General features: G+C 42.9%; 4 protein-coding genes and 1 long non-coding RNA gene across 15 annotated transcripts; 4 read left to right on the forward strand and 1 right to left on the reverse strand.

The window, feature by feature from the left end:
• Positions 1–7,283: 7,283 nt before the first annotated feature.
• Positions 7,284–36,045, forward strand: LOC135172055 (uncharacterized). 11 transcript variants are annotated; one of them, XM_064138421.1, is made up of 11 exons: positions 7,284–7,571; positions 13,032–13,142; positions 13,278–13,451; positions 13,675–13,833; positions 13,931–14,051; positions 14,178–14,348; positions 31,823–31,988; positions 32,265–32,394; positions 32,513–32,904; positions 33,103–34,269; positions 35,078–36,045. In XM_064138421.1, exons 6-9 carry the CDS (start codon positions 14,185–14,187, stop codon positions 32,641–32,643), a joined length of 591 nt encoding a protein of 196 aa, XP_063994491.1. In that variant the 5' UTR covers positions 7,284–7,571; positions 13,032–13,142; positions 13,278–13,451; positions 13,675–13,833; positions 13,931–14,051; positions 14,178–14,184; the 3' UTR covers positions 32,644–32,904; positions 33,103–34,269; positions 35,078–36,045. The 11 variants fall into 11 exon arrangements, with proteins under 11 accessions (XP_063994491.1, XP_063994492.1, XP_063994490.1 ...); XM_064138422.1 differs by having other exon boundaries at positions 7,285–7,571; positions 32,349–32,394; XM_064138415.1 differs by having other exon boundaries at positions 7,293–7,571; positions 12,983–13,142; positions 32,262–32,394.
• LOC135172056 (uncharacterized) lies at positions 28,560–29,488 on the reverse strand. Its single transcript, XR_010300804.1, has 3 exons — positions 29,226–29,488; positions 29,006–29,083; positions 28,560–28,697 (listed from the first exon to the last, which is right to left on the reverse strand). It is a non-coding gene; the product is annotated as an uncharacterized LOC135172056 (long non-coding RNA).
• Positions 36,046–47,806: 11,761 nt separating the features above from the next.
• Positions 47,807–48,393, forward strand: LOC135172059 (uncharacterized). The gene is made up of 2 exons (XM_064138427.1): positions 47,807–47,976; positions 48,173–48,393. The coding sequence occupies exons 1-2, from the start codon at positions 47,809–47,811 to the stop codon at positions 48,389–48,391; spliced, it is 387 nt and encodes a 128-aa protein (XP_063994497.1). The 5' UTR covers positions 47,807–47,808; the 3' UTR covers positions 48,392–48,393.
• Positions 48,394–49,894: 1,501 nt separating this feature from the next.
• Positions 49,895–53,431, forward strand: LOC135172058 (uncharacterized). The gene is made up of 2 exons (XM_064138426.1): positions 49,895–51,201; positions 51,269–53,431. Exons 1-2 carry the CDS (start codon positions 49,992–49,994, stop codon positions 53,290–53,292), a joined length of 3,234 nt encoding a protein of 1,077 aa, XP_063994496.1. The 5' UTR covers positions 49,895–49,991; the 3' UTR covers positions 53,293–53,431.
• On the forward strand, positions 53,387–55,576 carry LOC135172057 (uncharacterized). The gene has a single exon (XM_064138424.1). It carries the CDS (start codon positions 53,387–53,389, stop codon positions 55,574–55,576), a length of 2,190 nt encoding a protein of 729 aa, XP_063994494.1.
• The last annotated feature ends 4,546 nt before the right edge of the window (positions 55,577–60,122 follow it).

A 60,122-nucleotide genomic window follows, 5' to 3' on the forward strand; every position in this document is an offset into this window, starting at 1 on the left:
CTCGCCGATGAAAAACTAAGTTTAAGTATCAAGAAAAAAATCATTAATCAGAAAGGCGGTTCAATTTTTCCGATGCTATTGGGTCCTCTGATAAGCACCCTTATCTCACCTATCGTATAAGGATAGAACATGCACGTAAAATGATTCTTGCACCAGAGGACAGTGTGCAGCGTCTAAAAAAAATTCTTCGCATGTTGATGCTCACCATGTGTTAACTGAATTGGCTGAAGAAATTCAGCCATCAGCTCAAACTCCAGGCACTGTTACAAGTAGATTAGATACTCAGCTATTAGGAATTTTGAATTCGAAAAGCCCTAGAGACGATCATAAAAAATGGAAGTTGTATAACGACGTTTTAAGGCGATATTTGTTTTATACAGAACAGAGTAAAACGCCGGTGGTAGAAACGGAACCCCCGTCGAAACTGAAACCACTGAACGATACAACCCAAAAGCTATTGTTGTTACTGTACCTAAAGTATATCAGCGAAAAGCTGCTGGTATACTGGAATACATTGACGCCGTTGATACTGCTAACAGACTCAAATGGAATTCAAAAGGACAAGTGGCTTTGGATGGACAAACATTTCTTGGTGTTAATATTGTGGATCTCATACAAGATGTTCTCAGAGTACGGAGAACATATTCAGCGAAAAGATGGGAACATTTTGCAGTTTATCTCCAAAGTCTGAACACCCCTCGGGAGTTTCTGGGTACTCCCAAGTTTCATCAGCCTCCACCAGCATTGCCAGACATTAGGCATCGGAAAAAACCTGAAATTTCAGAGGACGAGAGTTCTGTAGACGAAGGTAGAAGAAGGAAAAGCTATACATCACGCACTATTCCTGTACATCGCCCCCTTAAAAACCCGAAAGAAACACGGCTAAGTCCTTCCTACACCCCGAAAACCGACAAAGTTACATCATGGCTTCCGTTTGGAACAATGAAATACTCTCGAGGACATATTTTAACCTTCCAGAGCCTGAGGCATACACAGGGGCTCAAAATATTTTGTCAAAACATAAGAAAGAAATACCTGAAAGTGAAATAAATAATTGGCTTAAGGCTCAGAACACTTATACACTGTATAGACCCATTAAGCGTAAATTTCGGCGTCTTCATTATCCAGTTACCAACATTGATGATATGTGGGAGGCTGACCTAGTTGAATGAAGATCATTAAAAACATATAATGATGGGATTTCATATTTACTTGTAGTTATTGATGTCTTGAGTAATTTTGCCTGGGTAGAGCCATTGAAAGACAAATCAGCATCACAGGTTCTTGAAGCTTTCAAGCATATGCTGGATACGAATGGGGGACGCGTTCCTATTTCTATACAAACGGAGAAGAGAAAATAATTTATGCCCAGCAGTGTCCAAAAATTTTTTCTGATGAGAACATAAAATTTCGTGTTGCACGTAATCCCGACATAAAAACTGCAGTTGTGGAACGCTTCAATCGGACATTGAAGGATCGTATGTGACGTTACTTTACACATAGTCGAACATATGAAACTACAAATGTAGTGCAACAAATTGTCGAGTCTTACATCAACGCGCGACATTCTTCAATAAAGATGGCGCCTGCAGCTGTGACTATGGATAATGCACCATACGTATGACGTGATATACAAAGTCGATTCAAGACGGAGACACCACGTGAAGAATCCTTTAAATATAAATTTGGCGACTATGTGCGCATCAGTCGAACGAAAGGCATCTTTGAGAAAGGATATAAGACTAATTGGAGTAAAGAAATATTCAAAATAACGAAAGCCGTTTTCAAGCAATCATTGCCCATATACGAGTTGATGGATTTTGCTGACGAACCAATTAAGAGATTTTTCAACGAACGAGAATTAGTGTTTGTCAATAAACCAACGGGCAAGGACGCGTTCATAGTCGAACGTGTCATACGCTCTAAGGGAAAAGGAAAAAATGAGCAGATTCTTGTTCATTGGGAAGGATATCCTAATAAGTTTGATTCTTGGATACCTGCCGTAGAACTCCATGCAATTGGGAAAAATGAAGAGAAATGAATTTTATATGGTGCTCCCCAGCAACAGCAGCATGAGCCATCATCCTATTAATACAGCATCGAAATTCACAACCTTGCTTCCAAAACAAGTTGAACTGGAAGGAGAACGGGTAGTGGGTCTGAGTGAAATACAATTTCCTTGCAATTTTTTACATATATGTGATCGAAAAGATGCTTTAATCAATTTCATTGCTAATTCAAACCCCAATAAGTGCAGGACAAATGCACTACAAACATTTTTTCTACCTACTGCAGTTTTCAAAGATGTCACAGATTTAGTGGGGTTCTTGAATAACTTTCCACCTTTGAGTACTCATATCCGATGTGAATATTTGTTTCAACAAGGCTTTGTGAAAATTGTAAAACACTGCAACTCCAGAAACTGCGGTAGCCCAGTTCATGCATTAGACTTTTCCGATAAAGTAGCCGATATGTTGGGATTTGAGAGACGTGTACACAGCTTCACAAACGCCAGGCCCTATTGTCAAGGATCTTTATCAGCAAGTTTGGCCAGAGGTTTGCCTGGGAATTTGTTCATCTACAGCGATCTTTGTGTACCCTACGTAACAGGTGACGTGCAGTCATCTCTGTTACGAGTGGTACCATTCAGTGCTTCTACGTATACCTATGGGACCATGCACTGCACTACGTTTTCGACTCCTCATTATATTCCCTTGATGAGGTATTCATTTCGCACAATTGAAATAGATATAAGATGCAATCAGGGTGAGTGAATGAGGGTGGGTGAATGAGCCCCTATATTGCATATTACGCAAACCAAGCTGGTGGAGGAACAGTGGATAGATATACTGATTTTGGAAGGGTATTCGTTGGAAGTCCTTATCAACGAGGCCATGGAATTGGTGCTTTCCTTGGAGGTGCTTTTCGGCGGATTCTAACCCATCTGGAAAGCGCAGCCCGAGCTGTCAGTAAAGAAGCTCTCAATGCGGGTATTAATGTTGTTGGGGATATAGTGACAAATGGCAAGCCTTTAGAGGTGGCGCTGGAAGACCGATTAGCCGAGTCTGGATGGGAATTGAAAAGGAGGGCCCAGGACAAAGTTGGGTCCATGATGCGTGGTTCAGGATATGAGAGGCAGCGTAAACGTGTCGCCTCTCATAAGCGCATTGGCCATGGATCTGCCAAGACATCCAAAACTCGGAAGAATAAAAAGAAGAGAGCCGTTGCCAACAAAAAAAGCAAGAAAGTGAAAAAAGTAACGAGGCATAAATCAAAGCGGATGACTCGTGATTTGTACGATATTTTCAACTAATAATCATGTCGTTTCGACATTCGCACTCTTCTGAGTGGTTGAGGTCGGAGCTGGACCTATTTACCGTACCACCTACCCAAACAAGTATTGAAAATTCTCAATTTGTTTATTACAATCCTGGATCTACGCTCTCGGACGATGCCCCAACTGAATTCATACCAGGCCATGGAGAAGAATATATTGATTTGGCACATACCATGATGAAAGTTCGCGCCAGAGTCCTGCGGTCCGATGGCTCTGCTGCTCTAGACGACTCTGTTGGTTCTGTGAATAATTTTTTACATTCAATGTTTAACCAAGTGGATGTATATTTCAACCAAAAGGTTGTTATGCCTCCAAATAATCTTTACGCCTATAGAGAATACATTGAAACATTACTGAACTATGGAACAGATGTGTAATGGAACCGAGCAGTTGGGTTCGAGTTTCGGGATTAACACACGCGGATAAAGAATAGGAACGAATATCTCCAATCAATTAACTACTTTCATTCGTTATTTCCCAGGATTATTAATAATTAAAGACTCGCTCTGAGACAGAAAGTATCAGGCGAGCACAAATACAAAAGAGGTAACTTTTAATGAAAAGAATTCGGATCACTGGCCCAGAGAATACGAGTTTACGTGTAGTTTTTGTGTCGTATTACACCGTGCACGGTGACGCGCTGGAGGCCAATTTGGAGGCGTAAAGCGCTGACGCTGCGCCCCAGTTATCTACATAAGTTGAATATACGTGGATTTATCAACATATATTCATCGTCTTTCATTTTTCTTTCTTCATATGTTTTGAATTCCAAATAATACGTGCCACTTTCGTGTCCTCGTATTCTCCGTATTATATAAGTGAAATGTCACGGCATTTCGCGGCATTTCAGATGCAGAGTCCTCACATTTTGAAATGTCTCCTTGGGCTACGGCGAGCTATGGTACAATGGATTCTACTGCTGTAGTGGTGCGATTGCGAGATACACCAATGGGCTAGCAGCACGTAAGACCTTTACTAAAGGTGGAAAAACATTTGATCTACCAGGACATTTACATTTTGACGTGTTCAATCAAAATAAGTTTTTGATGAATGGCGTAGAGATACGTGTACGTCTGATCCGTGCAAAGGATGACTATTGCCTTATGGACGATAGTAGCCAGAATTATAGGGTTGAGGTCAAATCTTTTGTTCTCCATAATGAGATTATGGGAGAGACAATAGACAATGCGATTTTGGGACAGCTGCCTAAAAGAATCATACTGAGGTTTGTTGAAAATGCCAGTTTCAACGGATCAAGGAAGAAGAATCCCTTCAAATTTCAACATTTGGGGATAAACTTTTTATGCCTGAATGCCGATGAACGTCAACTATCTAGAAAACCTCTGCAGCCAAGTTTCACCTCTGGCGTTTGCCTAGATGTGGACGCATTCAACACCTTATTTGCTGGTACTGGAACACATTTTAGTGACCATGGAAATAGCATCTCTTGTCCGGCCTATTCCGATGGATTTTGCTTGTTCGCGTTCAAATTGCTAGACAATTTGCTAGAAATTAATGCCACAAGACAGGTTATTGTCGACTACAGCGGATGAAAATCGAAGACTACTTAATGAAAGCGCAGCATAAGATTACATTAGTTGCATCCAACCTGCTGAACGAGGAGCATGCTAATTTCCCAGATTACCGTTGTTCTATGAATACGCTCGAGCTCCTGGAGGTATTACCGCATGCAATTGCATGCATTGGAGGCGTCTACCATGCCGACCGTGTCCCCTGGACATGGCCCCAACCCTGTGCTTCCATCATCAATACCGACAACCACAATCAGGCCAGACATCACTGGGTTGCCGCTTACCTCCGTTCAAATAGGCGAGGAATCTATTTCGACATCTCCGAAATGCCACCCTTCGATTCAAAAATCTCTCAGCGCCTTAAGCGAAATTGCAATGTATATGAATGGAGCCAGAAAAGACGGCAAGATATATCGTCTGATGTTTGTGGGCAGTGCTGCATGGCTGTGCTTCACTGATTGTTCAATGATCGCTCTTTACAGTCCTTTCATAAACTATTTATTTCAGACACAAAACGTAAAGATCGTATTGTTATGAAAATGTTCAATAAAATTCTTCAAAAACACATTTGTAATCGTAGAAATTTTAGTGAACCTTTTCATAACGTGTCTGGTAACGGTAGTTTGCATTGTAATCAACGGTCTTTAAAAAATATATTCCGTTTGCATTAATTTAATAATAATAATTTTGATTACTACTATTTTTTAAATCAATAATATTATGTACCACGCCCCCCCCGCCATTCAAGTGTAATTTCTGAACAAATGATTTATATACTCAATAAATGATGTTGTTGAGGCGATAGCCTCATATGGCTAAGGGGGGCAGCACCTCCTGGGCGAGGTCTGCTTGACCGGCCGCGCTGGCATTCAGGTGCGTAGCTACGCACCTGAGGCGCTGTCCTTATCGCCGTTTCCGGTGACTTTTCGGAAACGTTCCGATCGAATCTGGAACATTCGATGTTTCCGGAGGTTTTTCTCTCGGACGTTCCGGTAGTCACTTCTCAACGTGCTCTCATGGTGATCTGTAGTGGTGTTACATCTCTGTCACCAGATTTGCTTCTCTACCGCGTTCTATAACGATGTTTTGTTCGCGGCTCAACTGCAACGCACATAATTGTATTTTTTATAATTTTTACACCTAAGTGACCTTAGAATAAAATCGTTTTATAGTGACAAACCCAGTGTTTCTCGTGTCACGTTTATTCTCCCCCGTTAACCCACATCCCCCTCTCTACCGGTTTTTTTGTGCGCTCTCGCCGGAACAGATGTATTATATATTTATTCTATTTTCCACATATATACCCACATTTCCCACACCACGCACTTTCCACCCACCTCCCCTTTTGAACCACGTCACCTTTACCACCCACCCCCCCTTTTGAATTACGTGACCCTTACCACCCACCCACCACCCACTACCTGTCGAACAAAAGACATTTTTTGGGGACCTTCACCCCAGGGGGTCCCCCGAGGCGTCGACGTCCTCTTCAGAGGACAAAGGGAAAACCTATTCGGACACGTCTGGAAAAAGGGAGGGAAGGGGGGCAATTCCTGGAATAAATTCGCCAGTCGTGTCCACTTACTACTTACAGAACTAGGCTGTTGGCGGATGCCAACACAACTGATTGTGCATGAGAAATTCAGCTTGGTACACAGCAGAGTTTCGTTTGAAGAAGCTCTTTGTTGTGTAAGGAATTCTGAAAGAATCCCTTTGAGGTCTAATCTAACCCTGATTTCGTGAGTAAAACAAAAGAGAGAGAGAGAGCTTAACCATTAAAAATTAGGCATAAGTAACGTAATTGATTGTTATTTTTTTTTCGAATCCGATATATATATTTTTGCGGTTTGGGTTAATTAGATTTTGGAAATAATAGAATCATCAGTTAAGTAAAATTTAAGTTACGTTTTCAAGAATTAGAATTAGGAATTATGTTTATTAAATTTTGCGGATGTTTGACGCGCCTCGCGGTTTTACAATTTATGATTTTGGTTCAAGAAGAATTATTACGCTTTTAGGCCAAGATATTACCGAGCCACGTAATTTATTCGAATTGAAACCCTTCTATTGTTTCGCGGAAATGTGTAGGAGCAGTTGGAAAGCTGCCGCTCAAATAGTGGATTTACGGGGTAGGATGGGTTTTGAGTGTAGTTTTAGGGTGGAAGGCCACGCGAGTAATCACGACCATTACCATCGCGTGGATTGCCAAAAGGTCGATTTATGTTACGTTTAAGTTAAAATTTAGGGCGATAGGAAAATAAAAATAAATCGCGAAAATATTATTTTGTTTTAGTTATTTAATTACGTTTCTCCTAACCCCGGGGATCCCGAGAATGCGACCGCGAAAATAAAAATTAAGTTACGCGAACATTTGAACTTTCGCGCCGAGACCTGCCAGGCCAACCCTGCGTTGCCATAACGCTTGGAGCGCTACGCTCTCGTCGGTCGCCATGCGCCGACCTGTCGCGTAGCAACAGTTTCTACGTAGACGTCGCCGACATCACCACGTGTTGTGTGAGCGCCAATAAAATTAATAGTTAATGTAGTGAAAATTAGTTGTACATCGAGGAAGTTGTGATCGAACCATCGTCAGGAGGACAGCAGATCACCAGGACGGCCATTCGAGGACCTATTGAAGACGAATCGTCCCGTTCTCCGAGAGATAACCGATCATTATCTCCCAGCGCGTATACGTCGCAACCGTGAGTTTTTTTTTTGGTTTATTGTTAATAATGATTATTAGAGATTAAATCAAGTCATCCTGGATTCTCATCTCAGGGTATTATTTTGCGATTTATTTAGTTTGATTAGACATTGCTCTGTGCGGTAGAGCTTAAATAACGCCAAAATCATGCAGTTACGTCTTTTACGTGTTACATTTGTCTATTGCTTAGCAATTGCTTAGCAATTGCTTAGCAATTGCTTAGCAATTGCAAGCCATGCCTGAATGACGCAATACTCGTGACCTTGATGATGTCACGTATGTTTTTGGAATTTAGGAGAACATTTACGAATTAAGGAAATACTTTGCGTTACTCGCCTGTATATTTAATTTACGTTACTGCCTTCTTGAAATTTCGAGTTCTTTTGTACATTGGTGTCTTTTGGTTTATTTTATATATTCCAAAATTACGTTTTATTATGGATTATCCGTATATTCCAAACTAATTTGGAAGAATTTGCAAGTTTTGCCTTTTACCGATATTTCTATGAAATATTGTGTCTGCGTTTATCGCCTATGGATTTATTCCATTTTTGTGCCTTTGGCCTTTTGGTTTATTTTATAATCCAAAATCTGAATTTGGATACGTATTAGTCGTGTGGATTATTTGTAGATTATTGCCTCTTGCAGATATTTTTCTGGAGAGCTGTGTTTGCGTTTATCGCCTAGACATTTGTTCTCTTTTTTTTTTATTGTGCCTTAGGCCATTGCGATTACCCTTCGCCAACAAAAAGTGTCTAACGATTCGTCGTTTCGAATACGAGTTTACGTTTGTTTACGTTACGCGCCTCCGCGAGAATCTTCCGCGTATTTTCTCTCGCCAAGGTCACGCCTCCGTATAGTGTATATCCCACGTCCGTCGTTTTAGCTGCTATGTGTATATTTTTCTTTTGTTTTATTTGGTTTTGATAAAATTTGTTGTAATGGATTAGAAGGATTAACATAGTTAATTTTCTCTCTTCGACGATACGCCTACGTTCCTTAAAATAAATGGAATATTGCGTAATTTATAAAATCTCTCTCTCTCTCTCACAAAAATAGTTGGGTTTACATTTGTGTCATTATTAATATTTGGAATATTGTAGAAATTTTTATTTTGAGTTATTATTATCGGAAGTTAAAGAATATAGTTCCATAAAGAAATATTAAATATGTGTTGAGTTTTGAATTTATGGAATTGATAGCCCAATGACCAGCACACCCCGAACCACCCCTCTCTCCACAACCAACATCCTGAGCAGCGTGAGCAAATACCACTTTTCCCTCGACCTTTTAGTTTTAAGTTATTAAGTTTACGTTTTAGTTAGGGTTTTTAGTTCGTTGTCGTGAGTTATCCGCTTCGATTATGTTTTTCGGTTTGTTGTTCCCGTCGAGACAAAGAACAACTGGCGCCCTTCAGAGCGTTTGTTCCGTTTTTGCACTGTGAAGGGAAAAGGGCGGGTTAACTGGTCCATTTTTATGTTACTAAAAATCCACCACGTTACAATTGCTGCAATAATAGTGCGCAAGATGAAAATCCTCACAGCTTCAGAATGAGGCTCCTATCTCATATTAGCTGGCATTCCTCTCCCCAAGGTGCCTCCCTACTCTGCGCCTTCCCCTCTCTCCGTAACCGCTGCCGCGCGCTCCATGCCGCTCCCCTAGTTCCTCCTGAGGGGGCCTCTGCGTATTCAAGACGGTGTCCTTGCACTTGCCGCTCCAGTGTTTAGTTTCTGCTGCAGCTCTTGAATCAGGCGAAGGGGATCGTCCTGAAGACGATTTCACCTTCCCTTTGACAGAGCACGTCGCTGCTGTGGTGCTGCTGCTGGTCTCTGTCCTGGTGGCAGTGGCGGCGGTGGTGGTCTTTGTTCTGCTGCTGCTGTCAGTGGCGGCGAAGGCCCAGCGGCGCGGTTTTGGGCCAAAGGTAGCTAAAAAAGCATATAATTAATAAAATACTCTAAGCAGTCGGCAATAAGAGTGTGTTAGTCGTGTGACAGCAATCAAATTGGAAATATGACCCTTTTGAGTCGAACGAGAGGGGAAAAAACATTTAAAACTTTCTCTACAACTTTTCTCTATATTTAACGACCCGAGAAAATGCAAAATTACCCCCTTCCAATATGGAATTAGCTCATAGATGTTTCTAATACCCTACCCATCAATACATTCATGTATTAGCAAGTTCTATGAGCTACGAATGTAATGGGAAAGACTATATGGTCATTTTCTTGGGTGAAAAATGTATTTTTTATTATTTTTAAAACAAGGCTTTTTCTTTAATTTTTAGGGCATCTCTCGTCATGGAAAACTTTATCGTAAAAATACATTTTATACTTTAGGTCGCAGTAAAGAGCGTTTTTTTTTAGAAAAGTTGTTTATTTCCAAAGATAAATGAACAAAGTGAAAACAATAGAAAAAGGGTTAGGTGTCAACCGCCATGAGATGCTGTTATGTCCGGAGATATTTAGCGTCGAAGGACAATTGCCCTTGCTCCCAAGCTAGAATTTGTTGATTAAATTATTGGACGACGCTGGTTTTGCTTTTTGTTCTTACCTGCAGAGGATTTTATAATTTGTAGTTTTCCAATTGCTTTAATTAAAAGAAATGAGAAATGTAGTATTGTCTAACTTTACGTATTTATTGTCATTTGAATGATAATACATTGTTTGAGATGGAAATCGTTGCAGTTAAAGGACCCCTTACAATCTTTGTTGGATCTTTACGAATTCTAAAATTTGACAGTTACTCACTGCGACCGATTGCTAATTCTGAGTTGCGAATTCTTGGGGTGATTCCACCTTTCTTCTCTGCCAGATGACCAGGAGTACACTATCACAGATACTTAGATATCCAAGGGTTCTGTTTATGTTAAAGTCGCTAATGATGCAACAAGTGAACTCAGTGCTGTCAAGGCTGAACTGGAGAAGATGCAGAGTGGTGTTAAAAAATCAGTTGATGTTAATTTACAATTGACAAAATTGCAGGAGGAGAATTATAAACTTGTTCAGCAGATTGGTGAGGTACAGAGGGAGGTGAAGCTGGTGAGGGATGAGAATGAACGACTTGTTAATGCGCGACCTGTGGCAGAGGGACGTGAAAATGGTGTTGAGGATAAGAGGGTCAATAATTTGGAGAGTAGTATGATTTTTTTTTTTACTTAAAGGTTACCACTAGTCTCCTTAATATGCAGGAAATTATTTATTCTCGGTTTAAGGATGCAGTATCCCCGAATAATTACTAAGTAATGCTCCCTACTTTTATTCAGGAACACTCCGAATGGTTAATTAAAGATTAACTCCGAAACCTTAGCCAATATCGGACCGATTTTAATAGTATTTCCGCCAAGAAATCGTAGTTCTTCCGTGAGCGGGTTTTTCCAGACTGACTTCGGTTTTGGATTTTGGGGAGCGGATCGGTTCGTGGTGGTTACACGAATCGGCTTCTAATTGGTGGAAATTATGGTGAGGTTTCCCTCTACCAATTGTTAGAGGGGATCGACCTGTTAAGTCAGCGGTTTTGGCAGTCAGCAGTTTTGACAGTGCATGATTTCCGCGGTGGAGTTCATTGCTCTGGTATATGTCATTCTTTTGCTGGGGTGAATGCACTCACCTGTGTGGTGCAACCGATTTTGGATGACATGGTGTTTTTATTGCTGGGATGGTGAAATTGGATGGGTTTTTGAAGCGTAGGGTTTATTGTTTAAGGAGTGTGTTGCGATGGTTAATATTTATAGGAAATGCAGGAAAAACTATTGATATAGGGTTTTGGATATCACAATGCCAACTTATGCATTTCTATTTTTTTATTTTTTCTTCAAATTGCTGCGTTTTAATTCAATTCCGGGAATTAGTCTTGCAGGTAGTCGAAGGGGTAATTGGGTCATGTATAGATACTTGGGAGCACTAGGTCTGTTGTTTGGTTTCGAAATGTTTGTTGGAAGTTTCGAAATATGTACTTGGCCGGTATGCTCTCGCGTATTTCGATAATAATTCCATAATGTAAACTAATAGATATATTCATTTTTGGATCATCGGCAATGGGAATTTTTTAATCATTTAGCATTTGGCATTTTATATGATTATTACTGCTATTGACGATGATTCCATTATTGACACATTATGTTTAATAGTACTTTTAGCAAGTATATATTAGTTTGAATGACAAAAATTTCTTTGTTTTTCTGCAGTTGTGGTTTTTGTACTTCTTCCAGGCTTTCGCGATACTGTCTGCGAGAAGTGTGGACGTGACAACAGGGAGGGTGAATAGAGATTCTGTGGTTAGGATTGCTTCTGTCTCCTGAAGCTTTTTCGGTACTCCGTGGTCCACTCCGTCGAGCCGAATATTTTTCTTTCTACTAAGTCTTACTGGAGTGGTTTCCAGATTTGAAATTTGCATCTCTATGTAGTTTGTAGGTGGAGATGGATCTTTAGGCCCGTGTAAGTGAAGTAGTACTGCTGTGAGGGATCCAAACACTGCCTTTAGTAGTTTTATACTCTAACTATATATTCGATACAAGGCATAACCGTCGATAATGGTTTCTAATATAGGTTAGGTGAATTTTGGGATGATGGTAATCGTCAAGATTCCAGTGCTTACCGAGCCGAATGCTATTAGGTGCTTCCATGCATTCTCAATCGTATGCTGCACCATGTGTTGCATTGGTTATTCGGTCAATACATTTCGGAAGTCAAAGTGAGGATGGGGTACAGCATTTCCACCAGCCATGTGAGCGAAATTATCTAGTATTTCTGTTCCGAATCGATACATTTTTTATCTTTTTACGGGAGACTCAAAGTTTAAATTTTTTGTTAAATCTCATATTTATTCTCATGAAAAAATACTCGCGAAAAAGGTCCATTAGTTCCATCGTTTATTACAGCTCTCTACTTTGTAAGCAGTTTGAATTTGTCTAGCCATAAACATTATTATCGTCCTATCTTGATCTCCTCTTGTAGTCGTTTACAAGTTTCTGCACATCTGTACAACTCATTTCTTAACGGGCCATATTTAAAATGGCCATCTTCTCCAGCCTAATCCCAAAGATGAATCCATTACCTCTGTGAGACATCTTTATTGCACTTAGCCTTACCGTCCTACTCCAGCAGTAGAGTCCCAAAACGGACCCTCCCCTCCTACACAATCTCCCACCAAATTTCCCACTTTGTACCTCTAAGAATTCGACGAAGGGATCAGTCTCTTCCCAAATCAAAAACAGTCCGGATCAACCCTTGAACCAAGTTCCGCGCAAATCGTCAAAATTTATATAGTGTAAAAAATTCATTCAAATGATATGTGTTTTCAAAATAAAATTAAAATTTCATAAATATCAGGTTGTCCAAATCATTAAATACCGAACCCGAACACACCTGGTGATTATTCAGTGTCTAATAAAATTTGTTGTGTCCCAAACAGGCATAACAATTTCTATTTTCTCAACATTGGACATGATTGTGTTCCGCAGCTTTTCCAGTTCCTCGGTGTTGTATATCCCTGCAGTACTAAGATGCTCGGGTGTTGGGTATTCCCAGGTGGGTTTGTTTCCGGCTTCAGTATTTGGTGTTGGGGAGCCAAGGTAGGTTTAGGATTCAGATAACAGCAATTATTGTCGATTTTATAACCGGCTGGTAGGAGGGGATTGCAAAAGAATGAGGCGCGGTATTTCATGAGGATTTTTTAATTCTTACTCAATTACGATGTCTGATTGTAGTAGAGCACTGGGGCTTCCTTGGAACATTCCTTGTCCAGTATATTGTCTAGAGTAACCTGGACTGGAATGCATTTTACGAAGTGGACCAGTTCCCCGGTTACAATTGCGTGGTAACCCTGGTCCTTCATAATCCTGTCGGCAAACTGATCAGGTGCAACTGCAGCCAGACTCAAGGTATTTTGGAGAACTTTCCTGTCCAATTCCCATTGATGTCGTAATGTATTCCTATAGAATCCTTTCATTAGTAGTTCTAGGTGTTTCTTTATATACACAAATTTTGAGTTAATATAGGTGAATAGGTCCAATTCCTCAATCGATATTTTATATTCCACCGATATCTCCATTCCCTTCTGGTATTCCAAGATGTATAATTTCAGGACTTCTGTTTATTTAACAGTGTAATCACAGGTGTGTGCCTCCTGGATGCTACTTAGAGTGAAGGTCACGTCTGCAATGGATACGGAATATATTTCTGGGGTGCTACTCGTCTGAGAAAATTTCGTAGCTGCTCCGCTGAAAATGGCGGTGTACTGCTCGAATTTACAGGTGTCTGTGGGTAAGGACCTCCAGAAGTTAAAGAATGCGTTGTCGTCAAAAAATTCATTTTGAAAATCGCAACTAGTTGTCGTTAATATAATGTTATTTATTTCTAGATCCACTGGTGCGTTGTATTGTAGATAGTTAATACGGACGAGTGCTTCAACTACTTCGTTGGACCAAGACCCATCTTGAACATTATAATCCACCTCTTTGCCCGTTCCATCAACTGTTAAGGTCCCTGCGAGTCTTACGCTGTGGTGTTTTGTGACATTCGGCTTAACATTATCTACGCTAACTGCACTATTTAGATGTATGCTTTTGGTTACGTATCGGAATGGCTAATGAATATTTTGTCAACAGGTCCTGGATGGTGAGGACATATTTATTACCTTTGGATGTCAAGGATAGAGGCCCTACCAGATCCATACTAATTTTCTCCAGCGCATTTATGAGTGTATCCGTGATATTAAAAAATAGGCTGATGAGTTTTTACCCTAACGACTTTACGGAGCTGACAATTTCGACATCTTTGTATGTATTTAGCTATGTCATTCTTCATCCCTTTCCAAAAGTAATTTTGTCATATTCTGTTGAAAGTTTTAGCTACTTTCTTATGGCCATTAGTGCCATTTGGGTGGTTTTCGTTAATTATTTTTCCTATCCAAATTTCAGCTAATAGAATTGCACAATTTGTTGATATTTTGTATAGCCTGCCCCGAATTTCAGCGATTATTTTTCCCATCCAAATCTTGGCCAATAGGATTGCACCATTCGACGTTATTTTGTATAGCCAACACGTTATTTCAGCGGAAATTCTTGGAAATTCCACTGGAAATTTTGCATGTTGCCTATATAAAAAAAAACAAATGATGAAGTAACCCTCAATTGTATCTGACAGATTAAATGGCAATTCGTTGATAATTATGTCTCATGGTGCAATTCTATCGGCCAACATTTGGATGGAAAAAATAATCCCCCGAATACCACTCGAACTTCGAAATTATCTGATATTTCCCTCAAGGTTCCCTACAAACAAATAAGCTTGTCAAGTTTTCCAGAAAAATCACTCGCGTTTCGCGCTCGTGATTTTTAGACTGGAAAACTTGATACGTTCATTTGTTTGCAACGAACCTATCGGGAAATATTCGATAATTTCGGAGCTCTTGTGGTATTATATGCGATAATTTTTTGATAATTCTGCGGGTAGGTTATACATAAAAAAACAAACGATATATTCCGTCGCGGATAGGGCTTTTATTGTTCCTAAAATTATTCTCATTTTTGGGGAATATAAAATCAGTAATTTAGAGAAAAACATCTGCCTGTCCGCTAAATCATTTTATTGTACACTCTTCGAAATTTTCCCTCTAATCCCTTCAGCAGACACGGATGGGGAATACGAAACATTTTTATTCCAACTCCCAAGATTTTAGCCTTCTTAGGGGTCTTGCAGAGTCCCTAATGACTCAGGGTTTTCTTTGAATTTTATTGCCTTTGAGTTTCCTGGGAAAAGGTCAGTCAGGGCGACTTTTGTCACGGTCCGTGCTTTCTGCCAAGAGGGCATGGATTTTTTACGACATTAGTTTTAGTTTTTTTGTCTGTTTTTTAGTTTTTTCTTCCGACATACGGTCCGCAGTTATCGCGTCACTGATCAGATATAATTCCTACTTTATTTCTATCGGTAACATATTCGATTGTTACAGTTACACCGCGCTCCGGTTAAACTTCTTTCGAATAAAAAACAGTTTTTTCCATCTTCGCGATGTATTAAATATCAATAGACTTCCCCGTCGATAAACAAATATTTAGTTTTGTATATGTTTGATTTTTGATGTGCCGTGGGATTGATGGGCTGGTTGGGATGGTGGGTGCGGAAGTTCCGGAGGGTGAATAACTAGGCACAGGGTGTGTTGAAGAGCCGGTTCATTTTAATTAAAATAAATACACACAATATTCACTCCAAGTTGTTAAAAAGTTATTCGGTAAGAGTGGACTGTATATACCGATTGATAATTCCCGGTTCTAACCCCGTTGGTTGTCCTATAATTGACCGATTATTCCCCGCTGGAATTCCGTAGATTTGACGACGCGTCTTGTCCGATTGCTGTCTGATGGTGTACTGACCATTGTAACGATCCCGAGATCGATCGTGACCTCTCGTTACGATGGTCAAAGGTGATTAGCCGAGGTCATCCGGTTGGTCATCCTGACGTTTGACCGCGGGATTTTGAACAGTACATTTGATATCCTTAAGCAAATTTCCAATTTTGGAACATTCTTTCTTTCCTTGTGTAATAAAGGGAATGTGACATTATAATAATTAAAATCATTCTTTAATTAACAATTCGCAAATATTTAAACTTTCCAAGAGTCACCTCCCCAGTATCAAGACACTGTGCGAGTGAACATATTTTTTGGTCCTTCGAGCCGTATATCAAACGCGTTTTAGTCAGTGGTGTGAAAAACTGAAGTGTCGCCATTCACGTGATCATATCCGCAACGTTCAACAATGCCAGACCTCGACAGGAGCCCTACCCGACCAAGAACGGCAGGCATCAACACTGAAGAAATGTCCAACCTCCGGAGAAGACGAGGCTCTATCCAGGCAGCTACCACAAACTTCGCCACCATAGTAGAAACATTCTCTACAACGAGCACAGAGGATAGAAAAACCTATCCACTCCGAGCAGCCCTCAATCGACTGAAGGACAAATTCAACACATTTGCAGACATTCAAGATCGTTTGGAAGAACTGGACGAGGATGAAATAACAAGGCGATTCACTCTTGAAGAGTTCTACGATACGGTAATGGGGAAGGCACTTGATCTACTCGATCAACATGAGTCACGGAGATCCGGATTATGTTCGCGATCACACTCTCCAACTCCAAACGTCGCGCCAACGATTATCACCAATCTACCTCGACGCCCACTGAGAATTTTCCTCCATTTTGGGACACTTTCAAAACCGTGATCCATGACAACCCTGACTTACAGACCATTCAAAGATTCCAGTATCTACGTGGATTACTGAAAGGTAGCGCCGCTGCTGCAATTAAATCTCTGGCGACAACCGAAGGAAATTAAACAGCTGGAATTGAAATCCTCAAAAGGAAATGGGACTGTAAGAAGAAAATCCTCCGACGGCACTGGTGTATCATGCGAGAATACCCTTCTCTACAACGAGATGATCCAGCAGCACTAGGACAACTGGCAGACATCATGAACCAGAATATCCAGGCATTGGAAACTCTCGGCCAAGATGTCACCAGTTGGGATTTGCCTCTGATCGATCTCATCACGCAGAAGTTGGCACCAGAAACAGTTTGGCAGTGGGAGTTGAGAACCCAAAATACAGAATTACTCACATATAAACAATTACTTGAATTTATTGAAGCTAGGGCAACATGTCACGACGTCAGAATAGCACCCACAACAAGCTATCCAGCAACTTCCTCAGAAATATCAACCTCTGATAAAAGGAAGGACAGAAGGGTATGAAGACAAGCCTACGTCACATCATCAGCGGGTCCAACGACATCATCAGCAGGTTCAACGACATCAACAGCACCAGGAACGGTGGGGTCATTCTGTTCTCTCCATTGTGGGACAGTTCACCGTCACATCAGCTCGTGCCCAGTATTTAAAGATTTGACTCCAGGGCGAAGATACTCCAAGGCTAAGACTGCTGGCCTATGTATCAACTGTCTGAAGCCAGGGCATGAGCGCTCGGTATGCATCTCTTCAGTTGACTGCTCCATTTGCAAGGGGAGACATCACACTTCGCTCCATTTCAACACTGGAAAAAAACCAGTCCCCGCTCAATCCTGACTAGCTCAAACGCAGAATCCTTGGACACGGCGGGCAGCGCTAATTGTCAACGCTTCTACATGCGATCTGATAGTCACAGCAAGGATCAACGTGCTCAACAATCACAGACAACCTGTCAACTGTCGAGCCCTTCGAGAAGCAGGATCGACTACCAATTTTATGCAGGAAAGTCTGGCCATCGCACTGAATTTGCCGTTGAAACCATTCGCTGTACCCATTGGATCTTTGAACAATGTAAACCCAACCACAAGCTATCTAGTAACTGCCACAATTCGTTCCAGAACAGTTGAGTATGAAAGAACACTGGAGTTCTTGACAGTGCCTAATATCACTCAGGATGTTCCCGATCAATCTCTTGATCGCAAAGCCATCAGGATCCCAGACAACATCAAGCTTGCAGATCCTGAATTTCATAGTCCTGCATCCGTGGACATGCTCCTCGGGTCGGGTCCAACCCTCTCACTTCTTTGCCAGGGTAAGGAAAAACTCACGCCAGCAGATCAGCCAGAGCTCTACCTGCAACAGACTCTGCTCGGCTGGGTAATCAGAGGGAGCGCACCAGCTATGCAACCAACCCACCAGCGCACATGCAATATACTCAGCACCTCCAACCTGGATTTTCACATCTCCAAATTTTGGGAGATCGAAGACGCGGACACCAATTCGTCTTCAATCAAGAATGATTCGGAATGCAAATGTCACTTCCTACAGGACGTCCAACGTCACAATTGCGGCAGATACATTGTCACTTTGCCGTTAAATGGGAAGTAATCTCTGATCGGGGAGTCCCGATCATGGGCGTCCCGCCGATTTAACTGCTTGGAACGGAGACTGGATGGCGACGCCGAACTCACTACTCAATATCGTGCTGCCCCTGAAGGATTTTATCAAATCGAGCATCTGGTTTAAAGACCCTTCATGGCTACGAGCAGAGGAAACCAACTGGCCAGTCCTGGATCTTCAGTTTTCATCACCGCCTTCTGAGATCAAAGGGAAATATTGTCATGTAGCCTATAATGGACGAGAGCAACACCCACTAGAATGGTATTCTTCAATTTCCAAACTAAGGCGAGTTATTGCACTTTGTCTACGTTTTAAGAGTAAGAAACAGGGTCCTCTCACACCAGCAGAGCTGATTACGGCCCAGCACGCTATCATTCATTGGCTGCAAGCAGAGACGTTACGCCCTTTCAAACGTGCACTTGAAGACACCGAGAACAAGCGAGCCAAAAACCCAGAGTTGGCCCAGGTATAAAAATTGACTCCATTCCTGGATAAGGAAGGACTCATCAGAGTAGGAGGTAGACTACGCAACGCGATGATTCCGTTTTCTCAACGTCACCCGATCATCATACCCAAGTCTCATCCTGTCACCAAGCTCATCATCGAGGAAGCCCACGTGTCCCAGCTACATGCTGGCCCTCAGGCAGTTCTATACCATATCAGGCAACAGTATTGGCCACTGGACGGCCGCAACTCTGTGCGTCGAATCATTCATCAATGCATACGATGCACTAGATTGAAGCCACCATCGGTCAATTACATAATGGGTAATTTACCATCAGCAAGAATTACGGAGTCTCGCCCGTTCACGAACGTGGGTATTGATTACCGTGGTCCTTTCTTCGTAAAGGAGAAGAAGTTTCGCAATCGCGTGCGAGTCAAAGTCTACGTAGCAGTTTTTACGTGCCTAGCGATAAAGGCTGCTCATTTAGAAGTCGTGAGTGATCTGACAACCGAAGCCGTTCTCGCAGCTTTGCGGAGATTCATCGACAGACGAGGATGCTGCCGAAACATCTACTCGGACAATGGCACAAACTTTGTTGGAGCCAACAATGAGTTACGAACTATTTATGAACATCTTCAATCCGCAGATCTTCAGAACGCAGTGCCATCAATGCTCACTAATCGGCAAATTCATTGGCACTTCATCCCTCCTCAATCCCCTGACTTCGTTGGCTTGTGGGAAGCAGCGGTGAAGTCCTTCAAGCATCACTTCTATCGGATAATCACGGACGAGCTCCTCACCTTCGAACAATTCAATACATTGACAATCGAGATCGAAGCTGTTCTGAATTCTCGACCCATGACGCCGATGTCTTCTGATCCTAACGATCTCATGGCTCTCACTCCTGGTCACTTTTTGATTGGGGAGTAGCTGATTTGTCCAAGAGATCACGACTTCACTGATACTCCAAGCAGCCGATTATTATCATGGCAGCACATTCAGAAGCTAAAGCAGCAGTTCTGGAGCCAGGGATAGCATCAGATTAAGGAAGGCACCGTGGTGCTTTTGAAGGATGACAACTTGCCTGCACTTGGGACGTGTCATCAAGGTACGGCCTGGAACCGATGGTATCATCCGTGTGGTCACGGTCAAAACAGCCAAAGGACTTTTCGATGGCAACGTTAACAGGCTTGCCCCGCAGTCAATCAACGAGGACGACGCAAAAGTTAGAAAAAAATATGTCTATCGTTTATCTTATGAATCCAATTTAATTCGAATCTTATTCGTTGATCAAATACTTATTCAACGGGGCAGTCTGTTCCGTCACGGATAGAGCTTTTTTTATTTCTAAAATTATTCTCATTTTTGGGGAATATAAAATCAGTAATTTAGAAAAAAACATCTGCCTGTCCGCTAAATTATTTTATTGTAAACTCTTCGAAATTTTCCCTCTAATCCCTTCAGTAGACACGGATGGGGAATACGAAACATTTTTATTGTAACTCCCAAGATTTTAGCCTTCTTGTGGTCTTGAAGAGTCCCTAAGGACTCAGGGTTTTCTTTGAATTTTATTGTCTATGAGTTTCCTGGGAAAAGGTCAGTCAGGGCGACTTTCGTCACGGTCCGTGCTTTCTGCCAAGAGGGCATGGATTTTTCACGACATTAGTTTTAGTTGTTTGTGTGTTTTTTGGTTTTTTCTTCCGACATACGGTCCGCAGTTATCGCGTCACTGATCAGATATAATTCCTACATTATTTCTATCGGTAACATATTCGATTGTTACAGTTACACCGCGTTCCGGTTAAACTCCTTTCGCATAAAAAACATTTTTTTCCATCTTCGCGATGTATTAAATATCAATAGACTTCCCCGTCGATAAACAAATATTTAGTTTTGTGTGTTTGATATCCTTAAGCAAATTTTCAATTTTGGAAAATTCTTTCTTTTCTTGTGTAATAAAGTGAAAGTGACATTATAATAATTAAAATCATTTTTTAATTAACAATTCGCAAATATTTAAACCTTCCAACAATCACCTCCCCAGTATCAAGACACTGTGCGAATGAACACGATAACTTAACCAGATAAACCTCTTTTCATTCCATGGCACAATTCTCTTTGCCGAAATTTGGATAGGAATAATAATCAGTAGTAATACCCCAAGACCCTTATATGCCCTTAATTATACCGTTATACCCTTAATTTTGAAGATCGAGGGGTATTTGGCTGGATTATTTTTTTCATTCCAATTTCAAACAATTGGCATTTCACGTCATATAGTATGGTTTTTCACTCGTAGTTGTGGCTTCTCCAGTGCATATTTTCTGTCTGCACAAAATGCAGAAAATTGTTTCCAAATTGCGGCTGTTGTCTTCACTGTATTATTAGGAACATTATTTTTAATTTTTCGATCAATAATCTCCAAGGATTCTTCTCCAAATTTGCTCATGTCGAGGTAAAGTCTTTGAACTTGATTTTTTGTAATGACAGTTTTGGGGTTTGAAACGCGTACAAATAGTTTATCGGATATTTTCATTCTTTAGCAACAAACAGGGAAATATCCGAAAAATATCCGAAGTGAAACTCTCTTACTTGTACCATGTGACGGGAAATGCCACCATTTGATTGGTTGAGATTGGGATGAAAAACATAATCTCCTGAATACCACTCGAGCTTCAAAATTAACGAGTATTTCCCTCTAGGTTCCCTGCATACAAACGAAGTCGTCAAGTGGTGATGTTGCGATGTTGCGGTCCGCTTTGGCTCCGTTGATGAAACTGAGAGATTGATCGGTAAATTGTCAATTTACTTTGCCATTTTCCTTGCCTTTACACTTATTAATCAATCGTTGAACGAGTGTGCCGTTTAAAAGAACTTTTAAGAGAAAAAGGGGAGGATTACGTTTATGTCTTCGGGCAGAGGGTGAGAAAAACTGTGCCAGACAAAACGAAATTTATACGAAATATATGCTTTCTGTAATTATAGTATGATTGTGACAATTCAATCGTTAGCCATATCCGAAGATTTATGAAGCATCTAAAGTACTCCTGTTTAGTTTTTTATTTTTCTTTTAACTACGAGTGCTTCGCACTCGTGATTTTTTAACCTGAAAAACTTGACTCCTTCATTTGTTTGCAGCGAATGTATCGGGCAATACGCGATAATTTTGAAGCTCTTGTGATATTATATGTGATAATTTGTATATACTTAAAGGGTTCTGGAATTCTAACGTCACATGAACAAAATGTAATTTCGAGGTTTAATGCCGTAAATTTTTGTATTATTAGTTTTTGTATTGGATGCCATTTTATGTCATTGATTCTATACGTTTTTACCACGTCAAATGATGCAGTTTCAGTGTCTAAGGTAATATATGAGTCAAATGCTTCCTCAATATGATTTATTTCTAATAAATCTTGATTTATATTTTTTATTGGGAGGATAAAGCAAGGCCTATTTTCATATTCCACTAATTTTGTCCTCAGCCAGGTCATAGACAAAGTAGGGAGTTCCATGAGATTATACAAATTATCAGCTCCCGTATCGCGTGGTTCTCCTTTTATTGACGTCATGATAACGATGATATCCTTTATTGATCTTAATGCTTCTCCACATTCTGGGATATTTGCGACCATTTTTTAAAAATTTGGCGGACGTCGGGGATGTAACTCTGCTTCATCATCTGATGTACTTTCGTTAGTGTCGTCAAAATCGTCTTGTTGGTTCGGAATCTGGTCTTTTTCTTATTGTCAACAAAGGAACCCCAGGAACGTCCTTGGTACGACTGGCTTTTTCCTCTGCCTCACTGTTATGCCCCGAAATGCCATAACATTTCAGTTTTATAATCCGGAGAATACGAGGACACGAAAGTGGCACGTATTATTCGGACTTCAAAACATATGAAGAAAGAAAAATGAAAGACGATGAATATATGTGGATAAATCCACGTATAGTCAACTTATGCAGATAACTGGGGCGCAGCGTCAGCGCTTTACGTCTGGAAGCTGGTCTCCAGCGCGTCACCCTGCACGGTGTAATACGAATCCATGAGATAATTAATACTCGTAGACTCGTGTTCTCTGGGCCAGTGTTCCGAATTCTTTTCATTACGAGTTACCTCTTTTGTATTTATGCTCGTCTGATACTTTCTGTCTCAGAGCGAGTCTTTAATTATTTATCATCTTGGGAAATAACTAATAAAAGTAGTTAATTGATTGGAGATATTTGCTTCTATCCTTTAGGATAGGGCGTCTGCGTTGGCATTTAATTATCCAGGTTTGTAGACTACTTTATAATCAAAATCTTCCATGTCAAATCTCCATCTTACGATGCGGGAGTTATGAGAATCTACCTTTTTAACCCTTGTTAGTGGTCTGTGGTCCGTTACTAATATAAAGTCGCGGCCATATACATAGGGACGAAAATATTTGACCGCGTAGAAAATTGCCAACATTTCCTTTTCGATTGTGGAATAATTTCGGTCTGCTTTTGTCAGTAATCTTGAGCAAAAAGAAATCGTGAGATCCTGCCGTATTTCTCCTTGACTCAACACACTCCCTATACCATACTCACTCGGGTCAGTCTGCCTATGAACGTTTTCCTAAAAATAAGGTATTGTAATACTGGCGCCATGCATGCCTTCTTTAAATTGTCAAAGCTCTCTTGTTGTCCCGGTGCCCACGTGAGTTTAATGTCCTTCCTTTATCAATGAGTTAGAGGCTTCATTATTTTCGTGAAATTTGGTATAAACTTTCTGTAATACCCAGCTAAACCGAAGAACTGTTGGATGTTTTTTGTGTTTCGTGGTTGAGGAAAATCTTGAACGGCTTTTATCTTATCCGGTTTCAGTCGTACACTTCTAGCCGAAATTATGTGACCTAAATATTAAATTTGCGGTTGTAAAAAATTGCACTTATCAGGCTGTAAGTGTAACCCAGCATTCCTCAACCTTCTACCTACTTCGAGAAATTTCCGTACATGTTCCTCAATGGTTTTCGAATAAATGACTATGTCATTCATGTATACGAAAGTCTCAATGTCTTGTAGGCCTATCAGGACTTGGTCCATTAATCTTTGAAAGGTGGAGGGGGCATTTTTTAGTCCAAATGTACGACATCATACAGCCTAAACAAAACGTACACCGGGAGATAAAGGCCAAGGTAACATCGATCTGCGGTGGCTTCCGCAGATTGGAGGAAATCGTGGCCAAGAGGGAGAAGGGACAGAGGGCACGAGGCACAGTGACCCCAGTTTCAGCTGCGCCGCAGCCCACCCGGTCGAGAATCGATTCGGAGACCCCGACAAAGGACACGAATGTGGAGGAGGATCGACAGATTCGAGTGGGGATCAGGAGGAAGCGGTCCAAGGGCTCGCCGGGTACACAGGAAAGAGAGGATCAATGGAAGAACCAGGCAGACGCCGCACGGCGAGGCCGGGAGCCTCTTTTTCCCCGCTGCCACCTCCCAAGCCAACCCCCCAGACAGCACTCTGTGGGAAAGGGTGACGAGGAGGAAATCAAAGAAGAAGGTGAGGAAGATTGGGGTGAAAGAGCATGGGAAGAGGCCGCCACCCCCTCTGAGCGAAAAAAAGAAAAGTGGGAAGAAGAGGCAGAAGCGGTATCTCCGGGGGCCCCCGTGAAACCGGATGCGCTGATTGTTCGCCCAGCAGCGAGGGAGAAGTACTGTGATATACTTCGCCGGGTTAAAAAGGAGGCGCCGAGGGAGCAGGCGGAATGTGTCCGCAGAATCAGGCGTACGGCCACGGGTTGCTCACGGTGTTGCTCACGCTAAGGAAAAAGTATACAGATAAAGTTTCCCAACTCTGCCGCGTGATATCAAATCTTCTCGGAGAGAAAGCACGGGTGCTCAGGAAGGGCCCGCAGGACGAACTCGAGATACGTGATCTGGACGAGGTCACGACCTAGGAGGACCTGCTATTGGCTCTGAAAAAAGCTGTCGGGGACGAATATCCCATTGAAACAAACGCAGTCAGGGCACTGAGAAAGGCTTTTCGAGAGACCCAAACGGCCGTGGTGGTCATCTCGGCAAGGGCGGCCAGGAAGATTCTGGGAGAGAGAGCCACGATCAAGGTTGGCTGGGTAAGGTGCGGAGTCTGCAGGGTGTCGAGCACGAGCGACGTCGACAGAGCCAAGCTCTCCGTGAGGTCTGGGGAGCCCGGACACAAATTTGCGGACTGCACTCGGGATCCGAGATGCGCATTATGCACGGAGAGAGGAGACGGCGGGAACGCGGCACACATGGCCGGAAGCGGCAGGTGCCCAGTGTTCAAGGCAGCCCTCCAGAAGGCCTGAACGGGTCGAAGATGAGGGTGCTGCAGATTTACATTAAAACCTGTGAGGCGGTAAATGACCTCCTGTGGCAGACGGTCCGGAAGCTCGAGGTCGATATGGTGTGCATTTCGGAGCCATGCCGAAAGATCGACACTTAGAGCTGGTTCACGGACGCCAGCCAGGGGGCCGCCATCTGGGTTTGCCGTAGTTTACGGCCGGAGGGCTCAATCAGCACCAAAGGGCAGGGCTTTGTGCGTGTCAAACAGCGGGGATTCACTTAGACCGTTGCTACGCCTCGCCGAGCTTCTCCACCACCGAGTTTGCGGACAGCTTAGACGGCCTGACCGAGGACGTGAGGCATAAAGGCCCGTGGCTATAGCGGGCGATTTCAACGCCTGTGCGACGGACTGGGAGAGCAGGACGAACGTCCGAGGACAAGTGATGCTGAAGGCCATGGCATCGGTGGACCTGGTTCTACTAAGTAAATGGCTAGAACCGACGTTCTCCAGGGCCGGTCAAAGCTCAATAGTGGACCTAACCTTCGTGAGTGGCGACCTAGCGAGAGGCAACCACTCATGGAGGGTTAGTGATGTATATACGGCGCGCGATCACCGGGCCTTGCTCTGGGATGTCTCAACTACCCGGATACCAAGAACAGTACCGGCAAAGGGCAATGCCGTCGGTTGGAAGGTGGGAGCTTTCAACCAAGATAGCTTCCTCATCGCGCTGTATGACGGCCCTGTTAGAGGACGCAGCGCCTCTGAAAGGGTCGGGGATATGATGGCGAGAATAGCGAAAGCTTGCCATGCCGTCATACCCAAGACGCGTACCATCAATAGACGGCCCCCAGTTTATTGGTGGAACGGCGGCATGGCAGCCCTGCGCTCAACGTGTAACGCAACCAGAAAGCGTCGCAACGCGCTCGAGGGAAACCAGATTTCGTCGAACGGGAACATACATATAAGAGGGAGAGCTGAAAGCTGTGCAAGGCCATAAAGCGGAGCAAAGCACTAGCTTGGAGGGAGCTGATAGACGGGGTCCAGAATGATCCATGGGGGAGGCCGTGCACGGTGGCACTGAGGAGACTGAAAGGCCATCCAATGCCAGCGCCTACGTGCCCGATCGTCCTTCGTAGGATTGTGTCAACACTGTTCCCACGGCAGTGGCAGCAATAGAGGACAAGATTACAGAGAAGAGCGTCAGCCACCCCCCCGGTCACCAGGGATGATGTCATGCACGCATGCAGGAGGTTTGGTGTTGCCAAGACCCACGGAATGGATGGGGTCCCAAATGTTGCTCTAAAAGCGGCCAGATCAGTTGCGGACCTCTACACGCGCTGCATGAGAGAGGGTATCTTTCTGGCGAGGTGGAAGAGGCAGATGTTGGGATTACTCCCGAAGGGGAGGAAACCTCCGCACGAACCATCCACTCTGGCTATTGGACACTACTGGGACGATTTTGGAGCGGGTAATCCACCAAAGGATTGGAGGCGGTGGTGGAGCCTCAGCTAGCGGGGCAACAATTCGGATTCAGGGAGGTAGGTCCACGCTGGGGGCCATAGATCTAGTCATCGACCTAGCTAGCGATGCTATCGCCAGCGCAAGACGGCATAGGGGGAACAAGAAGTATTGTCTGATTCTCACGTTAGACGTTCGGAATGCCTTTAATACGTCGAGATGGGAGTGCATCCTGGAAGCCCTGCATGGGTTTGGTGTTCCCGCGTATCTCCGGGCAATGGTAGAACACGACTTCGCAAGGAGAACCCTCATATATGACACCGATATGGGAGCCCAGGAGTACAGGATCACGGGCAGAGTTCTGCAGGGATCAGTCCTGGGTCCTCTCTCGTGGAATGTCATGTATGACGGCCTGCTGAAACTGGTCCCCAACCGGGGGTAAAGCCTGTAGCCTTCGTCGACGATGTGGCGGCAGGCATAGTGGGAAAGCACCTGGAGGGCATTAGCCTGATATTTGAAAGAACCTTTGAGATGATCCGTACCTGGATGGACTCCGTCGGATTGTGTTTGGCGGAGCACAAGATGGAGGCGCTACTCACCTCGGGGAGAAGAGTTCTCGAGACCATCACGCTGAGAGCTGGGGACGCTGACATCGCCTGCAAACCGTACATCAAGTATTTGGGGGTGATGATCGATGCCAGGCTTAGCTTTCGGCAGCAGGTGGAATACTCCACGGCCAAATCCGCGGAAATCCGGACGACATTGGCCCGGATCATGCCAAATGTTGTGGGCCCTAAGCAGAAAAGGAGAGCCCTGCTGGCGTCGGTGGCAACGTCGGTAATGACGTATGCCATCCCTATATGGGGGGTGCTCTGCAGGTAAAGGAGACCAGGCGTAAGATGGCAGCTGACCACAGACTGAGTGCCCTTAGGGTGGCCAGTGCTTTCCGCGCGGTTTCGGGGAGTGCCATCCGAGTGATGATAGCCGGTATAATGCCGATCGAAATAATAGTGCAGGAGCGCGTGGCGTTATACCAGCAGATGAAAAAAGCAGGAGCAGCGACATCGATGACCCGATCCACCGATGCGAGTCGTAAGGGAGTTACGGAAGCGGTGAGCGCATGGAGCCTGGACGACTGGCAGGCAAAATGGTCCACCTCGACGAAGAGGACGCGGACTTATCGCCTGATCCCTGATGTCTCCACCTGAGTTCTCCGGCAGCACGGTGAGGTAAACTACTACCTCACCGAGGAGCGAGGAGCGACTCAGGAGGGCGCTCGCCAACAAGGAGGAGGAGGGGCAGATACCACCGGTGACGAGGTGAGGGTGAAGGCCATCCGGTGTTATAGAAGGTGCGTCGAGGGACGTCGCTGATGTCGCCCGTGAAGTAATGCCTGACGGCGGTTCCGCGGGGAGTCAGGTACAAGGAGACGAGCGGAGTTAGGGCTTTACTGAGTAGAAATCTCAGATCGGCCACGACCAACTTGGCCCGAATTTTTCGAAGATTTCCCGACAACCTCATGGGACGCCTGGCAGATGCGAAACATCATGTGTGTACAAGTAATATGCATATAAGATGATATTATTACAGGAATTAAATATAGCCTAATGGAAAAATGAAGTATTACGAATTTCTTACAGAAAATGGTAACTTTATTTAATAAACATTTACATGTGATATAAAAGTTCGATATTAATATCAAGTGGCCACAATTTAAATATTTTCATTCGTGATTTCAGTAATAGTTATATTTGATGTTTCCTCTGCCGGTATTACTGTGACGATTGGTCGATGATAACTAAAGTACGTTACAAAAATATTGGTCGGAACATCATCAAGATATCTCACAAATACAGCATCTATTGTTGTTCCATATTAAAAAATATAAACTTACATTTATATTTAAAAAAATATAAATATGTTAATAAAATCTAAGATAAAAATTAAAATAGTCTGGTACTATTCGATTAATAAAGTCTTACACAAGATTGATAGTATGCCTTGTGTTTGAATGATCAGGGTGGCGTCCAGTTTTAATAAGAATATGTTGTGATCCCTGCGATGATTGTTGGGAACTGAAATATTTAAAAAAATATGATATTAAAATACACAAAAAAAAAAAATTTAAGTGTGGCTTCAATATACTCATGAACTTAAATCTTAGTTAATTATTGCAATATATGACTAAAGATTTGCAAATATAAATTTTATTAATAAATTTTTCTATATTAATTCTTTCATGAATAATAAAAGAATACTTAATTGAAGATAATATTAATATAATTTATATAAATTATTAATATGATTAATATGAATATAATTAATTAAATATAAAAATATCATAATTACATTTATGGAGACTTGAAAAATACGATTTACTTACTGATGACTTGGTAGTTTACCATAGTGTAGTTTCACTTTCTTTGCACAAGGTTGATCACTTTGATCTTCTGAGTTATCACTGTCACACATATTTTATTGTCAAAAATTAAAATGAAAAATTAAATAAAACGCAGGTTATGTGTACCGTAGTAAACAACAACGTCGAACTGAGTGAGAAGCCACACCGTACACTCTACTAGACAGAATATAGATAGGCATACCTTAGTATAGCTCGATTGCTCGCCACAGCAAGTATCGCCACGCCAACGATTCGGTTTAGGAGTGCGCCTATAGATATTTCACATCAAAAAACCCCTCGTTACCCTTGTGACATGTTACGTCCAATTTTGTTTTGGGCGTAAAAATGTTATTTCGCCACTTTTTCAGACGCAACAGGTTTGAGGGATTTCTGTCTCTTACGTTTATCCAAACGTACGACACAGATATTTTTTCTTTCAATCCACTCAGGAATTTCTGCGTTGAGAGAGTGATTCGGAATAAGGGATGATCCTTGATAACTGGAGCATGGATTTGCTACTATTTAACCACGTATTCGGTGGTGAAATATCCCTTCGTCCGGGGAGGTGATACAGCTCTAAATGTCTCCTGCTGGGGTCCGGAAGCTGGTTCACAAGGTTGGACCAGTCGGAAGTTTCCCTGATAATCTCTAGTGACTTCGATGCTGAGGGTGTCACAACTTAGTACGGTCGGCACTAACTTTCGGAGTTGATATTCTACCCGCACGTCTGGTCCTTTTAGGCATTTGGATAATAGGAAGAGAGAAAGGTGGGTAGTTTAGGATAATATTAAAAATTGAGTAATCTTCTGCTCCAATCTCTATATATGAAGTGAGTTGGGGATTTAACTGACTCAACTATCAATTATTAAATATTCATCAATGATAAATTTATTGTGTGAAAGGTGGATACAAAGCAGAGGTTGAATTTAGACTGGCCAATCTATTACTAGTCAGTCGCGATAATATTCGGGTCGAGTGTTTGACGGTGTACGACAATAAGCGAAGGGGACCGAATACTAACTTCGTCTTAATTTCGTGTCGCTGGTGTCGATGTGGTAGGGTACCACATATATGGTTAGGATAAGATTGAATGAGCAATCTTCTGCTCCAAAAAACCAGGTAGAGGGAATAGCTTAAGGAATAAAGGTTGAGCAAACTTCTGCTCCAATCTTTATGTTAATTAAGGGTAGGATTGATTGATCAATCTTCTGTTCCAATCAAATAGGTTTTGGGATAATGTGTGAGCAATCTTCTGTTGCACACTTTGGAAAGAAACACACGGTATTGAGTTGGAATTAGAACTGATTTTATTGAACATTTATTCGGTCTATCATCATATTCAAGAAAGCACAAGCACATAAATTAAGTTAGCAACCTAAGAGATTTGCTAACTTCATGCGTAAGACTTTTTCCTTATTGGTCGTTCGGATGCATAGTGGAAATTGAAGAAAAGGATGGAGATATCATTCCTAACTGTCTCTCCGTTCAATTGGAGACATCTACAGTTCAGTGGATCGATCTATTTCATCGAATGATTGATGACACCTCTATCATCAAAGTCGCACCGGAAATATTGAAACTCGGTCTTTTTCGGTTGGATCGCCTACGATTAACATCTTCGTGTGACATAACAATTTTTTAATCGAAGTATAAAAATGGAATCAGAGAATATTTTCTGGACGGATAATGAAGAAATTGCGAGCTATGAGGCGGGGCACACGATGATGTAAGTTATTTTCTATTATATGTTTAATCAAGATAAAATATCGATCTTTAACATATCTCTAACCTGTGACGCCACGAGTTTGATCCCATGTGAATCCATTTTTGGAAATCTTTTGATTTTCTCAAACGATTTTGATGAGTTTCACCTTATTGTAATTACATAATTTTTAATAAATTAAATGTAACGAAAAATCGATTTTTATGATAATAGATTAATTATGTTATTTTTTATCCAGAAACTGCGAACGTTTAACCTCTTAAAAGTCACAAGAATAACCACGTATTTCATGTCGCATAGATCGATTGTATCGTTTGTGAGATACTTCCGCCGTGGTAAACCTTATTCGGATATTAATTAGGAGATATAAAAGACTCGAATATATAATACTTTTTGATTATAATAAAGAATGTATTTAATTGTAGATTGTACAATGTCACAGTGGACTGTATTGTATGGTAGAATGGTTGAACGTAACTGGCTAAGGATGATCATGTCGCCGCCTTTATACCTAGCTAGAAACGTTATAAATTGCTCAGTATTGTAAAATTGGGGAATTCCCGGATCAACTAAATATTGGGAATCTAACGTAAATATTGGGGCTCCAAATATTGGGACTCATGAAGTTAGAGTAGGGTCTACATCCCCTGGGACGCTGATGATGCTCATGGGGACTGGGGACATAGTGACCTGTAATTAGGAATTTTTAATATAGTGGAAATGCTTTTATGACAATACATTAAAATATGAAAATTCTGGCGTTTAGCGCAAATGACCGTAAATGAGTGGGGAAAATTAAGACATGGATGTTTTAGCAATGAAATTCATAATCCTAATGAGACACCATATGAGTAAAGAATTGCTATCACGACTCAACATCGATCTTTATAATTTCCTGTTGACACTGAAAAAATGCAATTTTATTTTATTGTGTTAATTCGTAAAATAAGTAAATAAATCAATTAACAGTGAAAATTTTTATGAAGGGAAAAAATAACAAGGTGTCCCTGTCCATTTTACCCCACCCTTCCCTATATATGAAGCAATAGGCAAAAAAACGAATGAAAAAATTTCAGGGACATCGTCGGTTACATCGAGTCAGTGGAGCCACTTACATCTGTCAAAACATACCAGACATGGATTTATAAAATCATCCTTAATAACAGCAAAGGCATGAAAGTACCTGTAGTGTTTTGGAAAGACAAAGCATTAGAGTGGAGTTCGAAACTCACTCTCTCTCAGGTACAAAATCATTCCTATCGAGGATAATATTTTGAATTATTAAGTTTTTTAGCAAAAAATGAAAGTGAAGCGTTAACTTTCCCATTTTCCATTCCACAAATTTCATGAAATTCTTCTACATGGATTTTTCCTTTATTTATGTTCTTTAATAGTGGAAGAACATGATTTTTGAAAGTTCTGTCTGTTTTTTCGATTGTGGAAATCACATGTTGTACGGTTACAGACGTAAAGTTTCAGTTTGATCGCGATCTGAAATCAGTTATCGTTTCTCAGAAGCTGCATGTGCAAGATTTCAGCACCATACAGGTACTAGGGAAATTCGATCTCGTCCATGCTCAACAAAATGAAATGCAATTTCAGGAAACAACTATCGAGCAGTGTCTAGTACACGGAAGAACACCAATCGGTATATAAAATTGATAATAAAAAATTTTATCATTATTATTTTTTCTGTTATTTGTTATTATATAATTTTATGTTATGTTATGATTTTCTGATCAACTTTTTTCTCTTCATAATTCAAGCTATTGGAGGTTACGTGAAAAATGATTTTGTCATCCTCAAGACGATTGGACAGATGTCAATGGCCAACGGAAACATTGCCGATGGACGCTTCAGACTCTGCGTTCAGATACGTGACTATAAATCCTCATGAGATTCAAAATTAGAGAAAGGTGCATATGCTACTTTCTATGGGAAAATTGATACGTCCAAACCTGGATCACCGTAGTTGAGTGTTGTTGGCATGAACAAAGTCATAATAAATGAAAGCAAGCCAAAAATGTCACTTGAAAAATTGAGATTATCCTTTCATAAAATACCCTCTCCAAAACTTGACAGCGATACTTCCAATCCCAAACGATCTGCAGATGATGAGAAGGAGAATTCCAATGGGAATATGGACTCAGAGAAAAAGGTATCGAAAATTCTCATATGAATTAATGCAATTATAATGTATTGGTCATCATTCCTCTGTAATTAAATTTAAAAAATCGTCATCATCCTCAGTATGATGAATTTATAATAGTATTTAGTATCATTTTATGGTCTATTAATACATATACATGAAAATAAATGTTTGATATTAATTCCAAATTATCATTCTTTTTTTCAGCTGAAACATGATTGAAGGCTATGACAAGAGTCTGGAAAGATCCTTAGACTCATTCACAAAATCTCTTTTCGCATTCGTTTTTATCTCGAGAGTTCCAACCCCTTGATCTCTTTCAGTTATCCTTATTCATACCTTATTGATACACAATAAGTTTCTCAGTTTGCAACAGGGGATAGTCAATCTCTTTTCATCCTACACGTGTCGTAAAGACGGTGCCAGTGATAATTTAAATACAATTCTTTTTTTATAGCACAAAATCTTAATTAAGATTTGACTAATTAAGAATCGATCTTATAAGATTCCCAGTGGGGAGTATTTTTTTTGCTTTCAATATTTTAATGTAATAAGTAATATAACAGAGTATAGAAGTGAAGTAATGATAAAGTCAGAACCAAAAATTGATACAAATAATAAGTTGTTATGTCCGGAGACGTTGTCAGCTTCGGAGGACAACTTTTATATAATGGAGTTATTTACGGAAAAACAAGAACTAGAAATTTTGATATAAAAATATGGAAAAGCTAAATTAAAAATATGGAATGAAGCTGAGTATTTTTATATTTAAAGTTTTATTTGGACGACGCTTGATTTGTTTTTTCGCTCTTACCTTTATTGAGTTGTTAGTTTAATTGGAAAGGGGAATAAAGGAACTAGGAATAATCAAATGATTCCGCGTAAATTTTATTCTCAAAAATAATCTTCTCTATTGTAGTATCGGAGATTTTTGGACATTTATATTGTCATGGGGAAATACCTCCTAACGTCGCGACACGCGGTCCAGATGTTCAGGAATATGCCCTTGGCAATAGAATAATTTAAGTATAGCGAGAGTAGTAGGATTCCTCCAGTGAGGAATCAAGTTTATGGCTTAAGGGGTTACATGGGTTCCAAGGTTTCAAAAAGTCGATTTTTTTTTGTTTTATTAAATTCTATAACATCTCTGAAATATTCTCCTAAATTTTCAAGTTGATCCGAGTAATAGTTTCGGAGATACAGCCCTGAAAAGACGGACGCTCGAGGTCAGGTAATTCAAAGTGTCTAGAGCCGTTTAAAGTGTCTAGAGCCCAGATAAGCCAGGGTTCGTCATCGACAGGAGCAAAAGGATGCCCTGGACATTGCAGCTGCAGCAGGTTCTCTACTTTATGGCCCAGGAATCGACGATTCAATGTAAGTTGAAAAAAAGATTTTTTTTCCCACTTTTATTGTCTCCAAAACTTTAAACGCGTTTTTTTCAAAACTATATTTTCAAAGCCGGTTGTCAAGATTTCTCGCGAACTACTCAACCGATCTTAATGAAATTTTACACAAGTCTTCGAGATATCATTTACAAGGTCGTGAACGAAGGATTTTTTTTTTTAATTACAACTATTTAAAAATAAAAAAATTTCGAGAAATTTTCGCATATAATACCACCAGAGCTCCGAAATTATCGGATATTTCCCGATAGTTTCGCTGCAAACAAATGAACGTGTCAAGTTCTCCAGTTTAAAAATCACGAGCGCGAAGCGCGAGTGATTTTTCTGGAAAACTTGACGAGCTTATTTGTTTGTAGGGAACCTTGAGGGAAATATCAGATAATTTCGAAGTTGGAGTGGTATTCGGGGGATTATTTTTTGCATCCAAATCTTGGCCGATAGAATTGCACCATGAGACATAATTTTCAACGAATTGCCATTTAATCTGTCAGATACAATTGAGGGTTACTTCAACATTTGTTTTTTTTTATATATATCAACATGCAAAATTTCCAGTGAAATGTCCAAGAATTTCCGCTGAAATACCGTGTTGAATATATAAAATAACGTCGAATGGTGCAATCCTATTGGCCAAGATTTGGATGGGAAAAATAATCATCAAAGTTTGCATTTTTTTATAAAAATGTCTGCCAAAAATCGAATTTTCATTTTTTTTTTCCTTCGTCCAATACCTAGTTTGTTGTCTTTACTAAAACACGAATGTTTTCCTTTCATTTCAGATAATCCTGAAAGAAGTTCTGCTGACAACGCGGAGGCACCTTTTTTCCGAAGGACTTCCGGAAATGGCGTCGTAATGGCCGCCATCTTGATATTTTTGTTTGAAAATTTCACAAAATGTTTATTAAATATTTATCTTTTAAATAATAAAAAGTTTCATCTAAATATTTCATTTTTTATATGCAAAAAAAATTATTGAAAAAAGGCCGTTTTTTGCCCGAGGAAACCCATGTAACCCCTTAATGGCGGTGGGGCCTGTCCCACTGTAATGAGGGCCAGACGGTGGGTGTGTGTGAGAGAGAGAGAGAGAATGAGAAAGTGAGAGGGAAATGGGTCCTGGTCGGCCCATGCTGCTGACGTTAGGGGGAAAATCTTTTCCCGTGTTGACCTCGGAGTGGGGAGCGACGTAGGGCACCCTGAGAAGCCCTTACGAGGAATAGGATAGTTAGTGTGTAGTTGATGGAGAGATCATAGAGTAGAGCGTATAGAGTAGTTAGAGATCCAGTCGAGTAGTATAGAGCCGAGTAGAGCTAAAGAGTTAAGAGAGACCTCGAGAGAACGAGGTCATAGTTGGATTGAGAGATCCTCTAGAGTTGAGGATCGGTCAAACGAGAGCAGTTGATTATAGACACTTTGTAGTTAACATATTAAATATATCTAGTGAGAAAGTGTTTCCTGAGTTTTTCACTATCAATCCTTTTCACCCTTAAAAGTAATCCCACACTATTATCACCCTTTTCGATTTACAATTAACAATGAAATGATTTCTTTCTAGAATTTCATGTAAATTTGATTTGACGAAAAAGTATTAACGGTAAAATATTTGTCCCCGTAGAGTTTCTTAGAGAATTCATTAGCCAATTAATTTGGAATTGGAGAAGAATATAATTATTTCGATGAGACTCACAGTTTAAGCGTGTAAAGGTATGCTATCCCTTATGTATCGGGAATGTGTGGATCCTTCGGTGACACAATCGTCTTTCTTCACCAGAATCGGAGTAGTCTCTGATCCTATCATGAATACTTCTTATTCATGCCACGTTCACCCACTCGCTTATAATTAATGAACAAAGTTTGGAAAAGTTTTGAGAATGTCCACAACCACAGAACCTGATAAGTTATAAGGTGTGTGAATAAGTCTTTCCCGTTTTTTTCAAATTTTGAGCCTTTATTGTGAAAAAATGGCTACAAATGAATTATTGAAAGTATTGGCCATCGCTAGCTACAACTTTTTCCCATCTTTCTGGCAACATACGAATCCCGTTGCGAAAAAATTCAACCGGTTTGGCCTCTATCCAGTCATCCACCCATTTTTTGGCTTCCTCGTAGGAATGGAAGTGCTGGTCAGCCAGGTCATGCGTCATCGATTTGAAGAGATGGTAATCAGACGGAGCAATGTCTGGACTATACGGCGGGTGGGGTAGGACTACCCATTTGAGCGTTTCTAAGTATGTCTTCACCGGCTGTGCAACATGTGGGCGAGCATTGTCATGTTGCAAAATAACTTTGTCGTGCCTGTCGGAGTATTGTGGCCGTTTTTCTCGCAGTGCGCGGCTCAAACGCATCAATTGTCGTCGATAGACCTCGCCTGTGATCCTTTCATTTGGTTTCAGAAGCTCATAGTAAACCACACCTAGCTGGTCCCACCATATACAGAGCATGAGCTTGGCGCCATGAACATTTGGCTTGGCCGTCGATGATGATGCATGGCCGGGTAGTCCCCATGATTTTCTTCGCTTCGGATTATCGTAACGGATCCACTTTTCATCGCCAGTCACGATACGATGCAGAAAACCCTTTCTTTTATGTCGCTGAAGCAGCTGTTCGCAAGTGAAAAAACGCCGTTCGACGTCTCTCAGCTTCAGTTCGTACGGCACCCAATTTCCTTGCTTTTGGATCATTCCCATGGCTTTCAAACGCTTGGAAATGGTTGTTCGGTCAACTCCCAATGCTTCAGCAAGTTCTTCTTGCGTTTGACACGAATCTTCATCAAGCGAAGTCGCCAATTCTTGATCTTCAAAGATTTGCGGCCGCCCGGAACGCTCCTTGTCTTCCACGTCGAAATCACCACTTTTGAAGCGTCGAAACCATCCGCGAACACTTGAATCATCGACACAACCTTCTCCATAAGCTTCCTGAAGCAATCGATGCCCCTCGGCGGCAGATTTCTTCAAATTGAACCAATAATGTGAAACTTCCCGCAAATGACGTCGACTCGGCTCAAATTTCGACATTTTCACGATATCAAAAATTTATGATGCGAAAAAATTTCACCTAATGTGTTAGTGTAGAATTGTTGACAGATGAATAAGCTTTGATTATGACATATGTCACCATTGAATACTCGCACAGTATTGGTGGCAGCATCTCTTACAAAAAACGGGAAAGACTTATTCACACACCTTATGGTTCTCTTAAAATGCAAGAAACACTCCTACTTTCGATTAAAGGATGTAGTATCCCTGTACACTTCCGACCGTTTAGCTATTTATTATGGTCAAATAGACTACCACGCACTATATCGATTCTATCTCGAATTATAGTATGGGAGGCCCGAAAGAAACAGATGGATTCCGGAAAGTAATTTCCACCAAGTCAAACTATCGCTCCGACGGTTGCTTCTAGACTGATTTCGATTTTTGATTTTGGGGAGCGGATCGGTTCGTGGTGGTTACACGAATTGGCTTCTAATTGGTGGAAATTATGGCGTGGTTTTCCCACTACCAATTCTTAAAGGGGATCGACCTGTCAAGTCAGCGGTTTTGGCAGTGCATGATTTCCGCGGTGGAGTTCAATGCTCTGGCATGTGTCATTCTTTTGTTAGGGTGAATGCACTCACCTAAATGGCGAAACCAATTTTTGGATGACGTAGTGTTTTTGTGACTGGGACGGTGAAATTGGATGGGTTTTTGCAAGGTGGTGTGTATTGTTTAAGGAATGTGTTTCCTTGTGGTTAATATTTATGGAAAATGCAGGAAAAACTATTGATATAGGGTTTTGGACATCACAAAGTTAATTATGGTTAAAGTGATACAGCGCAAAGGTAAATTAAACCTGAATGACGAGAAATGTGATTTTTTGCAAAGAGCAGCTGAAATTACATAGTATTATACTGAGAAAGTAACGGTGTTCATATTATAAGATAGATAGAAGGAAAAACTTATAGATAATCTATATTCCATTGATAACATAACATAAGTTCCTGTTGTATTCTGTTTCTTGACGAAAATGTCATTTTTCAATCGGTAGTCCTCAAACGAACAAAAAGAAGCCGCGTTTATTCTGAATCCTAACGATTCGATGACTTGAAAATACAGAAGAATGATGGTTGTAACTCAGGATTTTTAATATCGACAAAGTTTGAGAATTACGTTGTGACCTTTTCCCTAATTTATTAATGATTTAAATTAGAGGGCGGGTCAATTATTAAATAAAACGGGGCAGAGGCTGTTATCTTAAATACATTTATTTGAAATATTAATTAATTGAATTACAATGTTGGGAGTCAAAGTATAATTAATGAAAAATATAATATTAATGACGCGATCATACAATAGTTTGTTCAATAGTACAATATTTATAAAAATACCTGTTTCTTGGAATATCTCAGGGGTGGGGGGCAGGCAGGTCGCTTGTCGGACCACTTTTGAATTTATATAATGAAAAAGGGGGTGGCTCTACTTTGAAACAAAAGGGGAAGAATTGAGGGATCCAATATAAATTAAACAATAATAATAATACGAATAATACAATGATGAGATTATTTATAACTAGAAGAGAACAAAGTTAATTGTCACCGTTGGAGGGGTTCCGGGAAACGCAATTGGGGGAGATGATGCCGCTGGAAGATGAGGGGAAAAGAAAGGGTACTCACTCGGGTGATGCCAATTCTCCTTATTTCTGGGGGTTCTGTCCTCCTTATTTGGGGTCCTCCGGGTCTTTAGCCTCTTCCTGGGTGAATCCTGGTCCAGTAGGAGCCTCTCTTCCAACTCTGAAGTCCTGGGCCAGTTCACTAATTCTCCGCGATTTATAATATTAGATAACGGGGCGCACTGTATCACTTGATTGACAGCCGAACGACGAGTGACGAGTTATTGTCCACTTGAGGAACTCCCCGAAGTATTCGGGGGTCCTCGGCCCAATTTCGTCCGTTTCCGGGGTGAGTTCTTCGCCTTCTCCTGATCCACCGATCGATGCTTGTGGGCATCTTCGGGGGCTGAGAGGTGGCGGGGTGACGCACTACGCAACGTGCGTGTGCGCCCATTGTCCTGTAGCGCGTGGTGAACAGGGGACTGCGGCGGAGGGGGACACGCTACGTCATCATCCTCTTACGTTGGTGGCTGAGCGTGGTGAGTAGGGGACCGCGGGAAGGAGGGGGACGGCCTACGTCATCCCATCCTTCAGTGGTGCTTCTTGCTGGTGTTTCTCGCGCTGTCCGAGCGCGGTGAGTAGGGGATTGGGGGAAGGGGAAGGAACTAAGGAAAGGGGCTCTCCAACGGTGTGTATGAATATTTAGTAAGAAATAGGGGGCGTGCGGAGGGCAAAAATCAACATAACCTCTAGGGTTATGTTGCCTCGTCACAGCTGTCCCGGGGGTAGAGAATACATGGGGTTTCCACAACCCCATGTTGAACGATATCAAACCTTATTTTTCCAACGTCGACTCCAGGAACGGCGAGCTAGAAGAGAGGCTAGTAGGTGATTAGGACATTTGAGAACAATTGATTCTTCGGGACTTAAAATATACCCCTGCTTCTCCCTCAACCCAGCAGGGTTTCTCCGCGGGTGACTTTCCCGCTTATTAACAATAATTATCCTAATCTAACAAATACAATGAGGGGAGCGTCAACTAAAAATCATAACGGGCAATTTACGGACTGTACAGGATATTTATTATAAAAGAAAAAATACACATTATACTAACTGTACATGAAAAAGAATTAGAGAATGAAAACATAAATAAAAAAGAAAGTTTGGGGGTCGTCCACCGGATCTTCTTTTTACGGGAGGAGCCTGCAGTCGGGCAGGAGCGAACATCCTCCCCCCACCGGCCACAGAAGTAACAACGGCGGGCACCGATGGGGCAGATACTTGCCTGGTGGGCGCCGTTGCACTTCCAGCAACCGGTGAAAAGGAGGGGGGAGTGTTTGGGGATGGGGGCTAATTGGGGGAATCCAGGGGCTCGCCTCACGTAATGGGAACGCTTGGGAGAGGGTTTGTGGGCGCGATTGATAGAGGGTTTGGGGGATGAAGGGACAGAGCTGGGAGGGAGGTTTGCGGGTCGAGGGATGTGAAGGGACATCAGAGCAGGGATGGGTTTTGGGGGTTGATTTTGGGGGGTGTGTGAGGAAGTGGAGGGGGTGTGGAGGCTCATGAGGGAGATTCGTGGGGTGGGTGGACGTCTGAGGAGTGACAGTTGTAGGGGGAAATCAGGGATTTCGGGATCGGAGCCGGTTGGCGATGGGCTTAAGGTCTCCGGGGTTGGTGAGGGGGAGAGTGGGGATTTTTCGGGGGCGACCTCGTCTTCTGACGAGGTGGGTTGGAAATGGGGATATTCTATGGGGGAGAGTGAGCGAGGGGTAGGGATGTCCAGGGAGGGAACAGGTGAGGGGGGAAGGGAGAGCTCCTCCGAGTCTTCCCTGGTCGACGTCTCCGGGGTTTGGTAAGTGGACGTCTCCGACGTCCTCGTCCTGGGGGGGCTCCTGACCGGTGGGTGTCCGTATTGGCGGTATTGGTCCGTCTCCATCCGAGCTTGACGGAGCATCTCCTCCATATCCCACCATTCCTGGGTGTGTGGTGGCGTCTTGGGGGTTGCCTCCCCCACTGGGGCACGATATGGCCCTCTCCCGAAGAGGGGAGTCCTTTTCATCCTTAGCATTTTCGGTGATACCTAAAGGGGAGCGGGAGACAAAGGGTCTGAGGTCAGATATGTGAATTTTGGGGATTCGATTACCATGGGGGTCTTCCAAGTCATACATTATAGGGGAAATTACGTTTAAGACGAGGTAGGGGCCATCGTATTTAGGGGCTAACTTTGCGGTGAAATGGGTAGCAGCATGGGAGAGGGGGCGATGTTTTCGTAGAACCAGGTCTCCGACCGCGAACGCGAGATCTTTCCGTCCGAGGTTATACCGTTCGGCTTGTTTCGCGAAAGCTTCACCCATATATTTTCGTGCGAGGTCATAAAAATAAGTCATACGCTCAACGCGCGACTGCCACGGTCCCGGGGGTGACGAGGTTAAGGGTTCAGGTGATTTGGGGGTTGATTCGGCAATAGGACTGAGGGGAGCAGGGATACGACCCATATTCAGGAATGCTGGGGAAAGGCCAAGGGAGGAGTGGACTGAGGTGTTGAGGGCGAAGGCAAATTCGGGTAGGAATTGGTCCCAATTCCTATGATCTTCTCCCGTATAAATGCCAAGCATGGGTTTCAGGGATCGATTAACTCGTTCGACAGGGTTGGACTGGGGATGGTAGGGAGGGGTGGTTATGTGGGTAATTCCTAATTGGGCTAAGGGTTGGGCCAAGTCTTTTCCTACAAATTCCGTACCATTATCGCTGAGGAAAAACTGCGGTTTTCCCCAGCGCAGGATCACTGTTTCATACAGGATCTTCCAAATATTTTTTGCAGTGGCCTTTCGAAGGGGTTTTAATTCTACATACCGGGTGAAAACGTCCTCAAGGACAAGTATGTACCGGTTTTGGCTACGACTGGGGGGAAAGGGGCCCATAATATCACCTGCGACGGTGGACCAGGGTTCGGTGGTCGTCCGCTCGCGCATTAATCCACGGGGTCCGGTTTGGATCGATTTATATCGCTGACAGGAGGGGCAAGCTCGGACATACTTAGCGACATCGCGATAAATACCCGGCCAATAAAAATAAGTCGAAACCCTTTGGTACGTTTTATCGATACCTCCATGGGCAGCATAGGGACTGTCATGGGCATCCTGAATAGTGGCAAGTCTGAGTCCCGGGGGAAGAACGGTCTTCCATCGGTTCAGATCAGGGACTGTCGGATCAATCTGGGGACAGGGGCGTAAATAGTATAGAACGTCGTCGTCTACTGTCCAGTCAGGGTATTTATGGGGATTTTCTTTGACGTCTGTCTTTTTCTTCTGGTACCATCTGTCAGGGGAGGATTGCATTAGGTCAAGGGCGGCTAGGGTATGGGGACAAATACGGGAAAGGGCATCGGGGACGACATGAAGGGATCCTTTACGGTGGACTAGGTCAAAGTCATGGGACTGGAGTTCGAGGGCCCAACGGGCTACTCGGCCGGTGGCGTTCTTGAAATTCACTAGCCATTTCAGGCTAGCATGATCAGTGATGACTCTAAATTTACTTCCTTCGAGATAAGGGCGGAATTTCCTAATAGCCCACAGCACTGCGAGGCATTCTCTTTCGGTCACAGTATAGTTACGCTCAGCCGGGGTAAGAACTCGGCTGGCGAAATAAATGGGTCGGTCAGAGCCAAGGGAGGCTTTATTATTTAAATGGTCGGAGCCAAATTCGGACTCTTGCGTAAGGACGGCTCCGATGGCAACGTCACTGGCGTCAGTCTGGATGGTAAAGGGCTTGTCGAAGTCAGGTCGGGCGAGGACGGGGGTGGTGATGAGGGATTGTTTAAGGGCGTCGAAGGCAGTCTGTTGATCGTCGGTCCAGGTCCAGGGTTGGTCTATATGTAAGAGGAGGAGGAGGGGGACTTTGTCGTTGGATAATTGGGGCAGGAATCGGGAATACCACCCTACCATACCAAGAAATCGTTGTAATTCCTTAATATTTCGGGGTGGGGGGTAATTAGTGATAGGGGCAGTCTTTTCAGGGTCAGCAGCTAATCCGTCAGGGGTGAGGATATATCCAAGGAGTAGTAAGTGGGCACGATTGGCGAATTTTCTTCCAGGAATCGCCCCCCTTCCCCCTTTTTTCAAGACGTGTCCGAACACGTTTTCCCCATTGTCCTTTGAGGAGGACGTCGCCGCTCTAGGGCCCCCTGGGGTGAGGGTCCCCAAAAAATGTCATTGTTCGACAGGAAGTGGGTGGTGGGTGGGTGACTAAGGAATGCGGGCAGGTCCCAAAACGCCTGAAAGCATTCCATTGTTATGCAATGGAATGTCGTTCACGTGTTAAGGGAAACTGGGCCCATTATTTTTTTTTTTTTAGATGGAGGATTGCGCAATGCCCTGGCATGAATGGCGCAGTAAATGGATGATTTTTTTTACAGGTTTTTAGGGCAATAAATTTTCCCTTTCTATGGAAGACCGTTGGAAAAATTCTCAACGATGTCTCCTTTTTTTTTGACTATGTTTTTCTCTCTCTTTTAGTGCATGTTGTTTCCTTTTAAAAGGTTTTTTTTTTATTTAAAGATCAAAAATGTTTTTTGCCTTCCGTCTTTTTTATACCTGAAAAGATGTTGAGGGTTTTTGTAATAAATAATTAAACATAGGGTTTAAATTTTATCTTTTTTTATATTTCATAAAATCGTAGGTTCCATTTTACAAATGAGTTACATAAAATCATATGTGTATGGTTTTTTAATATGAGGGCATTCTGTAAGCCCCTCCCGCGAATTTATCCAAATAATTGTAACAATTATGGAATAATTCTCCAAATAATTGATACAAATAACCAAGATTTTCGTGGGGTATTGTACGTCGAAGATCATCGCGAGCCAAGAGATAAATTTCCTCGAAATTTACGCGTATGCGATGATGAAGATCCTCCGTGGCAGGCATTCTATTATAATCCATATAATTCATAGCAATTCCTTTAATTGATTGTACAAGCGATTCCTTATATTCCTTGAGAGGCAATGTCTCCAAGAAATCCAGCCACTGATTAATCCATGCAGCCTTGTTTTTCAATGTAATGATGCTCTGTCCCATCATCATTATGGGAGTCTGATTTGCATCATCATTGCGAACAAAGGTCACGCAGGGATTTTCAAAACTGCGGTGGAATTTCACGTTTATGGCCCCAAATTCCTTTGCAGGTAGATTGTGGTTGATCTTTGGGTGGAACTTCTCAGGGTCAAAGTAATCGGTTACAGCATCCAAATCGTTGAAAAAAAGGGTCCATTCTTCTCGTGTCATTGACAATATGGCGCGTTTCGGGCGTACGCCCATAAATTGCACAACCGGGACGAATTGACCGAAACACGTAACTTTTAAGCCGACACGAATTTGTTTTGTCTCTGATCTATTCAAAGATATAACTTGAGACAAGACCACATGCTGTTCAGCATCACTGAATCCCTTTTGTTTGTTGCTCTCCATGTTGAAAAAATGAATGGATGAAATCAGGACGACTGAATCAAATCCACCGCGAGCACCCGCGTTTTATAGCGCTACGTATGAGAGTGGAGGGGGCAGAATCCCCCACTATACGCATGACAGACCTATAACCGTCACACATTATCCCCCACCGCAGGGAGTTCTGCGGCGGCGGCGTCACACATGCGCCCCACTTTCGCGGTTTTTGTATGTTGCGCGGTACCCCCACTCTTACCATGGAACCTTCCTATACCGATTTTTTTTGTTAAATCGAGTGACGCGTTTGTTGTCATTCGTTAAAAGGCATTGCAATAGTAAAAATGTCTAAAAACTTTGCAAGTTACGATTTAGAGTCCCTTAAAAAATATCTCGCGGGTCGCGAATCGTATGAGGGGCGACAAAAGCCTCAATTTCGCCAGAAAAGAGTACGCGTATGTGTTGATAAATATACCGATGATGATTACCTAGATAGTGATGACATGTGCAGTCCAACAAAAGCGCGGAAAATCGCGATAGGGTCAGGATTGGAATGCGAAGTGGAAGATTTCCTTGTTGATCCTTCTTGTGTATGCAAATATAAATTTCTCGGTGAAATATGGAATAAAATCCATATCAGATATCGCAGGGATAAATTACACTCTCAAGATGAGGGCATAGACATGTGTACGACTTTTAAAGTATGTTACAATGAAGAACCTGCAGAATCTAATAAAGAAATCGAATCGAATTTTCAAATGAGATATAATCCTCCATCACTGAGAAGCATTGCAATCGCGAATTTATTAAATGAAAAGAAATATGCGAAAAATGCAAAAACTTTGGCTGTGGTTACTAAAGCAATTGTGCATAATAGTGATGTATTATTATATAAAATGTCGAAGTCAAATGGTTTTTTCGACTGCATAGAACACACAAGATTATGCAAAGCAGGAGTGGGGGAAAAACTCTATTGGTACTACTTTTTTAGGGCGTGTGAGGAAGAATATTATCTCCCTGCGGGGGAGGAGACATTGGTCTACAAGAAAGGAAATGGGCCAATCATTGACCTTTCCTTTCAATAGCCAACAAATGCAAAACAAGTGGGGGGGGGGGGAAAGGAAAACTCGAGCATCCGCCCCCATCAGGTATGCAAAGGACCCCCCACCAAGGGCAAATCTTCAAAAAAGTGTGGAAAACTTAGCCCCTCCTCCTCTAAACTAGGGATGCATCAAGGACCCCAGTGAGATCATTTTACTGCATTTACGTTTTTTACGTCAAAATGACATCAAGTCAAATGAGCTCATCTCCAAAATCCAGTTATCAATCAGGTTATCAGCCTGGAACTTTTAAACCTAAAAAATCTAAATATGGTGGAAACAAGGCCAATCAAAACGGAATTAAGATAATTAGTGATCGTGTAGTGCAATATAACAGTGATGAGAAAAGATCAATTGAAAAAATAGTGAAAAAAGTGAAACTTCAAAGACATGAGATTTCCAAGACAGGTCCTGTCATAAATATTGACTTTGACCTTCAAAAGGTTGAAAAGAAGAAGAAAAACTCAGCCAGACGATTGGGCCATAAATCAGCCGGTAGCACTCAAAGTGGCTCTAAAATCCTGAAAGTCAATAATAAAAAAACAAGTGAAATTATGCAAGTGAGTACAGAAGAAAAAAAGTTATGGATTAATATGTTAGAAAAAGATCTTGATTTATTCAATCAAGTGAACTACATTGATAAGAAAAAGGATCTGAATAAAATACAGGCTCGCGAAAAACGTTTAAAACTCGCGGAAAAAAAGAAGGCCGACTTTATCGCTCGCGAAAAACGTCGCGAACTAGCTAAGGAAAAACAAAGACAATTTAGAGCTCGCGAATCAGAAAAAAATCGATCCAAGGACAACACATCGAAGGATATCATCCCTGAGCCCATGATGGAATTGGATTCATCGATCGAGATCATTCCCAGCACTCCATCGGTAATCAATTTAATCCTGGAACGCGAGGGTGAAGATGCTCAGCATGGATCATTGAATTTCGCGGCCTCAACCCCGAAAAGTAAATATTCAATCAATCAATTATACGAATTTTGAGATTAGATTGATTTAAGCTAATCTTGTATTTTTTTCATTTCAGAACCGCGAAAAACTATCGAGGAAATCGAGGCCGTTCTAGTCGCGTTGGGCGCGAATCTAGAACAAAGGAATCGCGAGGACGATTACGAAGGTCGATGGGCTCCAACGCAGCGCCAAAAAGAGCTTGATCAAATTGCGATGCAATTGGATCAAAGCGGGGATGATGATGATGAAGGATTGGTCATCCAGAGTCTTGATTTCACCCCGTTATCACCCAGTAACCGTTCGGCTTAAAAATTCATTAAACATGTTTGTATTTTTTGAATAGCTGAAATAAAAGTCATACATTTTATTGCATTACCTGTGAGTCGTGACTTTTTTTTTATTGCTAGGCAAGACCCAATATTCCCTCTCCTGTCCCCTGCCCTTTTTTTTCACGTAGAAGCTAGGAGAAATTTCTCTCTCGCTTCTTCTTCGTCGGCGTCCTGTAGTCTTTCGTTTATTGTCTCTTTCCTTCTCGTTGTTTAGAGGGTTTAGAGAACAATTTTGACTTTTTCCTCGTCTTTCCCGCATATATCCTTACCCTCATCTCCTTCTAACTTACGGTTTAGAGGGTTGAGGGCGAAATAGTGGGGCAAAAGTTATATAAACCGTGAGGTCCCACTATTCGCCCTCTTTCACCACCGACATCCCCGAGGACTAGTGTCTTGTCCTGTTTTAGCGTTTTTTTGTGTGTTTTTTAAAAAAATTGAAAAAATGGTGAAAGTGACGTGTGCAGGAGCCTGCCAGGAGGATTACGTCCGCGAGGTAAGTTTTTTTTTTTTTTAAATATTTATTTGTGCATGTTTTTCGTGGGGTTTCGCGGTTTTTGGTGCGTGACGTTTTTCTCGCGATTTTTTATATGTGTTTCGCGGTTTTTTTTTTTAATTTTCATTTTTTCGCGTCTGTGGGTTCATTTCGCGTATTTTTATATTCTTGGTTTTTTTTTTTTTGGTTTTCATTTCGCGTATTTTTATATTGTTTAAATGTCGGCATGCCTATACGTTTCGCGTTTTTTTTTTAAATTTCAAATCCGCGTTTTTTTTTTCATATTATTTTCGTTATTGTTTTAGTTTTTTTGGTTTTTCGTTTTTCTTTTGTTTCAGTTTTAAATTCATTTTGTTTGTTTTAGTTTTTTGATTTTTTTTTGTTTTTCGTTTGTTTTAGTTTTAAATTCATTTTGTGCGTTTTAGTTTTTCAATTTTTCGTTTGTTTTTAGTTTTTAGATTTTTCGTTTTTCGTTTGTTTTAGTTTTTTAGTTTGTTAAATTCATTCTTCTTCTCTTTGTTTTTTTTTTAATTTTTAAATTCATTCATTCTGTTTATCTTTTTTTAATTTTCAATTCATTGTGTTGTTTTTCAATTTACACATGCTGGCCACCAGGAGGGAGAGAGCCTACCTGAGGGAGGCAAATACGTGGCTGCGGTGGGAGGACGAGGAGGGTGAATCCCTGGAAGGCGAAAACATTTTCGCCATCCAGGATTTGCACGCCAGGGCCGCCAAATGGTTGGCGGATGTCGAGGACGAGGCCTTCATGGTAAGTTTTTGGCTCTCTCTCTCTCTCTCTCTCTCTCTCTCTCTCTCTCTCTCTCTCTGTAAACCCCCCTTTATTCCCTTTAACCCCTTCCTGTCATCCCCATCTGGCTATTCCTCTCCTAAAAAATACCCCCTTCCTTCCTCATTTTCCTATAATTATTGTATATTAATGTATTTTTATTTTCCTTTTGTTTCAGGCCGGAGCCCGTTGGGAGGGAGGTGTCGGCCCAGACACCCCGAGAGCGCGGTGGATCCGCGCTGTGAGGCGCGAGTCGCGCCAGTTCGAGGCCGAGGGCGAGCAGGTGCTCGTCCTATACGACGTCGAGGATGCCTGGGCGCTGAGGATCCTCTTCGGGGAGGAGCCCGCCCAGCCTGACCTGACGGAGGAGGACTGGTCCCTGGAGCAGTGGGACTGAGACCCCTGCCCCCCCCCCCCTCCAACTTGATTTAAATTTTAAAAAAAATGTATTTTTAATTTTAAGTTTTTTTAAAAATAAAACAAAATTTAAAAATCAATATTTACTTGTTTATTTATTTATTTATTTCCCTTAGCTTTAAATTAGAAAATAAAATTAGGAAAAACAAAAAAAAAAAAAAAAAATTTGTATTTTAGTTTTAAGTTTTATTTTTTAATAAAATTTTTTTTTAATATAAATATTTTCTTTTTTCTATTTTTATTTATTTCCCTCGATTTCTTTCCCTTAGTTTTAAGTTTAAATATTAAGAAAAAAAAGTATTTTAGATTTAGATTTATTATTATTATTAATTGTATTTTAGTTTTAAGTTTTTTTTTAATAAAAAAAGTTTTTTTTAAATAAATATTTGTGTCCTTCTTTTTAAATATTTACATCTTTTATTTTTAAATTATTATTAAATAGGATTCGGGTGGGGAAAACCTTAGTGTTCAAAATCCCGCGGTCAATTCAGGATGACCAACCGGACGACCTCGGCCAATCACCCTTGACCATCGTAACGAGAGGTCACGATCGAATTCGGGATCGTTACGATGGTCAGTACGCCATGATCATTCGGACAGGACATACGGTGTGTCTTACGGGTAATTCCACCGGGGAATTTTGGCTACCAACGGATAACCAACGGGGTTAGATCGGCAAATTAAACACGGCGGAAAATACAGTCCACTATCAATTAACCGAATAGTTTTTTACCATCACGGAGTGCACACAGTGTATATTTATTTAACCCAATAAATCGGAACATTATCACACCACGTGCCAATTATTCGCCATTCCCGGAACTTCCTCACCCACCATCCCATCCGGCCCAAATCATCCCGGAAACTCACAATAAAATAAACATTGGTCCTTCGAGCCGGATTCGGGAGTGAAGTGTGTGAAGTGCATCGGAAAATTCATCGTGGGAATTCTACGTGGGATAAAGGACGCCGGCCACGCGGTAATCTACGGGGCCCACTTCATAGAACCCACGGACTCGGCGAGGACATCGGCCAAATTCCTCAAGGGATTACGTACGGGACAATAGCAACGGGCTTTGTTTACATCGGATTACCCGAGAGGTATCAAGGTCGAACACACCGGGCGCTCAACTCGGCATCGAGCGCGTTATCGATCGACGAGGCGGTCGGTAACTCAGCGGCGGTACAATAACAACAGTCGGTAAATACTTACCAACCAATCGGTAAGTCAACCATCAGCGCTTATACATCCCGTGTCAACGCATGCGCCACTCATCAAATAAGGGATACATAGTTAGTTGGGTCCAAATTTACTAAATTTAAATTACAATTTAAAGGGACACTCATCAGTAATAATGGAACGAGATCCCTCCCAATTATGGACCACGATGGTGGAAGAGAATGACCGGATTCTCGCATCGATGGGAATTTCGGAGGATCCCACAACGGAAATTCCCGGCAACGCATCGGAGGAGGCCTCCTCCAAGGAACTGGTATCGGAGCCGGTTACTAAGACTAGGAGGTCTATCACACCTTGGCCCAGTAGTGTGGAAAACCGGATCAGGATCCAACTAACTCGGATGAGATCTCTACGGGAGATCACGGAAAGGCTGCGGAGCGAAGAGGCAGGAGCCCTTCGCTATGATGAGCTCCAATCAAATCGGATCGTGGTAGGGGACACGTGGTCCAAATTCTCGGCCTACCACGAGAAGCTGATTGAGGAATCAGGCGAAGAAGTAATGGACCACCCTTACTTCGCCGAAGATATGTTCGCCCAGGCGGACAGAATCTATAGGAAGGCGATGGACGAGCTAGGCCGTAGAGCGGCTAGTCTCCCACAACGCGGATCGGGAACTCAACAGGGATCCTCAACCAGCCATTTGGAACGATTACAGGTGCCGGAGTTCCACGGCACCTACTCGGAGTGGAGAAACTTCCACGACGCCTACGTATCACTTGTCCACAGCCAGGCCGGCTATTCGGATATGGACAAGATGATACGGCTAAGGAAGGCGCTAAAGGGATCGGCGGCAGAGCTCATCACCAACATCGGGACGGGAGCTGCCCACTATGAGACAGCCTGGAAGAAGCTCGTAGCCCGGTACGAGAACCCACGGCTGATTATGGCAGCTCATTTAAATCGGCTGTTGAAACTGAAGGACGTGAAGGAGCTATCGTCTAAGAGCCTCCTTCAGGTAATTGACGCGGTTACGGAATCGCTCACGGCTCTCAAGAACCTCGGGGCACCGACAGAATGGTGGGACATAATGATCTGTCACCTAATTAGGAGGTCTCTTGATCGGAACTCCAGCCAGGACTGGGAGCTGAAGCTGGGAGACTCCACAGATCCCCCGCAGCTGGAGACCTTCCTCGAGTTTCTCAGGGCCCGAGCAAGGGCCTGGGAAAATATCGAGAGGGAAGGGGAAAAGCTGACTTCGGAACGGCCGAAACAGTCAGCAAAGGTCCATCACGGAACATCATCGGGACCATCATCAGAGGTTAAGGGAACCTCGAACAAAAGGACGGCATGTGTGGCCTGCGGAGGGCCACACTGGATTGGACCGGAGTGTGCCAAGTTCTTCGGCATGAATGCCGTTCAAAAGAGGCAGTTCCTCGTAGACGAGGGACTGTGTTACAACTGCTTGGGGCCTCATCGGGCAACAAAATGTAAGAGCACCAGGAGGTGTCGGCATTGCAACGGGTTGCACCACACTCTCATCCACGAGAGGAGGCACGATACGCCGGAAAACTCAACAAAGGCCAGCACATCATCGGAGCCTAGCACGAGCGGTTAAGTAGCTCTTTATTATACACTATAATAAATATCGGCTACCTTAACCGCTGTGTACGTTGACAGGAAACATCACGGGAACCGGAACCGGAGCGAGCATCAAGGCGGTTCCTGTCAACGAACAACCGGGACCAGCATCACGCCAGGACCAACAACACGGCGCATCACCATCGGGGAAGAGGTCGACGACCTCTCAGATTCATCTCGGGGAATCTTATAACTCGGAAGTGTACCACCACTCGGAAAATCTACCGGCAAAACAGCAATATTCGGGTGATCATCAACATTCGGCGGAAAATCAATTCGGACAGAAATCCCATGAAGAAGCCATGCCTCGTGAAGAGGAACCACTCTCGGAGAAGCAACCGGACAATCACCACGGGGATCAATATCATTCGGAACCGCAGTCGGTCAATCAGGTGGACACGCGCAACGTATTGGAAGCTCAACAGAGCTGTCAACAGGGAAATCAACTGGTCGTCCTGGCAACGGCAAGGGTTATTGCCCTGAATCACCACGGATACTCAAGACCAGCAAGGATCCTCATCGACCAAGGCTCAGAAGTGTCATTGGTATCTGAGCGCTTGGTCAATCAACTACAATTGAAACGGAGGTCCTCATCACTATCAATTGTCGGCATCGGAGAAACTTCCTCGGGAAGCACGCGTGGGGTTGTGTCATTCGACTTACAACCGAGACACAATTCTACTGCGTTGCTCAACTTGGAGGCTCACATCATGAGCAAGCTCACGGCAAAGATCCCACCATTTGCCTGTGACACACGGACTCCCCAGGAACTTTGGAAACTCAATTTGGCGGATCGGACATTCCTACAACCTGGGGCTATCGACATAATCATCGGAGCTGATTACTACGGAAAAATTATCACGGACGGAATTATGAGATACAACGGAACAGGTCTCATAGCCCAGCAGACATCCTTTGGCTGGGTAGTGTCGGGGCCAGTCTGCTGTACAGGCTGCGCTAAGAAGCGGTCACTGAGGGTGACCACACGGACCATCAACCAACAATTATTGGACTGCTTAAAGAAGTTCTGGACGCAGGAAGAAATACCGGACAACCCATCAACGGTAATGAGTAAGGCTGATGCAGAATGCGAGCAGCATTTTGTGGAAACTCATAGAAGAGACGCAACGGGACGGTATACAGTACGTCTACCGTTTAAATCATCGCCTGCCGTCCTAGGGGATACAGCATCGACGGCTCGGATTCGCTTACAGAAGCTCAACAGGCGATTGGCGGCAGATCCACAGGCTCATACACTATACCGGAAATTCATTAAGGAGTATGAGGCCTTGGATCACATGCAACGGGCACCATCGACGTCAGAGACACGGTTGGCATACTACTTGCCTCATCACGGAGTGCTGAGACCGGATAGCACGACGACCAAACTAAGGGTCGTATTCGACGCTTCACATCGAAGCTCTACGGGAGTGTCACTGAATGATATCCTTCATTCAGGACCAAAACTTCAAACGGAGTGCTCTGACGTCCTCATCTGGCTTCGTCGGCATCGATTAGTCTTCGGAGCGGACATCGAGAAAATGTTCCGCCAGATTCGCGTCCATCAGGATGATTGGGACTATCAACGAATCTTCTGGAACGACGACGGCCAGATCATCGAATATCAGCTAACAACGGTCACTTACGGGACCAGCTGTGCACCTTGGCTGTCTCTTCGGGTGCTGAAGCAGCTGGCAATCGATGAAGCTCATCGATTTCCTTTGGCTTTATCAACGTTCGCACGGGGGCGATACGTTGACGATATCTACGGAGGTGCAGAAACCGAAGAGGAATTGGGAAAAAATAATCAAGGATCTAATCGGACTCTGCATGGCGGGCGGCATGCCACTGCAGAAATGGTGCAGCAACGCGCCACGGACACTCGGACAACTCGGAATATCGGCGGAATCAGCTCTAACTATCGAATTCGGGGAATCATCAGTGAAAGTGCTGGGCCTCTGCTGGCAGCCTCAGACAGACACTTTCCACTTCAAGGCAAGAAACTTCAGCGGAGACACCATCACCAAACGCGTAATCCTGTCCGAGATTGCGCAAATTTATGATCCTTTGGGACTAATAGCACCGGTCACCATCACGGCAAAAATATTTATACAAGAATTGTGGCTGCTCAAGCTCGACTGGGACGAGCAAATACCAATGACACACACTAAACGGTGGAGAAGTTTCAGGGAGGAACTTCAACGGCTGAGCAGCCTATCAATACCACGATGGCTACATCTTTCATCGGGAAAGAAAATACAACTTCACGGATTTGCGGACGCATCGACCCTGGCAATGGGTGCATCGGTCTATCTTCGATCCTGGTCAGCATCATCGGGAGTCAACGTCAACTTGGTTTGTGCCAAAACCAAGGTGGCTCCCCTCAAGAAGATGACCATTCCACGGCTGGAGCTCACGGCAGCTGTCATGGTCACAAATCTAATGGCCTATGTACAGCGAGCTCTGGAACTTGACGATGCGGAGCTCTACTCATGGAGCGACTCATCAGTAGCCATCGCATGGATCAACGGAGATCCATCACGGTGGAAGGACTTTGTGCAGAACAGGGTTCTCAAGATCCAAGAAACCCTGCCTACTGCCAAATGGAATCACATCAACGGCAAGGAGAATCCAGCGGACTGCGCATCAAGAGGAATATCACCAACGGAATTGCGGGAGCATCATCTCTGGTGGACTGGACCATCATGGCTTGTCCAACCACCAGAACAATGGGTAGCAGCATCAACGGAATTAGCATCAACCTCGGAATTAGCATCAGTGGTGGCAATGGAGGCGAAACCACCCACCATCAGCTCATACCCAGTGCACATTGTCGACGAAGATGCACTGATCAATCGGATTTCGTCATGGAACAAGCTAGCTCGAATCACAGCCTGGGTGAATCGAGCAATAAACAAATTCAAGGGACAACCAACACCGGATTCTCCACAACTCGGAACTACGGAAATAGAGGACGGAAGACTGTTCTGGGTTAAGTACACCCAACAGCGATACTTCGGACGGGAAATCACCACATTGAAGGCTGGAAGATCACTGGCAGCCAAGCATCGTATGGCGACGCTGACGCCATACCTGGAGAACGACGTCATGCGCATGGGCGGACGTCTTCGGAATTCAACATTGGATCCGGAGGAGAAGAATCCAATTATTCTCCCACGTCACTCGCCGCTCTCATCACTTATCATTGCGGAAGCTCATCAGAGGAGCTTCCACGGGGGAACGCAACTCACGTTGGCACACATCCGGCAGAGGTACTGGATCATCGGAGGACGGGCACCAGTACGCTCACACATATTAAAGTGCGTCATCTGCGCACGTCATCGAGCTGTGCGAGCTCAACAGCTGATGGGACAGCTGCCATCGCGACGAGTGACACCATCACGAGTCTTCCTTCACTCAGGAGTAGACTTCGCCGGCCCAATCAACATCCTGAGGTGGAGAGGCTCCGGGGCAGGCAAAACGATGTACAAGGCGTACATTTGCTTATTTGTCTGCTTCGCCACATCCGCCACACATTTGGAACTGGTCACAGACCTCACGGCGGACGGATTCATCGCAGCGTACAAGCGATTTACGGCAAGACGGGGAATTTGCGCGACCCTGACCAGTGACAGGGGATTAAACTTCATCGGGGCAGAAAAGGAATTACGGCAAATCATCCACCAGGCATCTAGCGAATCGGCAACCATCAGGAACTGGCTAGCAACAAACGGAACGGAATGGAGATTTAACCCGCCCTACTCGCCACACATGGGAGGCAAGTGGGAGGCCGCGGTTAAATCCACGAAACATCACCTACGGAGAGTGATAGGAACTTCAACTCTGACGTACGAGGAATTTACGACTCTTCTGACTCAGGTTGAAGCCATCCTGAACTCGCGGCCACTCTGCCCGATAAATAACGACCCGCAAGACACCACGGCATTGACACCAGGGCACTTCATCATCGGCGGATCGCTGACAGCGATTCCAGAACCAAGTCTGGAACACATCAACACGGATCGGCTAAACAGGTGGCAACTTATCACGCAGAAGGTGCAGAACTTCTGGGACCATTGGGCACGCGAGTGCGTGCATCGATATCAACAAATCTATCGGTGGAGGAAACCAACGGACGACATTAAAATTGGGACGTTGGTTCTCATATCAAATGAGCAGGAACCGCCAACCAGATGGCCCCTGGCTCGAGTCATCAGGATCCACCCAGGACGGGACAACTTGACCAGGGTTGTCACACTTTGGAAGGGCAACAAGGAAACGCAGCGGGCAATCCATCGATTGGTACCACTACCAATCAACGGCGACCTACTGGAAGGTCAAAATTAAACGGACAGTCTACATCGTCACCCAGGGGGGTGACGCAGGGCGGGCGGTATGTTCAAAATCCCGCGGTCAATTCAGGATGACCAACCGGACGACCTCGGTCAATCACCCTTGACCATCGTAACGAGAGGTCACGATCGAATTCGGGATCGTTACGATGGTCAGTACGCCATCATCATTCGGACAGGACATACGGTGTGTCTTACGGGTAATTCCACCGGGGAATTTTGGCTACCAACGGATAACCAACGGGGTTAAATCGGCAAATTAAACACGGCGGAAAATACAGTCCACTATCAATTAACCGAATAGTTTTTTACCATCACGGAGTGCACACAGTGTATATTTATTTAACCCAATAAATCGGAACATTATCACACCACGTGCCAATTATTCGCCATTCCCGGAACTTCCTCACCCACCATCCCATCCGGCCCAAATCATCCCGGAAACTCACAATAAAATAAACACTTAGAAAGAATCTTTTCTAGTTTTTATTTATTTATTTATTTATTTCTTTGTGTAACATACATTTTTCTTACAGATAATTTTCATTTTCGCGGGCCGCGGGTTTTTGAAACTTCGTATTTCAATTCGAAATACGAACGGCTGAAAACCCGCCCCGTCAAAGTTGACGGTGGCGCCCCCCTGACAGTCGGTAACCCCTCCCAGGACCCTAGAAACGTACATTCCCAGAATTCCACAGTGTCGGTAAAACCGTAGGGCCGCCTCCTGACACCAGGAGGCTCTGCTCAAATGTAAACATTGTAGGGCCCATTTTTTAAAAAATTAATATCTAATGAACAAACAAACTTAAAAATATGTAATTTGGATATTAATTATCAACAAACGATTCCCTATCCCTTAATAATAACTATTCGAGTCTACAAATAAATATTAAGCGAGTGGAGGAATAGCCCCTACTCATTAAATTGTTTAATTAATTATTAAATAATGCAGGCCTACAAACGTTTTTCGTGCATAACAATATTATACAAAACTACTACAATCAATCTAAATTGATAAAATACTTAATTTTTAAAAAACAGTGCGCGCCAACTATCAGCGGTTCAGTCGCGGTTTTTTGAAACCATAGGGCAGTGTCGCGAAACCATCAAGTCGCCGTTTTGGGCCTGTCGCACGTACGATCTTACTCTCAGGTTTCGTGATGACGTCATGATACACTGTCCGACGAATACCATGATAGTCGATCTGGTAGGGATCTGCTTTATCGACAACGAGCGCGCGAATCGAGTCGTAATGAATTTGTTTACGCGATTCATAATTCAGTCTAACCCCTTTTATTTTGCTAACTTCCGCGATACTGCCGTCCGGTTTTTTTACGCGATAAGTGTAAAATTTAGGCCCCCCAGACACAAAAGAAGTAATGAAACTTCCTTCTCCGTAGCCCTCTACTTCGTCGGTCAAATCCCCTAGAAAATTCCCTAGCGGTAATTCATTTGATCCATCGCTGACGTAAATTACCGAATCTGTATCATAATATAAAACACGTTCTTGTTGTTTTTCTAGATAAGAATATAGCTTTAGACGCGCGTGAGCGGTTGTATAAGCCGCAATAACGACATTAGCCTTCGTGGACATTTCCGCGGCTTCGTTTAAATGTTTCCAGGACATGAAGAGAGTGTCGTTATCGACAGGAACAAGTCCTGTTACTTCAATTTCAGGATTAAACATTATATTTGCAAATTCCTCATGTGTTCGAATAATAGCTTTTTTTGTCAAGTTCTCCCTCTCCCCAAATTTACCCCAGAGACAGTTTAAACAAAGTTTTGCTACGGCTCTTAATCCGGCATTCTTTTGAATTTTATCTTTGTCAAGTTTTATACCTTCTCGCGTCTCATATTCAGCAATATATCTATTCTTTGATTCATCATCTACACACTCAGCAGGCCAATCCGAAGCCTCTTGTTTTATTTTCAAAAAAGTGTTAATGTATTCGGCAAATAATCCACCTGTTCGCGTCACAGGATTATAACGCGTAGTACTCTTATACTCCCAAAGCTCACTGATTTCTAATATTTTATACCCCATTTCTACGGCTTTACGAAGTTCTGGAGCGACCCAAGTTCCCAAAAATTCGCGATCAGCGGGATCATCATGAGGGCAATTGTCTTGTACAAGATCATCGCAGCATGATCGACAGAGAGGGAACAGTAACTTTCCATGGGCTTTTACTGGTAAAACAGGGTGAAATAATTGACGAGGGGGTAAAACGCGACATTTCACGAGACCTTCTATCCACGAAATATTATTATTAGGGCATATAAGCTGGCAATCACGCCCCACATGGACAGTGGGATGGCCAATCGGGAAAATCCCTGTCTTTAAAACGTATGGGTATAACGAACAAACATCAACATAGCGAATTTTCTCATTATCTTTTACGTCATAATGTGTTACGGTATTTCCTGTTCGTCCCCCGAAAAATGCATCGCGCGGATCCAGCGCTATAAACATTTGCTGATCAACGTTTTCTACAAAATTCGCCAACACATGATCTGTCTTTTTTTGACGAATAAAATCGCATTCCCACATTTCAACGACTTCATAACCCGAGTTCCGCAATTCCCGTGTAATCGCCCCTGTTCTCTCATATCGACTCTCTAGTGTATCCTTGTGACTCAACTCTTTATCTCTATTGAATTTGAAACACCGTGGGCATCCGTGCCAATAACATCCGTGGAACTGATATGCATATTTCTTATTATTATTCGTGGTATCCTCCCAAAAACCGCTCCACAAGACCCGCCCAACAACACGGGAACGTCTTTTTATCAACAAGACGGGAAGTTTATATAGCGTTCCACATTTCTTGTGACGTCAAAGGAAATCGTTGGATAGGATTTTGGATGAGGTAGGAAGGGGAACAGGATAATTCTCCATAATTTTGCAAGAAAAATTACTGAAAAAATGGATAGTCCAGACCGGGATTTGAACCCGGGACCTTCCGATTATGCATCGGGTGCTCTCCCAACTGAGCTATCCGGCTCCTAGCCATTTCTTCGATTCACTTTTCTTGCCTATATGGAGCACCGCCGTCCTTCATTCGGCAATCATTTTTATCAACAAGACGGGAAGTTTATATAGCGTTCCACATTTCTTGTGACGTCAAAGGAAATCGTTGGATAGGATTTTGGATGAGGTAGGAAGGGGAACAGGATAATTCTCCATAATTTTGCAAGAAAAATTACTGAAAAAATGGATAGTCCAGACCGGGATTTGAACCCGGGACCTTCCGATTATAGCGGAAAGCGCCCGCCTATATGGAGGAAGGCGGAGCGGCTTCCCGTCTTGTTGATAAAAATGATTGCCGAATGAAGGACGGCGGTGCTCCATATAGGCAAGAAAAGTGAATCGAAGAAATGGCTAGGAGCCGGATAGCTCAGTTGGGAGAGCACCCGATGCATAATCGGAAGGTCCCGGGTTCAAATCCCGGTCTGGACTATCCATTTTTTCAGTAATTTTTCTTGCAAAATTATGGAGAATTATCCTGTTCCCCTTCCTACCTCATCCAAAATCCTATCCAACGATTTCCTTTGACGTCACAAGAAATGTGGAACGCTATATAAACTTCCCGTCTTGTTGATAAAAACAACAACAACACGGGACGTGGTATCAACAAGACGGGAAGTTTATATAGCGTTCCACATTTCTTGTGACGTCAAAGGAAATCGTTGGATAGGATTTTGGATGAGGTAGGAAGGGGAACAGGATAATTCTCCATAATTTTGCAAGAAAAATTACTGAAAAAATGGATAGTCCAGACCGGGATTTGAACCCGGGACCTTCGGATTATGCATCGGGTGCTCTCCCAACTGAGCTATCCGGCTCCTAGCCATTTCTTCGATTCACTTTTCTTGCCTATATGGAGCACCGCCGTCCTTCATTCGGCAATCATTTTTATCAACAAGACGGGAAGTTTATATAGCGTTCCACATTTCTTGTGACGTCAAAGGAAATCGTTGGATAGGATTTTGGATGAGGTAGGAAGGGGAACAGGATAATTCTCCATAATTTTGCAAGAAAAATTACTGAAAAAATGGATAGTCCAGACCGGGATTTGAACCCGGGACCTTCCGATTATGCATCGGGTGCTCTCCCAACTGAGCTATCCGGCTCCTAGCCATTTCTTCGATTCACTTTTCTTGCCTATATGGAGCAAAGGCGGAAAGGCGGTTCAATTTTTCCGATGCTATTGGGTCCTCTGATAAGCACCCTTATCTCACCTATCGTATAAGGATAGAACATGCACGTAAAATGATTCTTGCACCAGAGGACAGTGTGCAGCGTCTAAAAAAAATTCTTCGCATGTTGATGCTCACCATGTGTTAACTGAATTGGCTGAAGAAATTCAGCCATCAGCTCAAACTCCAGGCACTGTTACAAGTAGATTAGATACTCAGCTATTAGGAATTTTGAATTCGAAAAGCCCTAGAGACGATCATAAAAAATGGAAGTTGTATAACGACGTTTTAAGGCGATATTTGTTTTATACAGAACAGAGTAAAACGCCGGTGGTAGAAACGGA

This window comes from Diachasmimorpha longicaudata, unplaced genomic scaffold (genome assembly GCF_034640455.1).
Source record: "Diachasmimorpha longicaudata isolate KC_UGA_2023 unplaced genomic scaffold, iyDiaLong2 ctg00000148.1, whole genome shotgun sequence".
Taxonomy (NCBI): domain Eukaryota; kingdom Metazoa; phylum Arthropoda; class Insecta; order Hymenoptera; family Braconidae; genus Diachasmimorpha; species Diachasmimorpha longicaudata.

Excerpts from the sequence above, each read along its gene's own strand:
- LOC135172057 (XM_064138424.1), top strand. The coding sequence starts at position 53,387 with ATGACACACACTAAACGGTGGAGAAGTTTCAGGGAGGAACTTCAACGG.
- LOC135172055 (XM_064138412.1), top strand. The coding sequence starts at position 23,982 with ATGTACGACATCATACAGCCTAAACAAAACGTACACCGGGAGATAAAG.
- LOC135172058 (XM_064138426.1), top strand. The coding sequence starts at position 49,992 with ATGAGATCTCTACGGGAGATCACGGAAAGGCTGCGGAGCGAAGAGGCA. Across the intron at positions 51,202-51,268 it reads ATCGGAGCCTAGCACGAGCG|GAAACATCACGGGAACCGGA; the intron begins GTTAAGTAGCTC and ends GTACGTTGACAG.
- LOC135172059 (XM_064138427.1), top strand. The coding sequence starts at position 47,809 with ATGCTGGCCACCAGGAGGGAGAGAGCCTACCTGAGGGAGGCAAATACG. Across the intron at positions 47,977-48,172 it reads TCGAGGACGAGGCCTTCATG|GCCGGAGCCCGTTGGGAGGG; the intron begins GTAAGTTTTTGG and ends CTTTTGTTTCAG.